We start from the raw sequence: 72089 nt of genomic DNA on the forward strand, positions 1-72089 counted from the left end.
ATGTTTTGCAACTTGAGTTTATCTGTCTAGTGACCTCACAGCTGCACAGCTAGGGAAACAGGCTCTTCACAATGCTTGAGAAAGGAGGAAAGAAAAGGCTCACTAACCACAGAAAAACAAGCAGTTAATTTTTAAAGGACTTCAGCTCTTTCTCTTTCTTGGGAGGAATTGGGTTTTCTTCCATACAACTGAGTTTCTGCTTACACACTCTTTAATTTCTTTTAATTCCTGTTCCAAAAAGAGGGGAGTGACCAGGTTGTTCACACTCTTCCATCACTGCATGCTGGGTTCCTGGTATATGCATTGTGTAAACATTCATCAAGCTGTTCTTTTATAATATATGTATATATTATTTGTGTGAAATTAAAAACATACATTTTGATTTTTTATTTATCCTTTTTATTTCTTCTTCAGTCACTTTTTGACATATACTTTTCTGGAAAAATAATTTTATCTAAATTTTTAAATTTAATAACATAAAATTGTTTAAAATAACATCATGTTTAAAAGTTTTTATTGTTCTTATTTTTTTGAGATAGAGTCTTGCTCTGTAACCCAGGATGGAGTGCAGTGACACGATCTTGGCTCACTTCTACCTCTGCCTCCCGCATTCAAGCAATTCTCCTGCCTCAGCCTCCCAAGTAGCTGGGATTATAGTTGCATGCCCCCACACCCTGCTAATTTTTGTATTCTTAGTAGAGACCAGATTTTGCCATGTTGGCTAGGAAGGTCTCAATCTCTTGACCTTGTGATCTGCCTGCCTCGGCCTCCCAAAGTGCTGGGATTGCAGGCATGAGCCACTGTGCCTTAATATAGAAGGTATCTAAAATAAACTACATCATATGTACATGATAAACTATTGAAAGATTGTCTTTTGATGTCATAAACATTATAAGGATGCTACTGTCAAGATTTTTATTAAACATTGAATTTATGGTCCCAGCCAACGGATTAAAATGAGATCAGTTTTACAGCTATACTTTAAAGTATAACAAGTCAATAAGCTAGTACCTAAACAGTTGGTTCTACCTGGGTAGACTGGATTCCTACATAGCAACTGACACAACAATTTTTCACATAGATTGAGAATTTAAAACTTTTAGGAGAAAATACAAGATAATATTGTTGTTATAACTGTGGGTGTAAAACAATTTCTTAAACATGGCACAATATAAAAACTTGCATAAAAATATTTATAAATTAGATGAAATTTTAAGAACTTTTGATTATCAAGAACTTAGAAAAACATGTTTGAATAAAAATGGTGGAAAGGCAAATCATAACTAAGAAAAAAACTATGTAAAAACATATAAAAATTAGTATTTAGAAAATATACTTTATAGAATATGTATTCATATACAAAGAAATGAAATACATTAAAAATGGACAGATGGCACATCTTAAAACACAATGACCAATTAACCTCTGAAAAATGCTAACTTCTTTAGTAACTATGGAAATGCTAATTAAAACTATAAATGATACACTTTTCTGATTCTCCATTTTGTCAAAAAATATGTCTAGTAATTCCAAAGTTGGTAAAAATAGAGTAACTGGAATTCACAAATAACCGCTGGCTATAGAATTCGTTTACAAATTGATGTATATTCACACTATGCAGCAGTGAAAATGGACAACTATAGCTACGCAAAGCAACATGGAAAAATAGAAACAATTATAATTTAAAAAGCAAGTCACAGATGGAAGCTTGTAGAATTGATCTAAAGTCAAAAAACAAGCAACACTGAAACGTATATTGTTTACAGATAAAATTGCATAAAGTAGGCTGGGCACCATGGCTCATGCCTGTAATCCCAGCACTTTGGGAGACCAAGGTGGGTGAATCACAAGTTCAAGAGATCGAGATCATCTGGCCAACATGGTGAAACCCCGTCTCTTACTAAAAGTTCAAAAATTAGCTGGGCATGGTGTCGCATGCCTGTAGTCCCAGCTACTCGGGAGGCTGAGGCAGGAGAATCACTTGAACCCGGGAGATGGAGGTTGCAATGAGCCGAGATCATACTACTGCACTCCAGCCTGGCAACAGAGCAAGACTCTGTTAAAAAAAAAAAATTGCATAAAGTAAATGATAACACGAAATTCAGATACTGATTACTTTGGGTTAGGACGTTGTTTTTTGTTTGTTTGAGATGGAGTTTTGCTCTTGTTGACCACGCTCAAGTGCAATGGCACAATCTCAGCTCACTGCAACCTCTGCCTCCTGGGTTCAAGCAATTCTCCTGCCTCAGCCTCCCAAGTAGCTGATATTACAGGCATATGCCACCACGCCTGGCTAATTTTGTATTTTTAGTAGAGATGGGGTTTCTCCATGATGATCAGGCTGGTCTTGAACTCCTGACCTCAGGTGATCTGCCTGCCTAAGCCTCCCAAAGTGCTGGGATTACAGGCATGAGCCACTGTGCCCAGCCAGATTAGGAGGTTCATAGGAAAATTCAGAGGTATCTACTTCTCAGGAATGCATGATGATTTTATGAAGTTACACTGAAAGTTTCCTGAGTGTAGAGACCAATACTTTCTTTTCTATTTTATTTTCTAAGGCTACCAAAAGGATAGCTTATCATGTGTGGTCAACACACATTTATCAGTTAAAAGAATGAATACATATTCTTTGTAAAATGTGAAACTATGCAAATCAAGCTTTTATGATTTTTATTTCCTATAGTTAACAGAATCAAATAGAAAATAGTAAAGTATAAAATTCAGAAAGCACTACTGAAAGTTTAATGTTAACCCAGCACTTGCAGGTAAAAATACAACAAAATTTTTAGTTTCCACATTTGTGACCATTATAATTACATTAAAATTGTCCCATAATTACATTAAAATTTTCCCATGAGGATAGAGCATGAAATCTGACTTCAATAGAGCACAATTTAAGAGGAAAAGGCTGAAATTAAAAAAAAAAATGAAAAGAAAAGAATAAAAATTTGATTGGGTCAAACCTCTAAGTTCTTCTCCATACTTTTTTTTTTTTTTTAATAGAAAATAATTTTTACCTCTGCTAGTGCAGAGTTAGACTGGCTGGTGGAGCCCAAGCCCCTCTGTCCCCCTCGGGTGGCAGTGGCTGATCTCTGGTCAGGCATGAGGGGTGCCTCCATGTACGAGCTCAGTCAGGGTGTGGAAAAAATTATACAGAAAGATGCAAACCTTCTTGGAAGGCCAGGAGGTTTTCGCAAAGCTTCAGGAAGGAATGAGCCAAAGGCGGCTGTTCTTTCCCAGAGGCAATTAGGCAGAAGTAGGTACAAAGGAATGTAGGGGAGCTGATCTAAAGACTTTGTTTAATCATGCTGTCCTAAGACGGACCTTCGATCATTTGTGGGCAGAACTTCTCTCTGCTGGGGGATTGACAATGTTAATTACCCACTAATTGTGTTTACTCGAGACTTCTGTCATTTAATCTGTAATAAATACATGCAAACTTTGCCAGCTTATGGAGGTGGGTGCTGCTCACTCTGTCAGCAGAGCCCCTTTAGCTGCAGTGACAGGCAAAATATCTGTGTCAGTGTACGTCTTTCATCCGTCACTGTGCCAGAGTCTGTGGGTCAGACCTGGCACCACCATGCACTGGGCCTGAGGCTGCCCAGCCCAGCCCCTCCTCACTACCCTGGACTCTTCTCTGGTGTCACCAAGCCCCTGCATCATCCTGTCTGTCTCTCTGATGAAAGGGGAGGTGGCAGCATAAAGATGGTGGGGGAACTGCCCAGCATGCCATGGAAAGCTTGCCCAGCTGCATGAAATGCTCTGGTTGACAGGTTTCTGCACACCAAGCTGGGCCATGACGAAGGGTTAGAGTGGAGGTGTACCAAGGTGTGGGCGCTTTGGCTGCTGCAGGAGCTGCCCCACTGGCAGGAGGTGGCAATAGCCATAGTCACTGAAAACAAGGTTCTGCTGATAAATCTCAGACAAGGAACAGAAGAACCCAGAGAAACTGCTGAAGAGATTGAGCCAAATGGACAGACTGTTGGGGCGGCTGAGGGTGAAACTGCACGAACATCCCCAAGGATAGAAACGGAAATGATGAAGGAGTCTGGGAAATGAATGACAGAAGAGAAAATACAGCAGTGAACATGGTAAGGTGTTGACATTTCTGGTCCACTGGATCCCACCATCTCTAAGACAGTAAATCTCATCACAGTCACCACCCAGCAAGTTGCCACCACAGCATTTCCTGTTTGTTCCTAAATAAAGGTGATTCTCATCATAAGGGCAAACACAAATAGTAGTCTATTATGTTTTTAACTAGACTGTAGGGCTTTCATTTACTTTTTCTAAGTTCTCATAATTTTGAAAATGCAGTTGACACATATATGACTTAAGAAGTTTTTGATAGTCTAACGTTACCTGAATTGTTCAAAAACCACTATATTTTAAATTAAGAAGAATAAACAATGTATTTGTTTTATATATTGAAAGCTTAGAGTCACAAATAATGCTCTTGTTTATGATTTGAAAACTTTAAAGTTTGGTTTTCCATCTGCACATACAGAAAACATTGTATCACACCAAAACATTTGTTTTTTAAAGTGGCAGTCATAGTTCCTGTCTGTCTGGATATATTTTGGACTTTTCTATGTTAAGCATAACATAAGAAAGAAATTTCATTAGCCAGGCATGTAGGCTCACGCCTGTAATCTCGGCACTTTGGGAGGCTGAGGCAGGAGCTTTGCCTGAGGTCAGGAGTTCGAGACCAGCCTGGCCATCATAATGAAACTCGTTTCTACTAAAAATACAAAAAATTTGCTGGGCATGGTGGTGGCACCTGTAATCCCAGCTACTTGGGAGGCTGAGGCAGGAGAATCACTTGAACCTGGGAGACGTAAGTTCCAGTGAGCCAAGATTGTGCCACTGCACTCGAGCCTGGGCAACAAGAGCAAAACTCCTTCTTAAAAAAAAATAAAAATAAAAAAGGGAAAGAAAAGAAAAGAAAAGGAAAAAAGAATTTCATTTTGTTTTAGGTAATCTAAGATTGTTGTACACAAAAAACTTCACAGATTACAGTAGGGTTCAGGAAACTATGTATACAACCTAACATTAATATCACTATTTTCTGATGTCTAAATTTTTTTTAATTTAATTTAATTTAATTTATTTATCCATTTTTTTGAGACAGAGTCTCGCTCTATCTCCCAGACTGGAGTGCAGTGGTGTGATCTCGGCTCATTGCAAGCCCCGCCTCCTGGGTTCACGCCATTCTCCTGCCTCAGCCTCCCGAGTAGCTGGGACTACAGGCGCCTGCCACCACGCCTGGCTAATTTTTTGTATTTTTAGTAGAGACGGGGTTTCACCGTGTTAGCCAGGATGTTCTCGATCTCCTGACCTCATGATCCACCCGCCTCCGCCTCCCAAAGTGCTGGGATTACAGGTGTGAGCCACCATGCCCAGTCATATTTTTTTTTTTTAAACAAATGTCTCCACAAATTCTGGCATATTTTATAAACTAGCAGAATACTAAAGAAATGGGTGGTTTGCCATACTATATGAATACTGGCATTCAATTAAAATAACTATTTTCATCAAAATTTAGTCAGCAGATTTAAATAATTTCTTAATTTTTCAGTCAGTGATAGACATTCACAAATATTTCAGAAATCAAAGTTGCATTAGGTTTTACTTAGTAGTAATATGTATATAAGATCAAGGATCTGTTCAAAATAGATATTTCTCATCAATAATTTGATGCTTTCAAATACCCAGAAGTCTCGTTTTAATCAGATGAAGTCTGAGGATAGTTTACTAATTTCACTTTTTGTATGATGTGTATACAATTTTCTAATTTAACCTAATATTGATGATGGGTAAACAAATCAACATTTTTTTTTCAAATCTCATAAGTCTATTATGTTGTTGAAGATATTTTTAGTTAACATTCTGTCTTTCAGTATTGTTTATAGGAATTTACATCAAGTCAAATTTGCTCAAACTGTTAATCAGTGTCAGCTGCCAGATTCCAATTCAGTTTTAGTGTGCCTGTACTTTTCTTTCTATAACCTATGAACTAAATTTATATTACTTAATTAAATGTTATATAATACAGCTCACATATTTAAAACAAAACCACCAGGTAAAATGAATTCTGGCTTAGTATAAAGAAGCTGTTACCAAATTAGTGTCACATATACAGATGGATGTGGCTCAACAAAATTTTATACAAAGAAATTTGGATTGAACTACATGTGTTGCCATGACTTAGCCTCTAATGACCTTATAAATAAAGACAAATTTCTACACGTTTATTCATTTTTTTCCATTATGTCTAAAGGTAGCATGTCAAGAAATCTCATGCTACTGTCTGAAAAAACACATTCTACTGTTACCTAAGAAATAAACTGGATGGCATTTTTATAACCTTGCACCACATAAGGAAAAACTGCAATGTAGTCTGATAAATGCAGATTCCATCACTTGGAAAAGGATAATCCAGAATGCCACTTTCAATATTTAAGTATTTAACCTTTTGGTTGAAAAATGTAGTAAAATAGAGCTCTTGGTAAGTTTTGTGTAGCTTAACATCAGCATAAAATAGGAAAAAAATCTTTTAAAATATAAAGAAACAAAAACTTACACCAAAAAACAAAAACATCACCAATGCATACATATTGACTGAAGCTCCAGGGATGTAAAATAATTTTTCCTGGGTACACAGCTAGTGACCCAAATCAAGCTCAAATGTTTAATTTTAAAAATTTCATTTTCCCACTTTTGACAATATTGACGTAACAGCTAAATCTTAGTCTTAGAGTTGATAGTTGAAAATAAACTAAGACAAGTACTACTGAGGCTAGCTAGGTAGCCAAGAAAGCCACCATGTCCTCAGGACATGCAGTAGCCATGGCGATTGCATGGTGACAGCATATTGTAACACAATAAACCCCAATGTTTGCACTGTATTTCAGCTCACTGAAGAACAGCTCTCTTCAGCAGGGAAACTCCCCTGTAAAGAGCATGCACATTTTTATTTTACTTGTCCTCTGACCTTTTACTCATTATAATAGTAAAAAATACACACGTGAGTGGAGGTTTAAGATGCTAATGAGATATGTGACACATAAAAGCATGTACAGCCACTGTGTATGTGCACCAATAGGACCACCCAGAACATGCTTACTAATAACACCACTTTCCACCTCTTTGTAAATAATTATCTAAGACTCCCATAAATGGAGTCTCTCTAGTTTCAGTCTTTGCTGTCTCATTATTTTTATTTTTATTTTTTTTAAGACGGAGTCTCGCTCTGTCGCCTAGGCTGGAGTGCAGTGGCCGGATCTCAGCTCACTGCAAGCTCCGCCTCCCGGGTTCACTCCATTCTCCTGCCTCAGCTTCCCGAGTAGCTGGGACTACAGGCGCCCGCCACCACGCCCAGCTAGTTTTTTTTGTATTTTTTAGTAGAGACGGGGTTTCACCGTGTTAGCCAGGATGGTCTCGATCTCCTGACCTCGTGATCCGCCCGTCTCGGCCGCCCAAAGTGCTGGGATTACAGGCGTGAGCCACTGCGCCCGGCTGCTGTCTCATTCTTATAAGCAGCCGACCCTGAATCCCTTCTCTCTTGGGGCTATTTTGCACCTAATTTTTAAAATAGTATTTCTACTTTGCAATAAATCCCTCTATGTTGCATCTTCATTATTTGTGTCTTTTGTTTAAATTTTTGAAACAAAGAACTGAGGTCTCACAACAGCCATCAACACTATAGTGCTTTGTTTTGTATTCTTCATTAACATTATTTTTGGGGATATGTCAATATCTACATTTTAAACACAGCCAAAACTGCTAAATTAAAAATTTAAATGATCATAAAAGGACATATATTTTTCAAGTTTCAGCTTTATTACACTTTACATATTCAAATTTTAAAAAAATTCTGACACAATTATATCTGTCAAATTTAACATCTTACATAATAATTTGAATTCACTTCCAAAATGATTTATATTCATTTATTGTTATATTTACTTTTGATCAAATTTGACTTTTCAAACTAAATAAAAACTAAAGCATGTTTTCAAAGTTTCAAGGAACTAAAGCTTACTGGCATCAAATGCTCTGTAGTAAAATTAACAAATAAAACCATCTTTTTGTCAATAATATTTTATGTCTGAACACTTAAGCATCAAGGACAGGACTCTGGATGATGTTGAGTGAATATTTAAATTAATGAAGTAGAAAATAATTATCAGAATAGAATAAGTGATGGATACAGAAACATAGTACTTGACAAAACCATTCAGAATATGTTTGACAAACAAGAAGATTGCATAGGACCTGCACTGCACTGCACTACTAATGTAAAGCGTTCTCTGTAATTTTAGTCTTTATTCTCAACCTTACAACCACCACATACTCACATACACAGAATAAATAAGATTAACTCCTTTTCCTAGAAGGCAGTGATTCCTCTTTTATCCTATTACATCTGTTCTACATTGCTATGATAATGCTGTTGAAGTGCACCCTCTTACACCAGAAGATCACCTGTGTGAATGTGAATAGACCCACACTGGAGAGGTCCAGCTCAGCACGCTCATTTGAACTGCCTCTTTGCATTTCCAGCAGTTAAAAATGCCTCTGAAGAGTGAAAATAAAGTTACTGCTGATTAAGCAGAGAGTTTAACATGGAAAAAGGTTTTTTTCAATTGTTTAAAAATTACATTGCACGGACTACAACTTTTAAAATGTAAAATGCATGACATAATACTGCACAAAAAAATAGAACAGAAATGATAGGGTTGGCCACAAAGGACAGCCAAAGCTCTATTATGGCAATATAGAAAAATACATATCTACTGTCAGAGGAGGGTACTTGAAGTGTTTGAGAAATGTACTCTAAAAATCTAAAATTGTTTTTAGTATTAGTTTCTATAAAAAATGTTCCTTAAGCATTTTTAATTTTTGAAAAAGTTAAATCCATGCTGTTTGTTTTTGAGATGGTCTCCCTCTCACCCAGGCTGGAGCGCAGTGGCACAATCTTGGCTCACTGCAACCTCCACCTTCCAGGTTCAACCAGATAAATATTCTTACCAGCTCCATTTAATGCTTTGCCAAAAAAATAATTAATTAAAATATGGTAGAAAAAAGTACACTAAAAAACAAATACGTGATAATATGAACTAGGGAGGAAAAGCTCGCATTTGGGAATGCTAGAAGAAACTGGAAATTTACTATCTTACTGCAAGCTAGATTGAGGCCGGAGAAATGAGGGATGGGTCCCAAGACCCTGCTTGGGACACAGGTGAAAAATGCAGCAGAAAATCAGTTCCCTGTGGAGTGTGAAAATAATTAAGTGGCAGGCAATTAGACTGAGGTGTTTCTAGTCCCTGGGTTCCTACTTCAAAAAAACAAACAAACAAAAAATCGAACTCAGGTGCATTATTTTTAATTACCACATTCAGAAAAACAAAATTCAGGCTTCAGCAACTATAAACTACCAATTAAGCTCTGATTACATACCAGGAATTTTTCACCTTTAATGTACAAATTAAGACACCACGTAAAAAAAAAAAAAAAAAGACATCACATGGCTGGGTGCAGAGGCTCACACCTGTAATCCCAGCACTTTGGGAGGCTGAGGTGGGCAGGTCACGAGGTCAAGAGATCATGATGATCCTGGCCAACATGGTGAAACCCTGTCTCTACTAAAAGATACAAAAGTTAGCTGGGCGTGGTGGTGCGCGCCCCTAGTCCCAGCTACTCGGGAGGCTGAGGCAGGAGCATCTCTTGACCCCGGGAGGCAGAGGTTGCAGTGAGCTGAAATCACACCACTGCAGGCCAGCCTGGGCGACAAAGCAAGACTCCATCTCAAAAAAAAAAATTAAAAAAAAAAAGGAGGAAAAAATGCTAGGCACCGTGTAACTGTACCTAACCAATTACTAAACTTGGTTTTCTTCATCATGCATTTTATAAAAGACTTTCCTTCAAGCCTCTCCCATAGACCACAAACTACAAACCATAGCTGGGTGCTCTACAATTCTAGAACCACTCTTTGATTAAATTCTTTAGTATTTTTGCAGTAACTCCCATAAATTTTTAATAGGAGAAAATAGGGGCCGGGCGCGGTGGCTCAAGCCTGTAATCCCAGCACTTTGGGAGGCCGAGACGGGCGGATCACGAGGTCAGGAGATCGAGACCATCCTGGCTAACACGGTGAAACCCCGTCTCTACTAAAAAATACAAAAAACTAGCCGGGCGAGGTGGCGGGCGCCTGTAGTCCCAGCTACTCGGGAGGCTGAGGCAGGAGAATGGTCTAAACCCGGGAGGCGGAGCTTGCAGTGAGCTGAGATCCGGCCACTGCACCCCAGCCTGGGCGACAGAGCAAGACTCTGTCTCAAAAAAAAAAAAGAAAAAGAAAATAGGAACTGGGAACCCCATGGACCAATGCTCTTCCCATTCATGAACCTGCACCCCAAGTCAGGATTCTCCTCTGACGACCCTCCCGTGGTCCTTGCACAATCAGAGAGAGATGCAGTGCTGTGGATGCAGAGCTGCCCAGAGAGGGCACCAGGCCAGGGCACAGTCACTGCCCAGGGAAGAGACAGGACGCCCAGGGGGCCGGCTGTCGGCACAGCCACCATATTGTGGCTGAAGGGGACTGAGGCTGAGCTGGGCAAGGAGAACTTGGGGTATATAACATGGCCTACCTTTCTCTAAGATTGACCATATGATAGGCCACTAAACAAGTCTTAATACATTTAAGAAAATCAAGATTATATCAAGTAGTCTCTCAAGCCACATGGGGATAAAATTGAAAATCAACTCCAGGCTGGGCGCGGTGGCTCAAGCCTGTAATCCCAGCACTTTGGGAGGCCGAGACGGGCGGATCATGAGGTCAGGAGTTCGAGACCATCCTGGCTAACACGGTGAAACCCCGTCTCTACTAAAAAAATACGAAAAACTAGCCAGGCGAGGTGGCGGGCCCCTGTAGTCCCGGCTACTCGGGAGGCTGAGGCAGGAGAATGGCATAAAAACCCGGGAGGCGGAGCTTGCAGTGAGCTGAGATCCGGCCACTGCACTCCAGCCTGGGCGACACAGCGAGACTCCGTCTCAAAAAAAAAAAAAAAAAAAAAAAAAAAGAAAATCAACTCCAAAAGAAACCTTCAAAACCATGCAAACACATGAAAATTGAATAACCTGCTCCTGAATGATCACTGGGTCAATAATAAAATCAAGATGGAAATTTAAAAATTATTTGAACTGAATGATGATAGTGACACAACCTATCAAAACATCTGGGATACGGCAAAAGTGATGCTAAGAGGAAAGTACATAGGCTTAAATGCCTACATCAAAAAATCTGAAAGAGCACAAATAGACAATCTAAGGTCACACTTCAAGGAACTTGAGAAATAAAAACAAACCAAACCCAAACCCAGCAGAAGTAAAGAAATAACCAAGATCAGAAAGGCAAAAAAAAAAAACAAAAAAAAAAAACTTCTTTTATCAAAACCTGTATTTAATTACTCATCACAGAAAAGATAGAAAATAATCTAAGTTAATAAATTAAGTGTGTATGTGGGTGTTTGCATCTGTGTGTTTGGTTACTATTATAGATTACTAAAATGGGTTAGTTTCTATAGATTACTAAATATAGATTACTAAAATGGAAAGTTTCATGTGCTGATTTGGAAGCTTCAGTGTTAGGTGCATATGTATTTAGAATTGTAATATTTTTCTGTTTGGCAGGGTTTTTATCATTATATAATATCCCACTTTGTTTTGTCTTAACTGCTGTTGCTTTAAAGTGTGTTTGTCTGATATATGAATAGCTACTCCTGCTCACTTTTGGTATCCATTTGCATGGATTTTTTTTCACATTTTTACCTTAACCCTTGTGTGTTAGGTGAGTTTCTTGAAGGCAGCAGATACTTGGTTGGTGAATTCTTATCTATTCTGCAATTCTGTATCTTTCAAGTGGAACATTTAGGCCATGTACATTCAATGTTAGTATTGAGATGTGAGGTACTATTTCATTTATCATGCCATTTATTGCCTGAATACCTTGTTTTTTTTTTTAATTTGTTGTATTCATATTTTATAGGCCCTGTGAGATTTATGCTTTAAAGATGTTCTGTTTTGATATTTCTCCAGGACTTCTTAGAGTTCCTTTTAGCAGTTTTTGTAGTGCTGGCTTGGTAGTGGTGAATTCTCCCAGCATTTGTTTGTATGAAAAGACTTTTTTCTCTTCAATTATGAAGCTTAGTTTTCCTGGATACAAAGTTCTTCACTGATAGTAGGTTTGTTTAAGGAGGCTGAAAATAGGGCCCCCATTCCTTCTTGCTTGTATTTTGCTGTTTATGTGATAGATTTTTATTTTATATATTTTTAGGTTACCTGGTGCTTTTGCCTCACAGCTCTTAACATTCTTTCCTTTGCCTTGACTTTAGATAACCTGATAACAATTCGTCTAGGCAATGGTCATTTTGCAATGAATGTCCCAGGTGTTCTTTGAGCTTCTTGTATTTGAATGTCTAGGTCTCTAGCCAAGAAAGAAAAGTTTACCTCAATTACTTTTCCAAATATGCTTTCTGACCTTTTAGATTTCTCTTCTTCCTTAGGAATGCAAATCACTTTTAGGTTTGGTAATTTAATATAATTCCAAACTTCTTGGAGGCTTTGCTGATCTTTTTTATTATTTTTTGTTTGCCTTTGCTCAATTGGGTTAATTCAAAAACCTTGTTTTTGAGCTGAGAATTTCTTTCTTCTACTTGTTCAACTCTATTACTGAGACTTTTCAGAACATTTTGCATTTCTGTGTGTTTTTTATTTCCTGAAGTTGTGATTTTTTTATTCTATTTTTTTCACTGAAGATTTCTCCCCTCATATCTTGTATTATTCATTGATTTCCATAAATTGGACTTTACCTTTCTATGGTACCTACTTGATTAGTTTAATAATTGACTTTCTAAATTTTTTTTAGGCGCTACATGGATTTCTTCTTGGTTTGGATTCATTGCTGGTAAACTTGTATGATTTTTGGATGATGTTAAAGAACATTATTTTTTTCATATTACCACAATTGTTTTTCTGGTTCCTTCTCATTTGGGTAGACTATGTGAGAGGGGAGTTCTGGGGGCTCAAGGCTTCTGTATACATTCCTTTGTCCCACAGGGTGCTCCCTTGATGTAATACCCTAACCTTTTTTCTAGGGATGTGGTTTCCTAAGAGCTGAACTACAGTGATCGTTATTTCTCTTCTGGATCTAGCCACACAGCAGGGCTATTAGTCTCTGGGCTGGCACTTGGGGGTGTCTGCACACAGTCCTGTGATATGAATCGTCTTCAGGTCTCTCAGCCATGAGAGAGACCTGCTGTGGTGGAGGTTGCAGAGGAGTGAAATGGACTGTATGCGCATCCTTAAATGTAATTGTTTAATGCACTAGTTTTCTGCTGGTTGGCCTCCTACCAGGAGGTGAAGCTTTCAAGACAGCATCAGCTGTAGTCGTATAGGGAGGATCAGGTACTGAACAGGGCCTTAGAACTTTCAAGAGAATATGAATTTTGTCTTCGGCTAAATTCATCAGGTGGGGGCCAGCTAGGACCATCAGGTGGGGGCAGGGTTAGGCAAGTCTGAGCTGACTCTCCTTTGGAGGGGCTTGCCCTGGCTGCTGTGGTGAGATGGAGGTGTGGTTCCCAGGCCAATGGAGTTATGTTCCCAGGAGGATTATGGCTGCCTCTGGTGGTGATGCATGTTGTCAAGAAAGTGGGAAAAAGCAGACAGTCACAGGCCTCACTCAGCTCTCACATGACCCAAAAGACCAGTCTAGCTCCCACGATGTCTCTCCCCTCAACAGCACCAGGTTAGTTTTCAGGGAATGGGTGAGCAGGGCTGAGAACTTGCCCCAGGCTACCAGTCTCCCAGCAAAGAGAGCAAGCAGAGCTTTTACACCTTTCCACCTGTCAAGTCTGCACATTGGATTCATGCCCTCCTCCGAGTTCTGGCAAGAAAACTTCACGTTTGGTTGGAATTGTTACCAAGTTAAGCTGGAGGTAAAACCATTTTATATTTTTAATAAAAGTTTTTTTTTCAAACTTTCTGCCAACTTACAGATCTAAATATATTTAGCTTTTCTATATCCTATAAAAATAAGATTCTCATCAGGCATGGTGGCTCATGCTTGTAATCCCAGCATTTTGGGAGGCCAAGAAACAGACTGTTTAAACTCAGAAATTTGATACCAACATGGCAAAAACCCATGTCTACACAATATACAAATATTAGCAGTCAGGCACGGTGGCTCACATGTGTAATCCCAGCACTTTGGGAGGCCAAGGCTGGTGGATCATGAAGTCAGAAGATTGAGACTATCTTAGCTAACACGGTGAAATGCTGTCTCTACTAAAAATACAAAAAGTTAGCTGCGTGTGGTGGTGGGCACCTGTAGTCGCAGCTACTTGGGAGGCTGAGGCAGGAGAATCACTTGAACCTGGGAGGTGGAGCTTGCAGTGAGCCAAGATTGCGCCACTGCACTCCAGCCTAGGCGACAGAGACTCCGTCTCAAAAAAAAGAAAAGAAACAGAAAAATTAGCTGGGCATGATAACCAGCACCTGCATTACCTGCTATTCAGGAAGCTGATTTAGGAGGATTACCTGAGCCCAGGAGCTTGAGGCTGCAGTGAGCCACGATCAATCTACCGCACTCCATCCTGGGTGAGAGTGAAATCCTTTCTAAAAAAAAGCCAAAGCATATCAACCTAAAATTCTGTGGGTTTTTTTTTTTTTAATTGTTGTTATTACTCTAAGAGTTTTGAGGTAAAGGTGTTGTTTGGCTACATAGATAAGTTCTTTAGCAGTAATGTCTGAGATTTGGGTGCACCCAGCAACTGAGCAGTGTATACTGTACCCAGTGTGTAATCTTTTAGTTCTCACCCACCTCCTGCTCTTCCCCTCAAGTTCTCAGAGTTCATTATATAATTCTCATGCTTTGGAATCCCCATAGCTTAGCTCCCATTTACTTAGAATAATGATATTCTAATCCATTCAAGTTGCTGTGAATGCCATTACTCCATTTTTTAATGGCTGAGTATTACATGATATATACAAATCATATTTTCTTCATCCACTTGATGGTTGACGGGCATTTAGGGTGCTTCCATTTTTCTGCAATTGGAAATTGTTTTGCCACAAACACGCCTGTGCAAGTGTCTTTTTTATATAATGACTTTTTTCTGCATGTAAATACCCAGTAGTGGGTTTGCTGGATCAAATGGTAGTTCTACTTTTAGTTCTTTAAAAAAATCTCCTGGCTGCATGTGCTGGCTCAAGCCTGTAATCCCAACACTTTGGCATGCCAAGGTGGGTAAATCACCTGAAATCAGGAATTTGAGACCAGCCTGGCCAACATGGTGGAAATCCATCTCTACTAAAAGTACAAACAAATTAGCCTGTCATGGCGGCATGTGCCTGTAGTCCAAGCAACTGAGGAGGGTGAGGCAGGAGAATCACTTGAACTCAGGAGGCAGAGGCTGCAGTGAGCCAACATCACAACACTGCACTCAGCCTGGGTGACAGAATGAGACTCTATCTCAAAAATAAAAATAAATAAATTCCCAGCTGTTTTCCATAGTGATTGTACTAGTTTACATTTCCACCAGCAGTGTTAAAGTGCTCCATTTTCATCACATCCATGGCAATATCTAGTTTTTTGATGTTTTAATTGTGACCATTCTTGCAGGAGTAAGGTGGTATCACAATGTGATTTTAATCTGCATTTTCCTGAAAATCAGTGATGTTGAGCATTTTTTTTTTCAGTATTCACATTTTTTATTTCAAGGTGTAAAATATATGTGTCCAACATTGTTACTTTCATCTGCAGATGGAATAATCGAGAAGTATAAAAACCTGTACTTTTTTTGGTTTGTTTGCTTTGTTTTTGTTTTTTCTTGAGACAGAGTTTCACTCTGCTATCCAGGAAGGAGTGCAGTGGCACGATCTTGGCTCCCTGCAAACTCCACCTCCTGGGTTCAAGCAATTCTTCTGCCTCAGCCTCTCGAGCAGCTGGGACTACAGGTATGTGTCACCATACCCAGCTAATTTTTGTATTTTTAGTAGAGGTGGGGTGTCAACATACTGGCCAGGCTGGTCTTGAACTCCTGACCTCATAATTCGCCTGCCTCGACCTCCCAAAGTGCTGGGATTACAGGCGTGAGCCAGTATGCCCAGCCCTGTACTTAACATTTTATCAAGATTATCTGCCAACAAGTTACCCATATCCAGGTTTCAATGGGTCTGGAATCTTCTTTCCACGTGATAAGGGTAAGTATTAGGAAATCCAGTTGACGACATTTTTATTTAAAAATCAAAAAGAATCAGCACAGTCAAGTTGTCTTAGTCTTAAGGATTTCTGGATTTCTTTCTTGGAGGAGGTCAGGTCTTTCCAAGCCTTGGGTCCTTGAATATTCTTCCAGTCATCAAAAGTAGAGTCTTTTATTTTCTCATATTCTGACCTAATGATACTATTTGCTTTCAGTATTTTTTTTCCAACTCAGGATCCATTTTAATCTTCACAGCATCATGTCAGATTTGTGAAAACTCACAAAGACCAAAAGAAACTCCAACAATTAGCAACAACATGGGGACTTCGTAGCGGAGAGTCTTGTTCTTGCACAAAGCACGCATCACTGTGGGTGCAAACATGACTGAACTCTTCCATCCGTTTAGAACTCCAAGCAGGCCCAACACAGATTCTCAAATCTCAGCGGCCCAAGCTTTCATCAACATGAGTACGTCCTTGACTCACCAACTTTCCCTGGTTGTTTGGTGCTTGGTCCTTACTGATAGGTTTCCAAGCATTTTTTTTTTTATATGTTTGTTGGCCATTTGTATATCTTCTTTCAAGAATTGTCTGTTCATGTCCTTCGCACACATTTTCATGGGATTATTCGTTTGTTTGTTTTTTCTTGCTGATTTGTTCGAGTTCCTTGTAGATTCTGGATAACAGGCCTTTGTTGAATGCATCGGTTGTAAATATTTTCTACTCTGGGTTTTCTCTTTACTCTGCTGATTACTTATTTTACTGTGCAGAAGCTTTTCAGTTTAATTAAGTCCCATTTATTTATTGATTTTTTTTTTTTTTTTTTTTGCATTTGCTTTAGGGTTCTTGGTTATAAACTCTTTGCCTAAGCAAATGTCTAGAAGTGTTCTTCTGATGTTATCTTCTAGAATTTTTATAGTTTCAGGTCTTAGATTTAAGTCTTTGATCCACGTTGAGTTGACTTTTGTACAGGATGAGAGATGAAGATCCAATTTTCTTATTCTACATGTGGCTTACCAATTATCTCAGCACCATTTGTTTAACAGGATTTTTTTTTTTTTTTTTTTTTTTTGAGACGGAGTTTTGCTCTTGTTGCCCAGGCTGGAGTACAATGGCACAATCTTGGCTCACTCTAACCTCTGCCTCCTGGGTTCAAGCAATGCTCCTGCTTCAGCCTCCTGAGTAGCTGGAATTACAGGCACGTGCCACCATGCCTGGCTAATTTTTTTGGTATTATTGAGATTGGGTTTTGCCATGTTGGTCACGCTGGTCTTGAACTCCTGACCTCGTGATCCACATGCCTCAGTCTCCCAAAGTGCTGGGATTACAGGCATGAGCCACTGTGACTGGCTAATTTTTGTATTTTATTAGAGACGAGGTTTCACCATGTTGGCCAGGCTGGTCTCAAACTCCTGACCTCAGGTGATCCAACTGCCTTGGCCTCCCAAAGTGCTGGGATTACAGGCATGAGCCACCACGCCCAGCTTTAGGGTATCCTTTTTATACTTTATGTTTTTGTTAACATTGTTAAAAATTAGTCGGCTGTATGTATTTCGGTTCATTTCTGGGTTTGCTATTCTATTCTGTTGGTCTACATGCCTATTTTTATACCAGTATCATACTGTTTTGATAACTATCACCCTTTCATATAGTTTGAAGTTGGTAATGTAATCCCTTCAGATTTGTTCTTATTACTTAGTCTTGTTTTGGCTGTGTGGGCTTTTTTTGGTTCCATATGAATTTTATAATTGTCTTTTTTATTTTTTTTAGTTCTGTGAAGAATGATGATGTTATCTTTATGGAAACTGCATGGAATTTGTAGATTGTTTTTATTATTATGGTCATCTTCACAATAGTCACTCTACTTATCCATGAGCATGAAATGTGTTTCCATTTGTTTGTGTCATCTATAATTTATTTCAACAGTGTTTTGTTACTTACCTTGTAGAGATCATTTGCCTCCTTGGCTAAGTATATTCCTAATTATTATTATTATTATTATTATTATTTTGCAGCTGTTGTAAGAGGGGCTGAATTCTTGATTTGATTCCTAGTTTGGGTTGTTGTTTGTGTATGGCAGTGCTACCGAATTGTGTACATTGATTTTTGTATCCTGAAACTTTACTGAATTCATTTATCAGATCTAGGAGCTTTCTGGATGTCTTTAGTGTTTTTTAGGTATACAATCATATCATCAATGAACAGTCACAGTTTGACTTCCTCTTTTCCAATTTGGATACCCTTTATTTCTTTCTCTTATTTGAATGCTCTGGCTAAGACTTCCAGCAATATGTTGAATAGAAGTGGTGAAAGTGGACATCCTTGTCTTGTTCTAGCTCTCAGGAGTAATGCTTTCAACTTTTTCCCATTCAGTATAATGTGGGCTGTGGGTTTGCCATAAATGACTTTTATTACCTGAAGCTATGTCCCCTCTATGCCGATTTTGTTAAGGTTTTAATGCTGAAGCAATGCTGGATTTTGTCAGGTTTTTTTCTGAGCCTATTGAGATAATCATGTAATTTTTGTTTTTAAATCTGTTTATGTGGCATATCACATTTACTTACCTGCATATATTAAACCATCCTTTCATTTCTGGTATAAAATGCACTTGATCATGGTGTATTATCTTTTTGATATGCTGTTGTATTTGCTTAGCTAGGAATTTGGTGATAATTTTATCATCATCTAAGTTCACCAGAAATATTTACTTTTTTTGTTTTTTTGTCATGTCTTTTTCTGGTTTGGGGATTAGGGTGATACTGGCTTGATGGAATGATTTAGAGAAGATTCCCTTTTTATCTTTTGAATAGTTTCAGTAAGATTGGTACCAATTCTTCTTTGAATGTCTGATGATAAAATATATCTGTGAATTCATATGCTCCCGGACTTTTTGGATGGCAATTTTTTATTACTATTTCAATTTCACTACCTCTTATTGGTCTGTTCAGATTTTCCATTTCTTCCGGGTGTAATCTAAAAGGATTGTGCATTTCCAGGAATTTATGCAGCTTCTCTACATTTTCTAATTTGTATACGTAAATGTATTTATGGTAGCCTTCAGTAATCTTTTGTATTTCTGTGGTATTGTCTGTAATATCTTCCATTTTGTTTGTAATTGAACTTATTTAGATCTTCTCTCTGCCTTTTTTTGGTCAATCTTGCTAATAATGGTCTACCAATTTTGTTCATCTTTGTAAACAACCAGCTTTTTGTTGCATTTATCTCCTTGTATTTTTTTGTTTCAACCGTGTTAGTTTTTCTCTGATCTTTGTTATTTTTTCTTTGCTGCTGCATTTGGATTTGATTTGGTTTTGCTTCTCTAGTCTTTTGAGGTGTAACCATACGTAGTCTACTTGTGCTATTTTAGACTTTTTGATGTAGGCATTTTTTGCTATCAACTTTGTCTTAGCACCACTTTTGCTGTATGCCAGAGGTATTCATAAGTTGTGTCATTATTGTCATTCAAATCAAAGTGTTTTTAAATTTCCATCTTAATTTTGTTGTTGACTCAAAGCTCACTCAGGAGGCTGGGCATGGTGGATCACTCCTATAATTTCAGCACTTTGGGAGGCTGAGGTGGGCAGATCACTTGAGGTCAGGAGTTTGAGATTAGCCTTGCCAAAATAGTGAAACTCCATCTCTACTAAAAATACAAAAATTAGCGAGGCATGGTGGCTTGTTCCTCTAATCCTATCTACTCAGAGGCTGAATTGCTTGAATCTAAGAGGTGGATGCTGCAGTGAGCCAAGATCATGCCACTGCACTCCAGCCTGGGCAACAAAGTGAGTCTCTGTTTCACAAAAAAAAAAAAAAAATCATTCAGGATTAGGCTATTTGGGTTTATTTCTGGGTTCTGTATTCTGGTCTATTGATCTATGTGCCTGTTTTTATACCAGTGTCATGCTATTTTGGGAACTATGGGCTTATAACATATAGTATGACTTGAAATCAGGTAACGTGATGCCTCCAGATTTGTTCTTTTTGCTTAGTCTTGCTTTGGCTATGTGAGCTCTTTTTTGGTTCCATATGGATTTTATCAGTGTTTTTTCTACTTCTGTGAAGAATATTGGTGGTATTTTGATGGAAATTGCATTGAATTTGTAGATTGCTACTGATTTGTGTACATTAATTTTGTATCCTGAAACTTTGCTGAATTCATTTATCAGTTATAGAAGCTTTTCAGAGTCTTTAATGTTTTCTAGGTATACCACTATATTATTTATCATCAAACAGCAACAGCTTGACTTCCACCTTACCAATTTAAAACTTTTTTTTTTTTTTTTTTTGAGACAGAGTCTCCCTCTGTCACCAGGATGGAGTGCAGTTGTGCGATCTTGGCTCACTGCAACCTCTGCCTCCGGGTTCAAGTGATTCTCCTGCCTCAGCCTCCTGAGTAGCTGGGACTACAGGTGTGTGCCACCACACCCAGATAATTTTTGTATTTTTAATAGAGACAGTGTTTCAGTATCTTGGCCAGGCTCGTCTCAAACTCCTGAGCTCATAATCCACCCACCTCAGCCTCCCAAAGTGCTGGGATTATAGGCATGAGCCACAGTGCCTGGCCTAACAATTATACCTGTCTCATCACTTAAAAGAGCCACTAGTTTTTTTTGTTTTGTTTTGTTTTTTTGAGATGGAGTCTTGCTCTGTCGCCCAGGCTGGAGAGCAATGGCATGATCTCGGCTCACTGCAACCTCCGCCTCCTGGGTTCAAGCCATTCTCCCGTCTCAGCCTCCTGAGTGGCTGGGATCGCAGGTACACACCACCATGCCCGGCTAATTTTTGTATTTTTAGTAGAGATGGAGTTTCACCATGTTGGTCAGGCTGGTTGTGAACCCCTGACCTCGTGATCCACCCACCTCGGCCTCCCAAAGTGTTGGGACTACAGGTGTGAGCCACTGCGCCCAGAAAGAGCCACTAATTCTACTTTTGAAATATACTGAATATTTATATTAAAAGCTAAGACAAGTTTACTATTATGTAGAAAATTTGTGGTTTGCATGTGCATTATTACCCATTAAGTGATCTACAGTTTCTGAAAGTTTCAGAAACACCAATATAAAAATACTATTTCTGATTGAATAAAAGATATTGTCATTTTAGTCACTACTAAATGAAACAGATTGGAATTGCTAGTCACAATGTGGTTTTAAATGTTATTTAATGAACACATGTGAAGTTTCTGTTCAACTCATGTTAACTATTTTTTCACTTCTATTAGAAAAATATTAAAATTTAAATTACTACAAATGTATGAATGTATTCAAATCTAAACACAGTGCCAATCTTAAAAGATCCGTATGCATAGGATTATAGAATGCCTATTCTCTATTTACCTTAGAAGATAAATAACTGCTTTTCAATAAACCCAATGGGGCAATTGTGACTCACAATCATAAGCTACTAAAATACTATCATCTAGAAAGTATTTATTAATTCATTTTTCTTACTTTTGAAATACAGTCATAATTTCTAGTTGTCATAACACTAGATTTGAGGTGCTGTGGCTGCAGTAACTAGAAATGTCATGGTTGACTCTGCTTTACTTTCTGCCTATTTCTTACAAACACGGCAAAACAAGGAAGGCCAGAAATCCTACACCTTGATTGCAAATACACCAGTACCCTTCTAGGGAGAATATATGTTCGAACATATTAACTTGAAATTCCTGGCATCTTTTCTTGAAGAATAGACTTTTTTTTTTTTTTTTTGAGGTGGAGTTTTTCTCTTGTTGCCCAGACTGGAGTGTAATGGTGCAGTGTCGATTCACTGCAACCTCTGCCTCCCAGGTACAAGCGATTCTCCTGCCTCAGCCTTCTGAGTAGCTGGGATTACAGGCACCTGCCACCACGCCCGGCTAATTTTTTGTGTGTTTTTAGTAGAGACGGGGTTTCATCATGTTGGCCAGGCTAGTCTCGATTTCCTGACCTCATGATCTGCCCGCCTCGACCTTCCAAAGTGCCGGGATTACAAGCGTGAGCCACCGCGCCCAGCCTAGAACAATTTTCTTACACTTTAGAACAATTTTCTTCCATCTTTAGAACAATGTATGTGTATATTTAACTTTATGTAAATCAAAACTAAAAGTCATATGTGTTTGCAGGCAGAGAGGCCAAAAGTTCAAAAATGTATATATAACAAAATTTTAAGAATATTGTAGTCAATAACAACTTAGTTGTACATTTAAAAATAACTTAAGGCCAGGTATGGTGGCTCACACCTGTAATCCCAGCATTTTGAAAGGCTAAGGTGTGTGGATCACGAGGTCAGGAGTTCAAGACCAGCCTGACCAACACAGAATCCCCGTCTCTACTAAAAATACAAAAATTAACTGGGCATGGTAGTACGCACCTGTAATTCTGGCTACTCAGGAAGCTGAGGCAGGAGAATCGCTTGAACTCGGAAGTGGAGGTTGAAGTGAGCCAAGATCTGCCACTGCACTCCAGCCTGGGCGATAGAGAAAACCTCCGTCTCAAAAAATAAACAATAAAAAATAAAAATAACTAAAGTGTAGATCTGGATTGTTTGTAATACAAAACATAAATGCTAGAGGTGATGCATACCTCATTTACCCTGATGTGATTATTACATATTATATGCCTATATCAAAATATATGTTATATGGCATAAATATATACACATACTTTGTACCCACAAAATTTAAAAAACAGATTTAAACGAGAAAAAAAGAATAAAAATTTAACCTACAGAAACAATATTTTTTAACTTATTTGCAGTTGAAAGCCACTGGCAAAAGAGATTACCAGAGATGTTAGTTGATTATGTTATCAAATAGTATATTCTTACTATCTTTTACCTACACCTTTGAGTAAATGGGATAGGTTTCAGTTAGTGGCATAATAATGCTTTATTGAATGCACAATAGTATTAACATGTTAAAAACTGTATAATTAAGCAATTAAGTTCACACATAATCTGAAATGTTAAAAATGTACTGCATTTTATTACATAAAAGTACAAGTAGTAAAATCATATACTAATTTTTTAATTTTAACAAAACAAGTATGTTCTCACTATAATGCAAAAGAATATTACTGTGAACACCTACCTCATGCACCACTCAATATCATAAGTTAACTACAAATAGCGTCTCCACTTAGATTTTCATCATGCATGTAACATTTTAATGTCCTTACTCTTCCAAAGAAAAGGTCATAAATGCCCACCTAAAAAAAAAGAAACTCTCCTATCTTTGATGCAGTGACAACTGATCACATGTGAATACAACAGAAATGAAGAAATAGCATCAAGTAATTTCAGAGTTGAATTACAGCATTATTAGCTTTTTAAAAAATCTGTACTTCTTTTCAAGGAAAAAAGTATACTTTGGGCTGGGCGCGGTGGAGTAAGCCTGTATTCACAGCACTTTGGGAAGCCAAGCTGGGCAGATCATGAGGTCAGAAGTTCAAGACTAGCCTGACCAACATGGTGAAACCCCGTCTCTACCAAAAACATAAAAATCAGCTGGACGTGGTGGTGTGCGCCTGTAATCCCAGCTACTCAGTAGGCTGAGGCAGGAGAATTGCTTGAACCCAGGAGGCAGAGGCTGCAGTGAGCTGAGATTGTGCCACTGCACTCCAGCCTGGACGACAGAGAGATTCTCTGTCTCAAGCAGGGGGAGGGGGAAGTATAGTTTGAATGTAATTACAAACTTCCAAAAAGTTTTCTACTCTTTTTAAAATTATGTACAAATAAATTTATCTACCGTTTGGGATCATTTTTTACACTCAGCACTTTGATATAGTGTAATGTCTGAAGTGTCAGTACCTTAGTATTTTTTGTTTTTGTTTTTGAGATGGAGTCTCACTCTGTCGCCAGGCTAGAGTGCAGCAGTATAATTTCCGCTCACTGCAACCTCTGCCTCCCGGGTTCAAGTGATTCTCCTGCCTCAGCCTCCCGAGAAACTGAGACTACAGGCACGTGCCACCACGCCCAGCTAATTTTTATATTTTTAGTAGAGACAGGGTTTTATCATGTTGACCAGGATGGTCTCAATCTGTTGACCTCATGATCCACCCACCTCAGCCTCCCAAAGTGCTGGGATTACAGGCGTGAGCCACCATGCCCGGCCCTACCTTAGATATTTCTACTGTAAATTCTCTGATATTTACATAGACTTAATTTTGGATTGAATGTTTTAAATATATACTGCATCTGCAAAAATATATTTCAGTATGAACCCTCTGGTGGTCTAAGTTGTAGTTTTGGAAAAAAAATTCAAATTTATTATGTTTGCAGGGTTGTTCTCCAATCTGAATTCCCTGATGTTGAACAAAGTTTAATCAACTGCTTCACGGTTTTCTCTAGTACAAAACGTGTACAGTAAGATCTGTGATACAAGTAAAGGTACTACAACCCTTTTTTATTTGTAATGTTTGTCTTCACAATAAATACTCTACTTTAAAAGCTTATATTTTCTGAAAGATTTTTTGACAGTAATTAAATTTATAATACTTTTATTAAGTACTCTCTGATGTTGAGTAAGATGTGAGCAGACATTAATGGCTTTTTCACAGTCTTTATATTGGTACAATTTTTCTCAAGTGTAAATGCTTTCCTGGCAATAAGGTGTGAGTATTCATTAAAAAGTTTGCCACATTCTTCACACTTGTAAGAGTTTTTGTAGTAATAATTATCTTACCTACAATCAAGTGTGACAATCATTTAAAGGTTTTGTCACATTTTCCACATTTTGAAAGTTCCTCAGCAGTATGATTTATTTTATGCTTAGAAAAGTTTGAGGTGTTGTCAAAATTACTGCGATGTCTTCCAGCTTTGTAGTTTCTCTGAAGTTTTTTTGTTTGTTTGTTTGTTTGTTTTTAACGTGTAGTAAGATTTGGGGACCAGTTAAGTACTTTGCCACATTCTTTACATTTGTAGGGTTTCTCTCTAGTATGAACTATCTTTTTTTTTTTATAAGGATTAAGAGCCAGTTAAAGGTTTTGCCACATTTATCACATTTGTAGGATTTCTCTCCAGTATTATCTTGTGTTTTAATAAAAGTTGAAAATACACTAAAGGATTTGACACATTATTTACATTTGTAGAGTTTCTCTTTGGTATGAATTCTCTTATGTTTAGTAAGGTTTGGGGACTGGTTAAAGGCTTTGCCACATTCTTCACATTTGTAGGGTTTCTCTCCAGTATGAATTATCTTATGTTTCATAAGGGTTGAGGACTGGTTAAAAGCTTTGCCACATTCTTTACATTTGTAGGGTTTCTCTCCAGTATGAATTATCTTATGTGTAGTAAGGTGAGAGGACAGAATAAAGCTTTTGCCACATTCTTCACATTTATAGGGTTTCTCTCCAGTATGAATTTTTTTATGATTAGTAAAATTTGAGGAGTAGTTAAAAGTTTTGCCACATTCTTCACATTTGTAGGGTTTCTCTTCAGTATGAATTACTTTATGTTTAGTAAGGATTGAGAATATACTAAAGGCTTTACCACATTCTTCACATTTGTAGGGTTTCTTTCCAGTATGAATTACCTTATGATAAGTAAGAGTTGAGGACTTGGTAAAGGCTTTACCACATTCTTCACATTTGTAGGGTTTCTCTCCAGTATGAATTACCTTATGATTAGTAAGGTGTGAGGACCGGTTAAAAGCTTTACCACATTCTTCACATTTATAGGGTTTCTCTTCAGTATGAATTATCTTATGTTTAGTAAGGGTTGAGAATACACTAAAAGCTTTGCCACATGCTTCACATTTATAGGGTTTCTCTCCAGTATGAATTCTCTTATGTGTAGTAAGGTGTGAAGATAAAGTAAAGGCTTTGCCACATTCTCCACATTTGTAAGGTTTCTCTCCAGTATGAATTTTCTTGTGATTAGTAAGGTTTGAGGACTGCTTAAAAGCTTTTCCACATTCTTCACATTTGTAGGGTTTCTCTCCAGTATGAACTATTTTATGTTTAGTAAGGTTTGAGGACCGGTTAAAAGCTTTGCCACATTCTTCACATTTGTAGAGTTTCTCTCCAGTATGAATTATCTTATGTCTAGTAAGAGTTGAGGACTGGTTAAAAGCTTTTCCACATTCTTCACATTTGTAGGGTTTCTCTCCAGTATGAATTATCTTATGATTAGTAAGGTTTGAGGACTTTTTAAAAGCTTTGCCACATTCTCCACATTTGTAGGGTTTCTCTCCAGTATGAATTATCTCATGTTGAGTTAGTTGTGAAAGCATGCAAAATGATTTGCCACATTCTTTACATTTGAAAGGATTTTTTCCAGTATGTCTTATCTTATGTCTCTTTGAATATTTATGAAAGACTTTCACATATTTATCATACTGAACTACTTTGCTCTGGGTAGTTGTCACACATTGGTTAAGTTCCTTATGACCTCCTTTGTGCAACTTATGCTCATCCACACTTTTACAGCCTTTTCTTAATTGTAAATTCTGATATCCACATTTTCCATATCTTCTCAGTATCACTTGTTGGAATGAATTTTTTATGTACTGCTCTGGCCTAAGGTCTTTGGCAAAATGAGAACACATAGCTGAAAGAAATAAAAATAACAAATTATTCCACTTACTCGGCTCCGATTAATGTCATTTACAAATCTAACTTACACCAGCTATATAAGCAAAATGGCACAGCAAAACACCACAGATCCTAAATCCTTTATAGACACATAAATGTAACAAAAACATTCTGACCAAAATACATTTGTGAAAAATTTATAAATGAGTAAAGTGTGTGCAGTGTCCCAGGCGAGGATAATGCAAAGAGCCACATAGGAGAAAAAAGAAAAGTCTGTTACATTTACCCAACACACCTCTTTCTGCTGCCCAGTCTAACATGGTGACTTTAGAAGTAAATTGTCAACTCCTGGTTTCTTTTTTAAAAGACTAAAAAAAATAGTGTCACATACATCTTTATTTCTGGCTCTCAGGGGCCTTTTCAGACACTGGTTTCTGTCTCCCATGACATAAAGTACTAAAATAAATGGTAGTATACTTTGGAATGACAGTTTGAGTCTGCTGAGACCAAAGTTAAGCGTTACAGCAGCAGAGACTGCAGTACCACATACAGGAAACAGGTTTAGCAAGTGATTACTGAGTATTTAGAAGAAACGCTAACATACTTCTTTAACTTAAAAAGCCCACAAAATTTTAGACAAGACACAATCTAAGAAAATGTTAGAGAGACTCCCAAAATCTCTAGCCAAGACAACTGGTTTCAGACTGTCCCAGGCCTAAGCTACATTATAAAGATTGTGACAGGGCCGGGCACGGTGGCTCACAGCTGTAATCCCAGCACTTTGGGAGGCCAAGGAGGGTGAATCACCTGAGGTCGGGAGTTCAAGACCAGCCTGACCAACAAGGAGAAACCCCATCTCTACTAAAAATACAAAATTAGCTGGGCATGGTGGCACATGCCTGTAATCCCAGCAACTAGGGAGGCTGAGGCAGGAGAATCACTTGAACTCGGGAGGCAGAGGCTGTGGCGAGCTGATATCACGCCACTGCACTCCAGCCTGGGCAACAAGAGCAAAACTCCGTCTCAAAAAAAAAAAAAAAAAAAAAGATTGTGACAGGTAGCTTGTTTTTAATGTCTAAATCTCAATCAAAGATTAATGTATACAAAATATTAGGGCAGGATGACCCCATCAAAAACATTACTAAACTTTCAGAAAGCAACCATAGGAATGTAAAGATGTACAAATTTTTAAAATTTAAAATAAATCAAATACTACACAGTGAATGAAACAGGAACACAGACAACTACTGAAGTTTAGAAAACTCAGGATAACAATAAAAATATTAAAAATATCAAAAAACATAAATTAGGAAGATAAAAATGTCACAGTCAAGAAGAGAATCTTGGCCGAGCGCGGTGGCTCAAGCCTGTAATCCCAGCACTTTGGGAGGCCGAGACGGGCGGATCACGAGGTCGGGAGATCCAGACCATCCTGGTTAACACGGTGAAACCCCGTCTCTACTAAAAAATACAAAAAACTAGCCGGGCGAGGTGGCGGGCGCCTGTAGTCCCAGCTACTCGGGAGGCTAAGGCAGGAGAATGGCGTGAACCCGGGAGGCGGAGCTTGCAGTGAGCTGAGATCCGGCCACTGCACTCCAGCCTGGGTGACAGAGCGAGACTCCGTCTCAAAAAAAAAAAAAAAAAAGAGAATCTTGGGAGCTGCAAGACAAAGTAATGTATCATTTACAAAAATGTCTTATGAGATAACCAGTAAATTTTCAAAAAATATTGGAATACCTGACGAGAACTGGGTGATATAGTCAAAGCCCTGGGAAAAAAAAAAAAAAAAACAGCTGTCAAGTGAAAATAATACAACTAAAAAGAACTGGTTGGGCAAAGTGGCTCATGCCTATAATCTCAGCACTTTGGAAGGCCGAGGCAGGCGGATCACCTGAGGTCAGGAGTTCGAGACCAGCCTAGCTAACATGGTGAAACTCCATTTCTACTAAAAATATAAAAAATTAGCCAGGCGAGGTCACACGCGCCTGTAATCCCAGCTACTCAGGAGGCTGAGGCAGGAGAATCGGTTGGACCTGGGAGGCAGAGATTGCAGTGAGCCAAGATCATGCCACTGCACTCAAGCTTGGGCAACAAGAGTGAAACTCCTTTTCAAAAAAAATAAAAAATAAATAAATAAAAAAGAACTGTCCAACCGAATAAAAAGAAAGACCTTCTAAAAATAACCTAATCCTGAAAAAGTATATTGGCACTGCATATGCCCTACATACCAAAGATGCTGAAAGGAGTTCTTCCCACTGAAAATAACATGATGCAGGAGAACACATAATCATACAAAAAAATATAACTTTCTGGGAAAGATATTTACATACATAAAAATAGAATTCCTTAGGATTTTAATAATCATGCAGAAAACATTATTAATTATTCTATAAAATTTTAAAGATAAAAGCATAGAAATGATTATAAACATCTGTTAATGTAACATAAAAATAAATAATTAGCGGCCAGGCACAGTGGCTCATGCCTGTAATCCCAGCACTTTGGGAGCCTGAGGAGGGTGGATCACCTGAGGTCACGAGTTCAAGACCAGCCTGGCCAACATGGTGAAACCCCATCTCAACTGAATATATAAAAATTAGCTGGGCGTGGTGACAGACAATTGTAATCCCAGCTACTTGGGAGGCTGAGGCAGGAGAACTGCTTGAACCTGAAAAGTGAAGGTTGCAGTGAGCCAAGATTGCACCACTGCAATTCAGCCTAGGTGACAGAGCAAGACTGTCTCTCAAAAAAAATGAATAAATAACAATTAAAAAATATGTATGGATATAATTAGCAACATCAATAACAAAGTAGAAAGCAGATGTAATGAGAAATAATTTTTTGTATGCAAACAAGGTCAATTTTTTTTGTTTTGTTTTCAGATGGAGTCTCACTCTGTTGCCCAGGCTGGCATGATCTCGGCTCACTGCAACCTACGTTTCCTGGATTCGAGCAACTGTGGTGCAAATAAGGTTAATTTTTTACTACATTAAAACTGTTTTTTTTTTAAGTTTTTATGTAATTCCCAAGGTACTACAAAGAAAATATCTGTCTAGATACACAAAAGAAAATAAGAAAGTAGTGAAAGCATATAATACAAAAACCAAAGGACACAAAAGAAGACAGAAAGAGGGAAAATGAGGGACAAAGATACAAGAGTTAAAGAGAATTAATAAAATTACATTACTTTTGCTTTCAGAAAATTATTTAAATATATATAAAATTAACTTTTCAATCTAGAGACATAATTTTCAACAAAATGATTTATTAAAATCTTTCAAATGCCAAGATTCATTTGCCTTTTTACAAGAGTCAGTTGAAATCTAATGATTAAAAAAAGACTGAAAGTAGCAAGATGAAAGTAGAAATTTTACGCAAATATTAACCAAATGAGAGAAGAAGACGTCAAAATAATATTACACAAGCTACATCTTAAGTCAAAAAGTGTCATATTTAACAAGATGTACTTTGCCGGTCGCGGTGGCTCAAGCCTGTAATCCCAGCACTTTGGGAGGCCGAGACGGGCGGATCACAAGGTCAGGAGATCAAGACCATCCTGGCTAACCCGGTGAAACCCCGTCTCTACTAAAAAATACAAAAAACTAGCCGGGCGAGGTGGCGGGCACCTGTAGTCCCAGCTACTCCGGAGGCTGAGGCAGGAGAATGGCGTAAACCCGGGAGGCGGAGCTTGCAGTGAGCTGAGATCCGGCCACTGCACTCCAGCCTGGGTGACAGAGCGAGACTCCGTCTCAAAAAAAAAAAAAAAAAAAAAAAAAAAAAGATGTACTTTAAGTCAAAACTCTGAAAAGAGAAAAAAGGACACTGAACAATAGTAGATTCATTTACTGGGAACCAATGACTAGTTTGTGTGTGTGTGTGTGTGTGTGTGTGTGTGTACACGCATGCACATCTCACATTAGGGTTTCAAATATATAAAACAAATATTGACAGAATTGAAGAAACACACAGAGAGCAATATAATTATAGAATATATCAAGACCCCATTTTCTTAAAAATAAAACAAGATGGAATATTAGCAAGGGAATAGAAAACTTGAAATCAGTATGGAACGATTATTTCTAACAGAGGTATAGAGAGTTGAACATCAGGATATACACCCTTCCCAATAGCTCATAGAACATTCTCCTTGAAAGGACCATCTGTTAGGCCAAAAAAAATTCTTAACACATTTTTTAAAACAGAAATCTTATGAGTTACTTTCTGTGACCAAAATGGAATGAGATTATAATTTAAAGAACGGAAAAATTCACAAATACATAGAAATTAAACAACACATTTTGAGTGTGCTCTTGTTCAAAGGTTGAAATAATATTGTGTAGATTTCCATACTGCTCAAAGTAATCTAGAGATTTAATGTAATGTTTTTCATATTTCTTACTGCATTTCTGAAGAAACAGAAACAGCAACCCCAAAAGTATATGGAATCTCAAGAGACTATACTCAACAATCTTCAAAAAAAAAGGAACAATGTTGGAGGCATTACAGTTTTTTACTTCAAAACACATGACAAAGCTACATAATAAAAACAATTTTGTATGAATATAAAGATAAGAAAGTAGATAAATAAAATAGAATCCAGCACATGAACTTTCACATATATGGTCATACAAAGAGTCATTTACATACCCATAATTATTGCAGCACTGTTACTCAAAGCCAACAGGTAAAAGCAATGCAAATTTCTGTTACAAAATCATTTAGTAAATATAATTTGAAATATAAAAACACTGGAATATCACTCAGTTTGCAAAAAGCAGAAAATATTATAACAACTATAAAGATAAATCTTAACGACATTATGCAAAATGAAACGAGCCAGTCACAAAAAGACAGAGATCGTATGATATGTATAACAGTTACACTCTCTGAAACAGAACAAGAGTGGTGTTTGAAAAGTGAGATGAAATGGGAATAATTGGTAGTTGTTTAATGTATATTAAGATTCAGCTTTATGGTCAGACGTGATGGCTCACGCCTGTACTCCCAGCACTTTGGGGGGCCGAGGCAGGTGGATCACGAGGTCAGGAGTTCAATGCCAGCCTGGCCAAGATGGTGAAACCCCATCTCTACTAAAAATACAAAAATTAGCCAGGCATGGTGGTGGGTGCCTGTAATCCCAGCTACCTGGGAGGTTAAGGCAGAGAATTGCTTGAACCTGGGAGGCGGAGGTTGCAGTGAGGCGAGATTGCACCACTGCACTCCACCCTGGGTGACAGAGTGAGACTCTGTCTCATACACGCACACAAAAAAAACATAGATTTAGCTTTGCAAGATAAAAACATTTTAGCATATGTTGCATACCAATATAAATATAATTAATATGAAAAAATTAAATATTTAAAAAAATTTTAGGTGAAGTACAATGGCTCATGCCTGTAATCCCAGCACTTGCAGAGGCTGAGGCAGATGGGTCACTTGAAATCAGGAGTTCGAGACCAGCCTGCCCAACATGGCAAAACCCCATCTCTACTAAAAATACAAAAAATTAGCTGGGTGTGGTGGCAGGTACCTGTAAGCCCAGGTACTTGGGAGGCTGAGGCAGGAGAATTGCTTGAACCTGGGAGGCGGAGGTTGCAGTGAGCCGAGATCGTGCCATTGCACTCCAGCCTGGGTGACAGAGTGAGACTCTATCTCAAAAAAATAAAATAAAATAAAATATATTATTTTCATACTAAAATGTTTTATGTAATCTCCATTTTCAAGACAATTACAAAGAAAATATTTATGGAAAGTATAAATAAGGAAATGGAAAAATAACCAAAGCATGGGTCACTACATAGAATAAACAAAAATAAATGCAATAAAACAAGAAATGAGAAAAAAGCATATCTACAAGGAACATATAACAATAACAGTAAAACTGATAGTAGTAACTCTATTTTAAAGCAATCATTTTAAATACAAATTAATTAAACTACTTGATAGAAAGAAACATAATCCCAGGACGTTGTGAGGTCAAAGTGGGCTGATCACTTGATCCCAGGAGTTTGAGATCAGCCTGAGCAACATCTCAAAACCCTGTGTCTACAAAAAAAATACAACAAAACTTGCTGGGTGTGATGGCACATATTTGTAATGCAGCTATTTGAGAGGCTGAAATGAGAGGATCATCAGAGTTTGATCATGCCACTGAAAACCAGCCTGATTGACACAGTGAATCCTATTTTGAAACTGAATGAATAAATAGGCCAGGCATGGTGGCTCATGCCTGTAATCCCAGCATTTTGGGAGGCCAAGGTGGGTGGATCACTTGAGACCAGGAGTTTGACACTACCCTGGCCAACACGGTGAAATCCCATCTCTACTGAAAATAGAAAAAATTAGATGGGTATGGTGGCACATGCCTGTAATCCCAGCTACTTGGGAGACTGAGGCATGAGAATCACTTGAATCCGGGAGGTGGAGGTTGCAGTGAGCCAAGATTACGCTACAGCACTCCAGCCTGGAGTGAGATTCTTTCTCAAAAACAACAAAAAAAATAAAATAAATGAATAAATAAATAAAATTATAAAGAAGAAAAAGAAATAAAATGCCTGAATAACTTTAGAAAAAAGCATACAATATGCTGCCTACAAAAGACTGGTTTTAGCATTGCATTGAATAGGCTGAAAGTAACATAATAGAAAAAATTTATTTTTCATGCAAATAGTAACCACAATTGGTTACTATTATTATTATAATAGTATAATAGGCAGTTATAATTATATTAGACATAATATGCTTTTAGTCAAGTACTAGCATGAGAACAAAACTGATATTATATAATGAGAAAATAGGTCAATTTACCAGGAATCTATAACTATTATATCCCTCTATACATATGTATGTATGTATAAAACATCAGAGCTGCAAAATGTATGAAGCAAATAGTGACAAAAGTGAAGAAATACATAGCAACATAATAACTGTAAATACCAACACCCCATTTGCAATAATAAATAAGAAAACAAAAAACTCAGACAACATTGTAGACTGTATTAATTAGCTTACATATAGAGGAATACCTGAGAGTAGGTAATTTATAAAGAAAAAAGGTTTATTTGGCTCACAGTTCAGCAGACTGTACAGGAAGTATGTGCCAGCATCTGCTTTTGGTGAGTAAGCATCCTAGTAAGCTTATCATCATGGTGGAAGGCAAAGTATAACTGGACACATCACACAGTAAGAGACAGAGTAAGTGTGAGGTGAAGAAGCCAGATTTTTTTTTTTAACAAACCAGTTCTCATTTGAATCAATAGAGTGTAGCCTTTTTGATTATCAAAAGGATGGTGCCAAGCCATTTATGAGGAATTTGCTCCCCTATAACCCAAACACATCCGATCAGGTCCCACATCAAACAGGAGGATTATATTGAAGGATGAGGTTTAGAGAAAGTGGACATCCTCTAACCTTAGGCCAATCATATCATATCACCAACTAGGCTTAACAGACATGTACAAAACTTTCCAGGCAAAAGCAAGAGAATACATGCAATATTCTTACTTGCTCCTGCTGTGTTCTGTTACGACACATACCAAGTCTTATTATATTTATGAATACCGGCTGAGTGCAGAGGCTCAAACCTATAATCTCAACACTTTGGGAGAATCACATGAGGCAAAAAGTTTGGGACCAGCTTATGCAACAGAGTGAGACCGTGTCACTACTAATAAATCAAAAAATTAACCAGGGGTAGTAGTGTATGTCTGTAGTCCCAGCTCAAAAATTTGAGGTAAAAGGATCACTTGAGCCCAGCAGGCTGAGGTTGCAGTAAGCCAAAATCATGTCACTGCACTACAGCCTGGGCAACAGAGTAAGATGCTGCCTCAAAATAACAACAAATACATTTAAGAAGACCAAAATTATATACTATGTTTTCTGACCAAAACTGAAAGAAAGTAGGAATTAAAAATCAAAGTAAAACTGGCAAATCCAAAAATATATGAAATTAAAACACATTCTTCAACATATTCTTTTTTTTTTTTTTTTTTTTTTTTTGAGATGGAGTCTCACTCTCACCAGGCTGGAGTGCAATAACGTGATCTCAGCTCTCTGCAACCTCTGCCTCCAGGGTTCAAGCGATTCTCCTGCCTCAGCCTCCTGAGTAGCGGGGAATACAGGTGTGTGCCACCATGCCCAGCTAATTTTTGTATTTTTAGTAGAAACGGGGTTCCACCAGGGTGGCCGAGATGGTCTTGATCTCTTGACCTTGTGATTCGCTCGCCTCAGCCTCCCAAAGTGCTGGAATTGCAGGCGTGAGGCACTGCACCCAGTCACTCTTCAACTTATTCTTGCTCCAGGGTCAAAAAATTTAATTTTTTAAAGACATTACTATGACCTACAGTGGTGAATGAATTTAATATAATCTCTATAAAAACCCTAATCACACAGTTTTTTACAGAAATATAGTTTTTTTTTGTTTTTTTTTTTTTTTTTTTAGATGGAGTCTCACTCTATTACCAGGCTAGAGTGCAGTGGCTGCAGTGGCATGATCTCAGTTCACTGCAACCTCTGCTTCCCGGATTCAAGTGATTCTCCTGCCTCAACCTCCTGAGTAGCTGGGATTACAGGTGCCTGCCACCAGGCCCAGGTAATTTTTGTATTTTGTTTTAGTAGAGACAGGGTTTCACCACGTTCATCAGGATGGTCTCGAACTCCTGACCTCGTGATCTGCCTGCCTTGGCCTCCCAAAGTGCTGGGATTACAAGCGTAAGCCACCGCGCCTGGCCTAAAATTTTTTAATTTGATTATAAACTATAGATAAATACCCTTGAAAAAGAACAAAGAGGCATTATACTTTCTGATTTCAAAACATATTAAAAGCTACAAAAACAAAACAACGTGGTACTGACACAAAAATAAACAGATGAAGAACAGAATAGAGAGCCCAGAAATGAATTCTCCTGTATAAGATTAAATAATCTTCCACAAAGTTGCCATGAGCATACCACAGAGCAAAGATATTCTCTTCAAAAAATGTCGAAAACTGGATATCGACACTGAAGACGTAAAGTTGGATCATTTCCTTGAACCAAATACAAAAAAAATGGTTTAACTCAACACTTAGACATGAAAAGATAACTAACATCTCTTAGAAAAAATATAGGAAAAAGGCATGTTATTGGCCTCGGCACTATTTTTTTAGATACGACACTAAATGCATGAGCAACTACAACAACTATAACCATTAAGATTTAACTGCACTATACTTCAAAATTTCGGCACATCAAAACAAAAATTCAATAGACAATGCCTCCTAGAAAATGGGTGAAAATATTTGCAAATCACAAGAGACGAGTGATGAGTTAATATTCAAAATATATAAACAACTCTTAAAACTGAACAATAAAGCTGAATAACTTGATTTATTAATGAAAAAATAACTGAACTGAATTTTCATTAAAAAAATTACCCAAATGGGAAAAAGTATTTGAAAAGAAAAACAAAATTAATAATTTGTAGAGAAACACATAAAAATGAAAAATAAAATCACCTCACACCCACTACAATGGCCACCGTAAATTTATGAAAAACACCAAATCTGTTGATAATGCAATGAAAATAAAACCCCTGTTGATTGTTGGTATAAAACAAAGATGCAGCCATTGTTTTAAAATGTTATAAATGTTGGCCAGGCATGGAGGCTCAGACCTGTAATCCCAGCACTTTGGGAGGCCGAGGCAGGCAGATCTCAAGGTTGAGAGTTCGAGACCAGCCTGACCAACAGGTGAAACCCCATCTCTACTAAAAATACAAAAATTAGCCGGGTGTGATGGTGTACACCTGTAATCCCAGCTACTTGGGAGGCTGAGGCAGGAGAATCACTTGAACCCGGGAGGCAGAGCTTGCAGTGAGCCGAGATCGCACCACTGCACTCCAGCTTGGGTGACAGAGCAAGACTCTGTCTCAAAAAAAAAAAAAACAGTTATAAATGTTTCTCAAGTAATTAAAAATGGAATTATCGGCAAATATAGCAATTTTATTTATGAATCTATATTCAAAATATGCAACACAGGACCTGTAAGACATTTGAACATTTATGTTTATTGTATCAGTATTCACAAAAGCCAAAAGGCTGAAGAAACCCAGATGTTCCTTAATTTATAAATACTTCAAAAAATGTAACATATACATACAATGGAATATTATTCAGTCTTTTTTTAATGTTTGCCTCACACTAATATTTATTTCACTCAAACTGGAGCAATAATCTTCCATACATAAGTATCTTCCCTGCCCAGTAATTCAAAGAAAAAAAAATCCAAAATGATTAGTAAAGAAAAATATAAGAATTAACAGAGCCTTTAAATTTATTTTAAATATTTTTAAGATTTAAAGTGTTTAAAGTTTGTAATTCCTAGTAGGAAAACATTATCTGAATGAATACCCTAATGGCAAACCACTATAAAATGCTTCAGCTGCATTTGGGGGAGAGGGGTAGGGATTATCTTGAAAGCACCCCAGCTCTCTTAATGAGACGGTCAGAGGTACATTGGTTTGTATTACTGCGACATCCATAAGGTGATCTATGTTGCTTTTCCTTCAGCAAGGGCTTTATTTATCAGAAGGGCATCGTCATGCGCGTCCGTGTGAGGAGACCACCAAACAGGCTTTGTGTGAGCAATAAAGCTTTTTAATCACCTGGGTGCAGGTGGGCTGAGTCCGAAAAGAGTCAGCGAAGGGAGATAACGGTGGGCCATTTTATAGGATTTGGGCAGGTAAAGGAAAATTACAGTCAAAGGGGGGTTGTTCTCTGGTGGGCAGGAGTGGCAGTCACAAGGTGCTCAGTCGGGGAGCTTTTTGAGCCAGGAAGAGCCAGGAAAAGGACTTTCACAAGGTAATGTCATCATTTAAGGCAAGGACCGGCCATTTTCACTTCTTTTGTGATTCTTCAGTTACTTCAGGCCATCTGGGCACATACGTGCAAGTCACAGGGGATGCGATGGCTTGGCTTGGGCTCAGAGGCCTGACAGGCATTACGCTTGACCTCCAAATAGGGCTGACAATTTACTGATAAGATTCATAACCTTTGTGGTGCTTTGGTGTTTTGACATATTTGCTGGGTTCTGAGCCACATCCTGGAAGGCCACCATAACTTCTGGATCCTGCATGGCTGCAAGAACCTCTGGATCACTAAGAATTTCATTCCGGCCATTCCAAGCATGCCTCCTCCCATTCCAGGCATTCCTCCGGGAAAACTACCAGGCATTCCCCGGGGAAAGCCACCTGGAAAAGAGCCATACTGAGCTCTTGAGTGTCACTGGCTTCTTCCTCCCTCTGGGATCTCTCATGCTCTTCTCGAGCCTTCTTAACTTGTTCTATTCTTTCTTTGATCTCTCGCTCTTCACGTTTTCGCTCATATTTTCTCGGATGTTCTGCAATTTTCTGTGCCCTAGGTTGAACTTCTTTCAGCATTGCACTAGCATCTTCATCATAATTCAATTCACAGGCAAGGGCAAGATCATGAGCTGTTTCTTCCCAGTGGCCTAGAAGATGAGTGTGCTTTCCCTCGCCACTTGTAAGGCTGAGTTGAATCAGGATTTATTTCAATGGCTCTGTCAGTTTCGGATGACGGCATTTGGCTTCCGTAATTTGATGAAGACGCTGGCCCTCTTGGCATGCAAAATGGCCAAGCGAGGATATTCAGCTTGATGGCACCTCTGAATAAGTCAATGGCTTTCTGGAGCTCACCATCATTTAGGGCTTCAATAGCAGCCACTTTCTTATCATTTGCCTGATCCATCATCTCCTCTGTTATCTCTGCATTTTCATCTCCCATTTCTTGAGGGGCATCAGTGTCTGGTTCAATCACACCTTCTTTATCAATTTCTAGATCACTTTCCTCACTTGATGGTTTGTCTGCCTTTAAGTCTTCCTCCACCTTCTTACTATCAGATTCTTCTTCCTTGGTATTTTCTTCTGATTTAGCTTTCTGAGTAGCAGGTGGTACTTTACCCCCCATGCTCTCTATCCACTCCCTCAGGAAGTGCATTTCCTTGGTGTGCAGAACGCTCGGATCCTGTTTACACGTTTTCACAAAGGCCTGAAGCTCATTCGCTTTGCGGGGGTCCGTGGTAGGGAGGTGGTGGGCGAAGCTGGGGGACTGCGGTCCAGTTCCAGGTCCAGGCGCTGGCTCAGTGTGATCGTGCAGAAGGGGCTATTCAGTCTTAAAAGACTTCTTACAAAATCTTGTCACTTTTTTGTTTTGTTTTTTGACGCAGAGCCCCGCTCTGTTGCCCAGCCTGGAGTGCAGTGGTGCAATCTTGGCTCACTATAACCTCTACATCCCAGGTTCTAAGGGATTCTCCTGCCTCATCCTCCTGAGTAGCTGGGATTACAGCATGTGCCACAACAACCAGCTAATTTTTGTATTTTTAGTAGAGGCAGGGTTTCACCATGTTGGCCAGGCTGGTCTCGAACTCCTAACCTCAGGTGATCCGCCTGCCTCGGCCTCCCAAAGTGCTGGGATTATAGGCGGGAGCCACGGTGCCCAGCCAATCTGTTCATATTTTAAGACAAACTTTGAGAGTATTACGTTACCTGAAATAAGCCAGATGCAAAATGATGGATACCGTATAATTCCACTTACATGAGATGCCTTACGTAGTTACACTCATAAAAACAGAAAGTGGAAGGGTATTTGTCAAGGGGTGGAGAGAGGGTAAAATAAGTTATTGTTACTTAATGTGTATTTGAGTTTTAGTTTAACAAGATGTAAAATTTCTAGAAGTCTTTTGCATAGCAATGTGAATATACTTAACATGCCTGAAATGTATAGCTTCTTTTTAAGACAGGATCTCACTCTATCACCCAAGCTGGAGAACAGTGGCACAATTATGGCTCACTTAGCCTCAAACTCTCAGGCTTAAATAATCCTACCCCTTTAATTTCCCAAGTAGCTGAGACCACAGGTGTCAGCCATTCCTGACATAAATGCCTTTATGAGCGAGCCACGCATTATGGCTCACACCTGTAATGAGAATTACATGGCACATCACGGTTGAAAAATTGTTTCAGGCTAGGATTTCAAGACCAGCCTGGGTTATGTAGAAAGCCCCATCTCCAAAATAAGTGCCTTTAAGAGAGCTTTGAGATCCAGGGAGGGGGAAGTGAAACTCTGCTAAAGCCCCAAATTAAGGAGTGTTCTTTTCAGAAGCCAGGCCCTCATTCAGGTGGCAAACTACAGGACGCCTGTTCTTGGCTACAGGTAAGAAAACAGCCCACTCAACTTGGTTCCACTGAGAATTCATATATATATGAATTTTTATATATATATATATATATAGATATGTGTTTTTTTTTTTTTGAGACAAAATCTCACTGTGGTGTGGGTCGCCCAGGCTGGAGTACAGTGGCATGACCTCAGCTCACTGAAACTTCCACCTCCTGGGTTCAACATTCTCCTGTCTCAGCCTCCCGAGTAGCTGGGACTACAGGCATGCACCACCATGCCCAGCTAATTTTTGTATTTTTGTAGAGACAGGTTTTGCCATGTTGGCCAGGTTGGTCTTGAACTCCTGATCTCAGGTGATCTGCCCACTTGGCCTCCCAAAGTTCTGGGATTATAGGCGTGTGCCACCACACCCAGCCCCCACTGAGAATTCTGAACTTCCTCTGTAATCATCCCAAACTCCTCCCAGGCACAGTACGGGAGAGGTCCTGCCCTTTCAGAGGCCTGGAGTAAGACATCGATTTATAGCCATACAGGCAGGCCTGCAGCAGACCTTGGCCTTCACTGTGGTCCCTGAAACAGTTCAATGACTCAGTTCCAGCTCCATGGGCCACAGTTCATGGCCAGTACTGCCTACAGAGAAACCTAAACAATGACCTGTAGAAATCCTCTTTGGTACTCAGTGAAAGCCATACTCACCCACATTTTGATATAAGGCCCAACCATATGCAGACCTGAATGCAGACACGTGCCCTAGTGTCTGCCATACAGAGCAAAATTCTGAAAGATATTCAGTCTGTTTAAAAACAAAATGGGAAGCTGGGTGCAATGGCTCATGCCTGTAATCCCACTTTGGGAGGACAAGGTGGACAGATCACCTGAGGTCAGGAGTTCAAGCCTGATCAACATGGTGAAACCCTGTCTCTACTAAAAATACAAAATTAGCCAGGCCTGATGACACATGCATGTAATCCCAGCTACTCGGAAGGCTGAGGCAGGAGAATCGCTTGAACCCGGGAAGCGGTGGTTTCAGTTAGCTGAGATCACGCCACTGCACTCCAGTCAGGGCAACAAGAGCAAAACTCCATCTCAAAAGAAAAATAAAATAAAACAAGATAAAATAAAATAGGAATTACAACTATCCAAGCCCCTTGTAACCAGCCAACTAAAGGTGGACCCTAGTACAGAAACTGCAGGCTTGAGACCAAGCTACTACCCCTCTCCACAAACCCAGGGGGCATCCCAGAACCCTGGCGCCCAAAAAAGAAGATCTTGCCTGGGCAAAGTGGCTCATGCCTATAATCCTAGCACTTTGGGAAGCTGAGGAGGGTGGATCACAGGGTCAGGAGTTCGAGACCAGCCTGACCAACATGGTGAAACCCCATCTCTACTAAAAATTATCTGGGCATGGTGGCATGCGCCTGTAATCCCAGCTACTCGGGAGGCGGAGGCAACAGAATCGTTTGAACCCAGGAGGCGGAGGTTGCAGTGAGCCGAGATCACGTGACTGCACTACAGCCTGGGTGACAGAGCGAGACTTAGTCTCGGAAAAGAAAAAAAAACAACTTTACCTTCTGAAATCAGTTTATAAAAACTTGAAGAGGTATTTGCATTTTCAAATTTACAGACACCAATGCCAAACTATATTGTGCCCACTTGTTAATGCTTCTCTTTTAACATAACACTGAAAGTATGTGGCAGAAGAATTAGTCAAAAAATAAAAAACCCATTGAAATTGAAGACAACTAAGTAAAATGTTTCTGTTTGTAAATCATAAAATCTTATATATAAAAATACATAAACAGTACATTAAAACCTATCTAAATTAATAAATACACTCAGTAAATTACCAAATATAAAATCAACATACAAGTTATGGTTTCATAAATCGAAATTGTCTAAAACAAAGAAAACAATATTATTTACAATAGCATTAAAATAATGTATTTCTGAGAACAAATTGACCCAAGAAAGTGAAAAAAAATCTTTACAATTAAAGATACAAGATTTCAATGAAGAAATTAGAAAAGATTCAAGTAAGCTTTAAAATATTTAATATCTATGGATTTAAAGAATAAATATTGTTAAAGTACCATATTATCCAAAGTGATCTATAGATTCAAGAAACTCCCTACCAAAATTCCAGTGGCACTTTTTTCACAGTAATTGAAAATACAATCCCTAAATTTACATGAAACTAAAATAAACCCCCTTTTTTTTTTTTGAGATGAAGTTTCACTCTTATTGCTAAGGCTGGAGTACAGTGGCACAATCTCAGCTTGCAGCAACCTCTGCCTCCCCGGTTCAAGCGATTCTCCTCCCTCAGTCTCTGGAGTGGCTGGGATTACAGGCATGCACCACCATGCCTGGCTAATTTTTTGTATTCTTAGTAGAGACGAGGCTTCACCATGTTGGTCAGGCTGGTCTTGAACTCCTGACCTCAGGTGATCCACCCACCTCGGCCTCCCAAAGTGCTGGGTTACAGGCGTGAGCCACCATGCCCAGGCCAATAAATCTTTTTAAGAGACAGGGTCTCCTTATGTTGCCCAGGTTGGTATCCAACTCCTGGGCTCAAGGGATCCTTCTGCCTCAGCCTCCCAAAGTGATAGGATTATAGCTGTGAGCCACTGCACCCAGCCAAAACTACGAGAAACTTTGAATAGTCAAAGCAATCATGAGGAATAAAAACAAAGCAGAACATCACACTTCTTAATTTCAAACTGTATTTCAAGCCTGTAGTAATACAAACAGGATGAAATGTGCAGAAAAATAAACAACAACAACAAAAAAAATGGAACAGAAACCACAACTCTTACACATTTCAGACACGATGCAAAAAGAGAACTTACAAAATAGTGTAACACAGAGTTTCTCAAAATTATGCATATATTTCTGAGTCTCCAAAAACAATGGAAAAAAAAAGTCAGATTGTACAATCTCTTATATGCCATGAAGAGGACTTTAGCTCACCATAAACTTGAAGGAAGATCACTGAAGGGAAAGTAGAATTTTTAAAGAATCAGCATAAGACAGAAGATGCCCCTATGTTGAAGTAAAAAAAAAAAAAAAAAGCTGCCTAGAAACTATTTCCTTTGGAACGCAGATTTCCAAGTCACATTTTATGGACTGGCTTTCTTTTTCACCTTTGGACCTCTCATCTGTGTCGTCTGTTATAATCGCTCTCACCTACCTGGGGGTTTGGCTACCATCTCGTGTCTCTTCATATTCCAGGGCTCTTTTCCTTGCTCCAGACAGGTGATCAGGTCTAAATTAGACACAGCAATACCTGTTTTATTAAAAATAAATAACATGAATCTTGCTCATATTCTCCAATTACCAACCTAGTAATTTTCTCAGTAAAGAGAATGCAGGCCACGCACAGTGGCTCATGCCGGTAATGCCAGCACTCCGAGAGGCCGAGGTAGGTAGATCACCTGAGGTCAGGAGTTCGAGACCAGACTGGTCAACAATGTCAAAACCCTGTCTCTACTGAAAATACAGAAATTAGCTGGATGTGGTGGTGCACGCCTGTAGTCCTAGCTGCTCAGGAGGCTGAGACAGGAGAATCACTAGAACCCAGGAGGCAAAGGTTGCAGTGAGCTGAGATTGCACCACTGCATCCAGCCTGAGTGACAGAGCAAGACTCCATCTCAGAAAAAAATATTTTAAAGAGAATGTGATAGAATATTCTAGGAAATTAATCACAAAATACTAACTTATAACAAAATTTCTAAATGTTAAGAAAATATTTTCAATTTGTATGTTCTTAATTTTACTACTCAGTGCTACTGAATCAAAAATTGGTGGCGGCAATTAGATTTTAAGGTGTGGGCAACAGTATTTTATGCCACTAAATTTCTGGAATTACCACTAATCTAGAGTGAAGGATACAGATCAGCTCAGAAAGGTGGAAAGTTCAGGTCAGGGTGAAACATCTACACAGATAAATCCTACATTTTCTTAAAAACAGGTATCTGAAACTCATTTATGTAAAGCATAAATTGCCAAAAAAATGCAGCGAAAAACAGAAATGAAACCTTTAGAGTATATCAGGAATTGTGTATTAAAGTTATCCTCACCCGCAGGGCGCAGTGGCTCACACCTGTAATCCCAGCACTTTAGGAGGCTGAGGCAGGCGGACCCTGAGGTAAGGAGTTCGAGACCAGCCTGACCAACATAGTAAAACCCCATCTCTACTAAAAATACAAAAATTAACCGGACATGGTGGCCCACGCCTATAATCCCAGCTACTCAGGAGGCTGAGGCAGGAGAATCACTTGAACCCTAGAGGCAAAGGTTGTGGTGAGCCGAGATCGTGCCACTGCTCTCCAGCCTGGGCAACAGAATGAAATTCTGTCTCAAAAAAAAATAATAATAATAATAATAATAATTTAAAAAAAACTTATCCTCACCCAGGAATACCAGGTTTCTGTAGTTCTCTAACATGACATTCCTATATAAATTCTGCTGTGCTGTGTCTAGGCACTGCCACTCCTCCAGAGAGAATTCTACAGCCACATCCATAAATGTCAATAGTCCCTGAAAAACACATACACACACACATATTTACCAAGTGGTTATGGACAGAATTTTTAATTTGACTCAAGGTGAAAAGAGAGAGTAAATAGAACTGGTTCTGACTTACAGGAATGACTGAAATTATCCAATAAAATAATTTTCAACCCAGAAATATTCTCTAATGTATTCTCTAACTCTGAGAAGAGACTAGAATAAGATCCACAACATCGGGGTATATATGTTACTTTTCTGAATCATAAAGTATAAACTTAAGGGCATGGACACAAACATGTACATTTTTCATAGCTATATATACAGGCAAGACTCCAGGGCTGGGTGAGATCTAAACAAGGTCCTCAAAAAGGGTGAATCTGAACAGAACTGGGGAAAGGAGAGACCCTCTGTAGAATTCTGTTCTCTATGCCACTGGAGTATTTCAAGTTCTGTTTTTCCTAAGCTTACCTAAGAGAAACTTAAATCCCAGTGTTTGTGTAATTTTAATCTTTTCTAGCCACTGCCCTGTCAATTTTATAACATATACTAATAAGCAATTTAAACAAGTATCTTAAAGTTTTCCAGGGTAATATTATTAGAAGATAAATGTGTATTCTTATCAAGGTAAAAGAAATCAAAAAATAATAATGCTTCTGTCCATAAATATCCCTTCAGGTGATGACATCAGAAGACACAACAATATAAAGAAAGTGGCCCAAATGAAGCTCACGATTTTTTCACACATCTATTTGCTGTACCAACCAAATGATACTTAATACAACCATTTTTTCAGTTGCTAGTCTGGACTAAGAGTTCCTGGATTGTAGAAACCATGACTGCTTCATTTATTTTTCTAATGGCCATATAAAATTACAGCAATCAGTTTATCTGCTTGAGTCTCCAGATCTCCTCCTTGTTTTTACCCAAGTACCAGAAAACTGGAGAAACTCTCATCTGGGCACCAACCAAAAATATCCCTTGTATAAGGGAAGGAACAAACACAGAATGACTCATTTCTCTTACAATGAGACAAAAGCAGAATTAACCACTCTTGTCAGCCTGATATAATTCTGCTCTGGACATCCTCAAATGTCTCAAAAAAATGCCTACAACATTGTGAGAGGGTTCCCAGTGACCCTGGGCTGAGGGTCCAATAATAAGCCAGGCTAGAGAGAGTCATACTAATTCTAAATAGAAAATGGAACTGCCCTGATTGAGCTCCAGAATTACTTGTTCTGATTAACAAGCTTTTGGGTAGGAGGAAGGACAAGAATATTGTACATAACATTTTACAGGCAGGTATAGTTGTGGTTGTGGCTCTGGATACTTTGTGGTCTTGATCTCTCACTCCTAAGATATTTATTTTTATTTACAGAATTTGCTATCAGATTCTATTTACATCTGGATCCTCTCACATAACTGTGGCAGACCTGCTACAAGATCTTATTGGACAAAATCTGAAAAGCTCAAAGAGCCACAGTCTCAAAGGGAGCTGTAGGATGTCTATGTTGACATCTCACAATGCAGAAAATGCCTTCTATTGGTTTTCGGTACATTCCCAATTCAAAGTCTGGCCCTGTCTTGTAATCCCAGGCAGAAGCCAGATCTTATGTGCAGATTCTAAGTGGGATCAACCTAACTCTGCATCCTTAGGTGTTACAGAAAGCAAAGTACAATCAAAGGAGAGATCCCCTCAGAGGCTGCTCTGGCACATTCCAAATGATGTTTACCTAAAAGGAAATAGCTGAGAAAACATGAATATAAGTATACAATTTATTTGGGCCAAACTTGAGGATTGTAACCTGGGAGCAAAGATTCAAGTTGTCTGGAACATATACTTTGATTAGCAGCAGTTACAAGTGGATTTGTAAAGGCAAAAAGAGAGGCACATAGAGTGGATTGATACAAAGTTGTCTGTCAAAATTTTTTTTTATTTACAAAAATAAATTGATTATTGATTGGATATACATTGTTAGGCTATAGGGTGTGGGTTATAGTGTCCAGTGTGGCATTAGTAGTTCAATTTATAGCTACTTGTGGCAATACCAAGCAGTTTCCAGAGGTAAATACATAGCTCAAAGAAAAAAGACATAATTGTAGCCTCATTTTAATGTCTCTCTGAGACTTATAAAGAAAAGGATTATTAGCCGGGCATGGTGGTGCATGCCTGTAATCCCAGCTACCGAGAGGCTGAGGCAGGAGAATCACCTGAACCTGGGAGGTGGAGGTTGTGGTGAGCCGAGTTGGTGCCACTGCACTCCAGCCTGGACAACAAGAGCAAAACTCTGTCTCAAAAAAAAAAAAACAAAAACAAAAAAACAAACAACAACAACAACAAAAAACACTTTTTATATAAGAAATGCAAATCCTTTTCTTCTTTTCTTCTCTTTTCTTTTTCTTTTTGAGATGGAGTTTTGCTCTTGTTGCCCAGGATGGAGTGCAGTGGCGCAATCTCAGCTCACTGCAATCTCCTCCTCCCGGGTTCAGGTGATTCTCCTGCCTCAGCCTCCCAAGTAGCTGGGATTACAGGCATGCACCACCATGCCTGACTAATTTTTTGTATTTTTAGTAGAGACAGGATTTCTCCATGTTGGTAAGGCTGGTCTCAAACTCCTGACCTCAAATGATCTGGCCACCTTGGCCTCCCGAAGTGCTGGGATTACAGGAGTAAGCCACCGTGCCCAGCCTTTGGTGAAACCCCAACTCTACTACAAATACAAAAAAAAAAAAAATTAGCCAGGCTTGGTGGTGCACATCTGTAATCCCAGCTACTTGGGAGGCTGAGGCAGGAAAATCTCTTGAACCCAGGAGATGGAGGTTACAGTGAGCTAAGATCATGCCACTGCTCTCCAGCCTGGGCAATGGAGCGAGACTCCAACTCAACAACAACAAAAAAAAAGTCACTGAAAGAGGTAAAACGGTTGATTGCTGCCCTGTAAGGTTTGTAGAAATCTGATCTAGCCTCTCTGGAAGTGACTGTAGAGGACGATAGATACCAAATAGGCAGAGACGCAATTCTTCCTGCATATTCAGGGAAGAGCATGCACTTTGCAGCACAATTGTGAGCTGATTGGAAGCCTGAGAGGGAAAGACCCTTCTAGAATAAAGCCTGGTTAGCACCTTATATGTTTATATCATGTCTGGTAATTCTAGACTGTGTTTGGAAAGTATAACAAGAGAAATTCTCTCCAGCCCCAGAAAAACTTCACAATGATAGGACAGAAAGAAAACTGTTTTATTACACAACTAAACCAGAATGTGACATGCATCACAATCAATCTGCTTAAGAGACTGCAAAGACAGAAAGACGGTCATCATAATTAGTCCACAAGTAGAAGAATTTACAGCACCATGTCATACATAGCTCATCCTAAATTCACCTGGTCACTGGGGATGCCATCTGTGTATGCTAATTGGTTATAATCAATGACAAAATAAACTTTTCACATCTTCATGACAGGAGGTAGTTGTGCGACTTGAAGCCAGGTGCCTGCTGAAGGTAGACTCTCAATCTCCTACTACAATGGTTGAATAGGGTGCTATCTTTTTGGTTATTTACACTTTAAAGCAATGGCTCTCTACGTTCTGAGCACTCAGCTTCAGCACTCCTGCTTGCCCTCTACTTGTGGCTAGTGTCCTCTCTTGACCCCTACCATCTGCCAGTGAGGCACACTCCAAAGCACAGAGCTCACAGCTGGCAGCTTACATCTTAAATGAACCCCAATTGCCACAGCAGCACTCCAGTACCTCATCAGAGACTGAAGACTATGGTACAGGAGAGCCTACAGGATTTGGGGGTAGAATTGCACCTTCATAATAACGGGAATGGGAGCGGTGTGTCAGCCTCAGTTTCAATTTATTATGGTGACTTGAAAAAAATACTGCTGGATTTCCAGCATGAGTCCAGATAGATAGGATGGTTCTCCCTGTGAAAACCCACCTCTATGTCAACACCAAGGGATTGTATTAGGGCTTCTAAAACAGACATCCAAAGCATTGAAGAGAACAGCTCCAGTCTGATTCTATTGCAAAGTTATATTGAGAGAAAAAAGAAGTTAAATGTAGCTTGAGAAAAAACTCAGATTAGATATGATTGATCAAGTCAGCCAGAAAATATTCCCCTAAAAGGAGTTTCTCTCAAACTACCCCTAATGCACAGCTACTCTTAGCATGAGAAACATGAGCATTATGAAGAAAAAAAGCATATTCTCAGCAGAACTGTATAAGGTTTCTCTTTCATCTCTGCTGCTCTCATCTCCTAGCCATTGAATGGGGGTTCCATATTGAAATACAACTGACAATTCACCAGCACTTTTTTAAATTAGGAACTGAATCTGACTTTGTTCATATAGTAGAATATATGTGAGCTTGCCACATAACTAACTGAAGGGCTATTATGGTTTTTGGGTGACCATATCACCTGTCTATTTGTCCTGGAAGGGCAGCATTCCAATTTAGTAAAATGAAAGACACTAAAATTATGCTTACCTATAACTATCCCCATTGGATAAAGCAATATGTATGTTGGATGCATGTTACAATTTGGTAGTATTTTTTTTGGATATTATATAAATAAGTATAAATAATTTTAATGTACTAGTCATAATGTATGCAGGATTTAAAAAAATTGTCTATAACCATAATTCACTTTAAACACTTTATATTTCAGAAATATAAATAACAGGCCGGGCGCGGTGGCTCAAGCCTGTAATCCCAGCACTTTGGGAGGCCGAGACGGGCGGATCACGAGGTCAGGAGATCGAGACCATCCTGGCTAACACCGTGAAACCCCGTCTCTACTAAAAATACAAAAAACTAGCCGGGCAAGGTGGCGGGCGCCTGTAGTCCCAGCTACTCCGGAGGCTGAGGCAGGAGAATGGCCTAAACCCGGGAGGCGGAGCTTGCAGTGAGCTGAGATCCGGCCACTGCACTCCAGCCCGGGCTACAGAGCAAGACTCCGTCTCAAAAAAAAAAAAAAAAAAAAAAGAAAGAAATATAAATAACAATATTAAAATGACTGCTTAGGAGATGCATTCAAAGTACATATTTTGATCTTATATTCATACTATTGTAGAAAATACTTTTTAATTTATATGAATGTATGTCATCTAAAAACACTTCACATAACTATGCTAATTGTTCTTAAGTAATAAATAGAAACCAAAGTACAACTACAGACTCCACTTTTCAGTTTATACACTGAACTGTTCTTGCTTTTGCAGTGTAAGTATTTCAATCTGCAAATATTAAATAATTACCTTGCATAATTAGTTTTCTGTCAAAGGAAATTAGTATGTTTTAGTCCTTATTATTCTTCTGTATTACTAAATTTACTCCTATCTTTGTGGTCAATTTTTGTGTACTCCTAATATGAGCATTTTTTTTTTTTTTTTTTTTTTTTTGAGACGGAGTCTCGCTCTGTCGCCCAGGCTGGAGTGCAGTGGCCGGATCTCAGCTCACTGCAAGCTCCGCCTCCCGGGTTTACGCCATTCTCCTGCCTCAGCCTCCGGAGTAGCTGGGACTACAGGCGCCCGCCACCTCGCCCGGCTAGTTTTTTGTATTTTTAGTAGAGACGGGGTTTCACCGTGTTAGCCAGGATGGTCTCGATCTCCTGACCTCGTGATCCGCCCGTCTCGGCCTCCCAAAGTGCTGGGATTACAGGCTTGAGCCACCGCGCCCGGCCCCGGCTAGCTTTTTGTATTTTTTTTTTTTTTTAGTAGAGACGGGGTTTCACCGTGTTAGCCAGGATGGTCTCGATCTCCTGACCTCGTGATCCGCCCGTCTCGGCCTCCCAAAGTGCTGGGATTACAGGCTTGAGCCACAGCGCCCGGACTTTTTTTTTTTTTTTTTTTTTTTTGAGATGGAGTTTCGCTCTTGTTGCCCAGGCTGGAGTGCAATGGCGTGATCTCGGCTCACCACAACCTCCGCCTTCTGGGTTCAAGGGATTCTTCTGCCTCAGCCTCCAGAGTAGCTGGGATTACAGGCATGCGCCACCATGCCCAGCTACTTTTGTATTTTTAGTAGAGACAGCCATGCATGGCTGAACAGATGCTTTTCAAAACAAGACATACATGTGGCTAATAAGCATATTTTACAAATGCTCATCAATTATTAGAGAAATTTTAAAAAACACCCAATGAGATACCATCTCACACCAGTCAGAATGGCTACTGTTAAAAAGTCAGCAATAGATGCTGGCAAAGTTGCAGAGGAAAGGAAATGCTTATACACTGCTGGTGGGAGTGAAAATTAGTTCAACCATTGTAAAAAGAAGTGTGGCGGCCAGGTTCAGTGGCTCAAGCCTGTAATCCCAGCACTCTGGGAGGCCGAGGCGGGCGGATCACCTGAGTTCAGGAGTTTGAGACCAGCCTGACCAACGTGCAGAAACCTCGTCTCTACTAAAAATACAAAATTAACCAGGTGTGGAGCGCATGCCTATAATCTCAGCAACTCAGGAGGCTGAGGCAGGAGAATAGTTTGAACTATTATAGCTGAGATCGTGGCATTTCACTCCAGCCTGGGCAACAAGAGTGAAATTCCATCTCAAAAAATATAAAAATAAAAAAATAAATCCAGCAGTTTCTCAAACACAGCAATGACATAAGAGAAGAAAACTTTAGAGTGCTTATATTTCATATCCCAATAAGAAAAGCAAAAGTATCTATTCCTTTCAAACAATAAATGTATTATTTTATTATTTCCATTAAAAGTCATATAGTAAACAATTAGCCATATGGAAACATGTCTAGGAGGTACCAAGTTTCAAATAAAATTTAGCATAAAACTCAGAAATCAAGATAACAGGATTTGAACAGAGATATTCACTGTCACAAATTTACCCTGCAAAAAGAGGAACTGATGCTTTCATGAATCTATGTAACTCAGCAATTATCTACTCCATTTTCTACAGCCAAAATGGGAAACACATTTCCCCTATTCTTTTTCTTGGTAGCATTCTTAAACAGCCTTGAAATTTTATTGGAAATTACCAAACCAAAAAAAATACACCTGACACTGCTGAAAGAAATCATAGATGGCACAAACAAATGGAAGAAAATCCCATGCTCATGGATGACTAGAATCAGTATTGTGAAAATGACCATACTGCCGAAAGCAATCTACAAATTCAGTGCAGTCCTTATCAAAATACCACCGTAATTCTTCACAGAATTAAAAAAATTCTAAAATTCATATGGAACAAAAAAGAGCCTGCATAGCCAAAACAAGGCTAAGCAAAAACAACAAATCTGGAGGCATAACTTTACCTGATGTCAAACTATACTGTAAGGGCATAGTCACCAAAACAGCATGTTACTGGTTTAAAAATAGGGACACAGACCAATGGAACAGAATAGAGAACCCAGAAATAAACCCAACTACTTACAGCCAACTGATCTTCAGCAAAGCAAACAAGAACATAAAGTGAGGAAAGGACACCCTTTTCAACAAATCGTACTGGGATCACTGGCTAGCTATATGTAGGAGAATGAAACTGGATCCTCATCTCTCATCTTATACAAAAATCAACTCAAGATGGATTAAGGACTTAAACCTAAGATCGGAAACTATAAAAATTATAAAAGATAACATTGGAAAAACCCTTCTAGACACTAGCTTAGGCAAGGATTTCACGACCAAGAACTCAAAAGCAAATGCAATAAAAACAAAGATAAATATCTGGGACCGAATTAAACTAAATAGTTTTTACACGGCAAAAGGAACAGTCAGCAGAGTAAACAGACAACCCACAGAGTGAGAAAAAGTCTTCACAATCTATACGTCTGACAAAGGACTAATATCTAGAGTCTACAACAAACCCAAACAAATCAGTACAAAACAATCTACAACAAACCCAAACAAATCAGTACAAACCAAACAATCCCATCAAAAAGTGGACTAAGGACATGAATAAATGATTCTCAAAAGAAGATATACAAGTGACCAACAAACATATGAAAAAATCCTCAACATCACTAATGATCAGGGAAATGCAAATCAAAACCACAATGCAATACCATCTTACTCCTGCAAGAATGGCCATGATCAAAAGATCAAAAAACAGTAGATGTTGGCATGGATGTGGTGAACAGGGAACACTTCTACATTGCTGGTAGGAATGTAAACTAGAAAAGCCACTATGGAAAACAATGTGGAGATTCCTTAAAGAACTAAAAGTTGTACTACCATTTGATCCAGCAATCCCACTTCTGGGTATCGACCCAGACGAAAAGAAGTCATTATTCGAAAAAGATACTTGCACGTGCATGTTTATAGTGGCACATTTCACAACAGCAAAATCATGGAACCAACCCAAATGCCCATCAATCAACAAGTGGATAGAGAAACTGTGGTATATATATACAATGGAATACTACACAGCCATAAAAAGCGAATTAACAGCATTTGCAGTAACCTGGATGAGACTGGAGACTATTATTCTAAGTGAAGTATCTCAGGAGTTGAAAACCAAACATTGTATGTTTTGATATGTGGGAGCTAAGCTATGAGGATGCAAAGGCGTAAGAATACAGTGGACTTTGGGGATTTGAGGGGAAGAGTAGAAGGGGGACGAGGGATAAAAGACTACAAATATGTTGCAGTGTATAATGCTCCAGTGATGGGTGCACCAAAATCTCACAAATCACCCGTAAAGAACTTACTCATGTAGGCTGGGCGCAGTGGCTCATGCCTGTAATTCCAGCACTTTAGGAAGCTGAGGTGGGTGGATCACAAGATCAGGAGTTCGAGATCAGCCTGGCCAACATCGTGAAACCCTGTCTCTACTAAATATACAAAAATCAGCCGGGCATGGTGGTGCTTGCCTATAATCCCAGCTACTTGGGAGGCTGAGGCAGGAGAATTGCTTCAGCCCAGGAGGTGAAGGTTGCAGTGAGCTGAGACTGTGCCACTGCACTCCAGCCTGGTCAACAGAACGAGACTCCCTCTCAAAAACAAACAAAAAAAGAATTTACTCATGTAACCAAATACCACCTGTACTTGAATAACTTATAGGAAAAAATTTTAAAAATAAAGATCTATCCTTAAATATATATGTGTATATATTATATATGTGTATATATTATTTTATATATATTATATATGTATATATTATATTTTACATATATATCTCTCTCTCTCTGTGTGTCCAGATCAGGAGTTCGAGACCAGCCTGGCCAACATGGAGAAATCCCGTTCTCTACTAAAAATACAAAAATTAGCTGGGCATGGTGGCGCCCCTAATTCCAGCTACTCGGGAGGCTGAGGCAGGAGAATCGCTTGAACCCAGGAGGCGGAGGTTGCAGTGAGCTGAAATTGTGCCATTGCACTCTAGCCTGGGCAACAAGAGCAAGAGTCCATATTAAATATAAACATAAATGTATATATATATACTTGATTATATATATATTCACGAAAAAATACACCTGAGAACATTTCTAAACTTATGCTAAGGAAAAGTTAAATGAGAATTTCTTACAAGTAAAATACATGATTAATATTAATTTTTATCTGAAATCCACCTCTTTTATGAACCTTGTTAATATTTTCTTACCTTTCAAGTCCTACTAATAAAATGCAATTTACAGTTAAATAATGGAAGTCAACATAAGTGAACAAATCTTTTCAAGGTGACAAACCCAGGGAGTGGTAGTGCTAATTAGAAAACAGATGTGTCTAGGCCACGCGCGGTGGCTCTTGCCTGTAATCCTAGCACGTTGGGAGGCCAAGGCGGGCGGATCACCTGAGGTTGGGAGTTCGAGACCACCCTGACCAACATGGAGAAACCCCGTCTCCACTAAAAATACAAAACAATTAGCCAGGTATGGTAGTGCATGCCTGTAATCCCAGCTACTCGAGAGGCTTAGGCAGGAGAATTGCTTGAACCCAGGAGGCGGAGGTTGCGGTGACCTGAGATCGCACCATTGCACTCCAGCCTGGGCAACAAGAGTGAAATTCCATCTCAAAAAAAAAAAAAAAAGAAAGAAAAGAAAGAAACAGATGTGTCTGACTGATATTCACCTGCCCCAGTCTGCTCACTTTAAGTGCTCAATAACCACCCTCTCAGGAGACGTTACACTATGCCCCAGGTGCATTTTACTTTGTAAGTTCTTGCACCATCTCACTTGGGTCAGGTTTTTCTTTGTCTTTTGGGATACCTTTTTTTTTTCCCCACAAAATTCAGAGAATTCAGAGGGCAGAAATTATTTCCGTGTTTTCCCCTCAATACCAGCATCTGATTGGCTGACCAGCATTGTGTCTCCAAGAAATGAAAGCTGGGTTGGGTGAACACAAAATGTCTCAAGGGGTTAGCTTTTCAAAGGAAGAGTATGCCAGGAGATGCCTCTTAGCCCCAGGGCATCCACCTACTCCCTTGAGAAGCTACACTCCATACCTCCAAAAACCTTCACCTGAAAACATTCTGATAAGATTTCTGTGCCTAAGGAAGATTTAAAAAAAAAAAAAAAGGCATAGAAATTTCATAAAATACAGTGTCAGGGAATTATTTTTTGCTTTCTTCTCATGAGAAATATTTTCAAACAGAAAACAATTTTAAGTGCCATCCAATGCTTTGTCAAAAAATGATTAACTAAAATACAGTATCAAAAACGTACACTAAAGGAAAAACAGTTGAGAACGTGAATTAGGAAAGAGAAGCTGGCATTTGGAAATGTCAGAAGGAACTGGAAATTTCGTATTTTAGTTTATTTGCAGTTTAAATCTAACTGCAGGCCAGAGTTAGGCTGGAGGAACGGGGCTGGGAAGTACACTTGAGACCCTGCTGGGAATGCATGTGAAAAATGCAGTGGAAAAATCAGTCCCCTGTGGAGTGTGAGAATAATTAAGGGGCAGGCAATTACACTGAGGAGGCTCTAGTCCCAGGGTTTCTACTTAACAAAAACTGCTTAACTGTACCTAACCAATTATTAAATATAGTTTTCTTCATCATGTACCTTATAAAAGTCTTTCCTTCAAGCTCCTCCCATGAACCACAAACTACAAAACATACTTTTGTGCTCTACAATTATTGAATCACTCTTTGATTAAATTCTTTAATTTTTTTGCGATGACTGCCACAGATTTTTAATAGGAGAAAACAGGAACGGGGAACCCCACGGACCAAAGCTCTTCCCATTCATGAACCCGCACCCCAAGTCAGGATTCTCCCCTCACGCTCCTCCCATGGTCCGTGCACAATCTGCTAAAGGCGCCGCGCTGCCAGTGCAGAGCTGGCGAGAGAGGGCTCCAGACCTGGGCACTGTCACTATGCAGGGAAGAGACAGGACGCCCGGGGGCGCGGCTGTCGGCGCAGCCGCCATCTTATGGCTGAAGGGGATTGAGATCCAGCTGGGCAAGCAGAATTCGGGGCGCAGATTGTGGAGATGACTGCGGGGAGGCCTGAGTCCCGCCACAGCCACTTCCCACCGGTTTCAACCAGCCCTTCCCTTCTCTCGGGATGTCGGACCGCACTCTCACCATTTCTAGGCTTCCAGGGGGTCCTGGCGTCTTGGCTGTGGATCTCCCAATACCTGTCGGTCACAGAGCCACGGAGTCTGGGCCTCTAAGAGCAGAGGACAAAGAGCAGCGAAGACGAGACCTGGAGCTCCGGCTGAAGCGAGAGACAAAGGCCGCGCCAAACCCGGAAGCCGCCCCGTCGGGTCCAGCTGCGTGTCTGATTGAACAGTCCCCTAGCTCAGAGTCCCTGATTGGATAATGTTTAAGACCCGCCCCTTCAGACCCTGAGTGACGGAAGATGTGATCAGATGCTGGGCTGAATGAAGTGTGACCGCCTAGGCTGCAGCCTTCTCAGGCAAGGCTTCCTCCGTGAGCTGAGCTAGGCCCACCCTAGAGGTTGTTTGCCTTTAATCTTGTGTGTAAGGTCATATGCTCTTATAAATAATATCCTATATGGCTATCACAAATGAAAAGAATACAACAATTGTTCTAAAAAAAAATTTTTTTTTTTTTTGAGACCGAGTTTCGCTCTTGTTGCCCTGGCTGGAGTACAATGGCGCGATCTTGGCTCACCACAACCTCCGCCTCCCGGGTTCAAGCGATTCTCCTGCCTCAGCCTCCCGAGTAGCTGAGATGACAGGCATGCGCCACCATGCCTGGCTAATTTTTTTGTATTTTTAGTAAAGACGGGGTTTCCCCATGTTGGTCAGGCTGGTCTCGATCTCCCGACCTCAGGTGATCCTCCCACCTTGGCCTCCTTGCAGCCGAGCCTCTGGGCTCGGCGTGAGCCACCGCACCCGGCCCAATAGTTCTAAAATTTTATATTTTATGACCTTCCTGGCTACTGGTCCTTTGAGCAGGCAGCCTGGGATTTTAAAAAGGAGGCAATTCTCTGAAATAAAATGCGAGCCACAAGTTGGGCGCTGTGCCTCACGCCTGTAATCTCAGTACTTTGGGAGGCCTAGGAAGGTGGACCACCTGAGGTCTGGAGTTCGAGACCAGTCTGGCCAACATGGTGAAACCTCGTCTGTAAAACAATACAAAAAAATTAGCTATTCATGGTGGCAGGCGCCTGTAATCCCAGCTACTTGGGAGGCTGGGGCAGGAGAATCCCTTGATCCTGGGAGGTGGAGGTTGCAGTGAGCGGAGATCATGCCTCTGCACTCCAGTCTGGGCAACAAGAGTGAAACTCCATCTCAAAAAAATAAAAAATAAATAAAATAAAATAATAAAATGTGAGTCACATGTAAATTTTAAATTTTCTAGTAGCCAAACTTTATTTTTTTATTTTTCTTTTTTTTAGATTTTAGACAGAGTCTCGCACTGTTGCCCAGGCTGGAGTGCAATGGCGTGATCTCAGCTCACTGCAACCTCCACCTCCCAGGTTCAAGCGATTCTCCTGCCTCAGCCTCCCGAGTAGCTGGGATTACAGGTGCGCGCCACCATGCCCAGCTTATTTGTAGCCAAATTTAAAAAGAGTTTGGCTCTGTTTTTTAAAAAGAAACAAAGAACAGGTGAAATTGATTGTAACAATTTAACCCAATATGTCCAAAATATCGTCATTTTAATGTGTGAGAAATATGTAATTATTAATGAAGTGTGTGTGTGTGTGTATATATATATGGAACTAAACCTTTGAAACTTAACTCGTATTTTACCTTTCTAGCACATCGCAGTTCAGACCAGGCACATTCCAGGCACCCAGTAGCAACGCATGGCCAACAGCTGCTACATTGAAGTGCAGCTCTGACATCAGGAGGGTGAATGGTCTGAATATCCCTTTTCTGCCAGAGGTGAGGGGACAGCCTCTCCCTACCAACATCTCTCTTCAGTTCTGGGGGTAGAACAGATAGTGGCCATAGAAAGAGCAGAGGGCAGGCCGGGCACAGTGGCTCATGCCTGTAATCCCAGTACTTTGGGAGACCAAGGCAGGTGGATCACGAGGTCAGGAGTTCAAGACCAGACTGACCAACATGGTGAAACCCAGTCTCTACTAAAAATACAGAAATTAGCAGGGTATGGTGGCGCCTGCCTGTAATCCCAGCTACTCGGGAGGCAGAAGAATCGCTCAAACCTGGGAGGCAGAGGTTACAGTGAGCTGAGATCACGCCATTGCACTCCAGCCTGGGTGGCAGAGCGAGACTGCCTCAAAAAAAAAAAAAAAAAAAGAGCAGAGAGCAACAGGAATAAAATAACCACAGGTAGACCACTGCTGGCCACGTCTTGCCCTCCTTCCTTCTAGAGATCAGAAAGTGAACAAAGGATGATGTGGCCACAGGAGAAGAGAACCCTATGTCTTCAGGTCTGTCCACACTCTTGACCTCCAATTTTTAGATGAAAAAAATAGATTAAAGGCAAGCTTATTTTGCTCTTTGGCCTTGGCCCTTATGATTAGGCTGTGGTTGTCTATTTTCTCCTGTAGTGTGAGGAACTGTGTGGATATAAGCACCAATCACATGCATACAATATCTACATTATTTCTGCATTACTCAATATTACCTTACAAGACATCCAACTCTAAATCAGAGGGAAAAAAATAGTACCTTTAGGGTGTCCACTGTGAGAAGGTAAGTAGTACTGAATCTGTCATTAAATCCTGGCATCCTATCTGCACTGGGTGCATGTATTAGTTAGCTATTGCAGCATAACAAATCATCCAAAACTTATTAGTCATAATTGAAAGGGTCAGCCATTTGGGCTGGGCTCAGTGGGGCCATTTCTCTAGTCTCAGCTGAGCATTTTTAGACATGTATCATCAACTGCTTGTTGACTAAGCAGCTGTGTTTCTGGGAGTGAGCTTCTGCTTCTGGAGCTGTCAACAGGGGCAACTTTTTTCTTCATTCCATGGTATCTTATTCTCCGGCTGGCTGACATGGATTTTTCCCATGGAGATGGCAGCATTCTGAAATAAAAGCAGAAACATTCAAGACCATTTGAGCTTGGGCCCCAAACTAGCCCACTGTCACGTTCACAGGTTTCTACTGCCCTGAGCAAATATGACCTGCCAGATCTAGCGTTCAGAAAGCAGATAGTGGATCTCAATAGAATAACTGTAAAAGCACCTGGCAATGGGCAGGAATATAGGAGGATGAAAAATTGCGACCATTTTGGCAATCATTATTATTCTGCCCTTTTTAATGTACATGGTTTATAGAACTCTTCCACAGAAAGAAACTTGTCCAAAGACTAACAGCTACTAAGTGGCTGAGCTGAGATTCAGAATAAATTCTGTCTGACTTCAAAGTCCATGCACCACCGTAGATAACACTGTTACAGAATCTGCCCTAGTCCTTTGAAATCCTGGAGAGTGAAACTTCTACCATAGAGGACAGATGTTCTTTAGATTCATGCCAATATGGTACTGTTTATTATTGAGAATAATTCTCTCAAGAAATTTCAGAAGCAGATGGTGGCTTAAACCTGTAATCATAGTACTTTAGGAGGCTGAAACGGGAGAATCACATGAGCTCAGGAGTTCAAGTGCAGCTTTGGCAACACAGTAAAATCTTGTCTCCGTGAAAAAAAAATGTTAAATTAGCCAGGCATAATGGTGCATGTCTGTAGTCCCAGCTACTCAGTTGGCTGGGGCAGGAAGATTGCTGGAGCCTGGAAGGTCGAGGCTGCAGTGAGTCATGATTGGTTACACCATTGCATTTCAGCCTGGGTAGTAGAGTGAGACCCTGTCTCAAAATAAATAAATAAATCAAAAAGGACATAAAATAATTTGGAAAAATAGCTAAGGACTGAGTTTATGAAATCAAAGCTGGCCGGGTGTTGTGGCTTACACCTGTAATCCCAGAGAGGCCAAGGTGGGTGGATCACCTGAGATGAGGAGTTCAAGACCATTCTGGCCAATCAGGGTGAAACCCCATCTCTACTAGAAATACAAATTATCTGGACATGGTGGTGCTCACCTGTATACCCAGCTACTTGGGAGGCTGAGGAAGGAGAATCATTTGAACCCAGGAGGCGGAGGTTTCAGCGAGTGGAGATCCTGCCATTGCAGTCTAACATGAATGACAAGAGCAAAACTCCATCTCAAAAAAAAAAAAAAAAAAAAAAAGAAAGAAAGAAAAAGAAAAATTTCAAAGCCCAACAACACATTATACATTTTTCATCATAGAAAAAATTTGGCCGGGAATGGCGGCTCACACCTGTCATCCCAGCCCTTTGGGTTGCTGAGGTGGGTGGATCACCTGAGGTCAGGAGTTTGAGACCAGCCTGGCTAACATGGTGAAACCCTGTTTCTACTAAAAATACAAAAAATCAGCCGAGCTTGGTGGCAAGTACCTATAACCCAGATACTCTGGAGGCTGAGGCAGGAGAATCACTTGAACCCGGGAGGCCGAGTTTGCAGTAAACCAAGATCCTACCATTGCACTCCAGCTTGGGCAACAAGAGTGAAACTCCGTCTCAAGAAAGAGAGGCCGGGCGCGGTGGCTCAAGCCTGTAATCCCAGCACTTTGGGAGGCCGAGACGGGCGGATCACGAGGTCAGGAGATCGAGACCATCCTGGCTAACACGGTGAAACCCCGTCTCTACTAAAAAATACAAAAAACTAGCCGGGCGCGGTGGCGGGCGCCTGTAGTCCCAACTACTCGGGAGGCTGAGGCAGGAGAATGGCGTGAACCCGGGAGGCGGAGCTTGCAGTGAGCTGAGATCCGGCCACTGCACTCCAGCCTGGGCGGCAGAGCGAGACTCCGTCTCAAAAAAAAAAAAGAAAGAGAAAAGGCCCAACAACACATTATACATTTTTCATCATAGAAAAAATTTGAAAACTTTTAAAAGAAAAAAAAACTTTAGAGACATAAAATTAAATTTAACAGAGTTTAATTGAGCAATTAATAATTTGCAAATCAGGCAGACTGTGGATCCACAGTAGGCTCAATGAGACTCCAGCACAGCCACATGATGGGAAAAGGATTTATGGACAGAAAAAGCAAAGTGACATTCAGATAATGAAAGTGAGGTACACAAACAGCAAGATTGATTCCAACCAGGAATTTGCCTTATTTGAACATGGTTTGAACAGTTGATGTCCTCTTATTCACAATAACACAGCAGTTGGTACAAAAATGGGTTACAGTCTATTTACATATCCAGTTAGGTTTCCGTTTACTATATATTAAAAAAACCTACTCACCAAAATTAAACACAATAAGAAACAGCTTTAGGCTATAATTTAACAATTTCTCACTTTTGGACATCTTCTCAATGTTGAGACATAGACTAGAACTTTAGATATTGATATCACTCTGTCACCATTAAAAAGTACTTATTTAGGCTGAATGTGGTGACTCACACCTGTAATCCCAGCACTTTGGGAGGCTGAGGCAGGCAGATCACCTGAGGTCAGGAGTTTGAGACCAGCCTGGCCAACATGGTGAAACCCCATCTCTACTGAAAATACAAAAATTAGCTGGGCATGGTGGTGGTGGGTGCCTGTAATCCAAGCTACTCAGGAGGCTGAGGCAGGAGAATCCCTTGAACCCAGAAGGCAGAGGTTGCAGTGAGCTGAGATCGCATCACTGCACTCCAGCCTGGGTCCGTGACAAGAGCAAAACTCCGTGTCAAAAAAAAAAAAAAAAAAAAAAGTACTTAATGAGTCTCAATTTTCACTTTAAAATAGCAGAACTACGGGTTTTGAAAAGTGAAAACAAAGACTTCAGGTTATCAGTTTTTTAAAGGATTACAGTAGAGGAGACCTCCTTGTGTTCAAATCTGCTATTTACAAAAGAAAAACAAAACTTGGCCTGTAGATCCTAAGGATCTTCCTATTTCCTTAAATTTTCAGTTTGATTATGTCATATTTACCATGAGTGACTCCATTTGGTTTGGTTTGGTCTGTTTGGGCCTAGTGCACAAACTCAGTCCAGAATGATGGCCTTCAATAATTTTGTTTAAAACATTTTCTCCTTTAGGTTAAGTTCTCACATAGGTCAAAGTGAGACCAAAACTCAGGGGTCTTATTGCCACTCTCAGTTTTCATTATTTTGGGTTTTTGTCCTTATAATGTCATTCATAGGTTATGGTGTCCCCATGGTCACATATGTCTTTGAGTTTTTTTAATGCCAGTTAAAGAAAGACCATTTGGGCCGGGTGTGGTGGCTCATGCCTGTAATCCCAGCACTTTGGGAGGCTGAGGTGGGTGGATCACAAGGTCAGGAGTTCAAGACCAGCCTGGCCAACATGGTGAAAACCCATCTCTACTAAAAATATGATTTAGCTGGGCATGGTGGCAGGTGCCTATAATCCCAACTACTTGCGAGGCTGAGGTGGGAGAATCACTTGAACCTGGGAGGCGGAGGTTGCAGTGAGCCGAGATCAAACCACTGCACTCCAGTCTGGGTGACAGAGCAAGACTCCATCTTAAAAAAAAAAAAAAAAAGAGAGAGAGAGAGAGATACCATTTGACCATTCTAGAGATGACTACATGCAAACATTTATAACTTTTGAGAGAATACACTGCAATAGGGAGACACTATTTTGACTATCACAGCACCACACCCAGCTAATTTTGTGTTTTTAGTAGAGACAGGGTTTCTCCATGTTGGTTTGACTGGTGAGAGCACACCTGAACAAAAGAGGGAAGCAATTTTTATCAGAAGAATAATACCACAACTTTTAAGTATTTTTTTTGGCCAGGGTTCCCATGAACAACCAACTGAAATTAAATAGATCAAATAGTTAACTAGACAAATGGCCTACTCATTTCAACCAGGCAGAGTATTCATTAATCCCCTACAACTGAATCTTTGTAATACCCAATGTATTTCTCCGAGTGCAACCACAAGTGTTAGCAACTGCACAGATACTTCTTTGTTTATCCAGTAAGTAATCTAGAAAAATTATATTATTTAGAACAACTTTAGGAGGAAAATTTAAAGTCTATAGTTGTTATAAGTAAAATGTTTATTTAGAAACAGAATGCTTGTTCCTTGATACCACAAGGAAAAATTAACATTCAGACAAAAAGTTGTCTCAGCAAGGCAATTTTACTTTCTGCAGAAAGGGTGCTCCCCAGATGGAACAATGGCGAGAGCACACCTGAACAAAGGAGGGAAACAATTTTTAGCCCTTACACAGCTTGTCCTTGCTACTGTGTCCTGTCTCCATTGGCTGGAGTCAGACCACATAATCTAAGTTAACCCAACTGGCTAATAATTTAAAACTTTCCTAAATAGGTAAATGCAAGGGAGAACAAAGGAAAGGAAGAAGTTGCTTATGCCAAATAGGGAAGGGACATAGGCTGTGAGCTGGAATGTGCCTGTGAGCATGTCTAGCACAAATATCTTGGTTAAGGTACAAGGACATAGAATGTACTATGTGCCTGTGAGCATGTCTAGCAACTACATAGGATAGAGCTTAACAAAGTGTTATTAGCACAAAGCAAGGAGGCTTGAAGGAAGTTAGTCTTTAAAAGAAACTATTATTTTTAACACTTATGATTTATTATTTAACAAGAAGGGAAACTTTGAAGAGGAAACTTTTTACTTTCTACAATAGTGTAACCATAATTCTTAGACTAGAATCTGCTATAGAGCCCTATTATGGGGGATAGATTTCTAACCATTGTCTCATTTACTCTAATCCATGGAAAAAAATAACCTACCAAATGATGCTCATTCAGAAGAGTAATGACTTTCTGGCAATGCTCTTTATCCTATTCTGAATAAGTTCTCTTTAACTTATGAAGTAAGTTGAGAGCAGTGGACCAATATTCTGTTTCTGATGTTATGTGGCAAATGTCCCATTAAAATGTCTCACCCACATTGGCCTTTCATCTTTAATCTGTCAAGGCATAAGTTTGTTCATAGGTAAGGTTGACTGCAAAATCCTCTACATATAAAAGTAAAACCCATGAGTGCACACAAAAGATCCTTTTTTCTTTTTCTTTTCTTTTCTTTTTTTTTTTTTTTTTTAAATACATGATTTTACTCTTGTTGCCTAGGCTGGAGTGCAATGGCATGATCTCAGCTCACTGCAACCTCTGCCTCCTGAGTTCAAGTGATTCTCCTGCCTCAGCCTCCCGAGTAGCTGGAATTACAGGCACATGTCACCACACCCAGCTAATTGTGTATTTTTAGTAGAGACGGGGTTTCTCCATGGTGGTCAGGCTGGTCTTGAACTTCTGACCTCAGGTGATCCACCAACCTCAGCGTCCCAAAGTGCTGGGATTACAGGCATGAGCCACCGTACCCAGCCTCTTATTTCTTTTGTTTGCAGAGGCAAAAAAAAAAAAAAAATCCAACCACCTCAGCCTCCCAAAGTGCTGGGATTATAGGTGTGAGCCATGGTGCCCAGCCTCTTATTCCTTTTGTTTGCAGAGGCAAAAACAAAACAAATAAACAACAACAAAAAAAAAAACAGTGATCTAAGAGTGTCACGATAGTAGAAATGTCTTGATTTTTGATTTTGTGAAAATAGTGATCTACAACAGGGTTGCCATCTCCTTTTGAGGAAAAACTTTCCTAGTTAACTTTACCTTAAGATCTCCAATGGGTATAAAATTGTAAGAGTTTGGAGTCCGCTTCTGAGTTGTGAGATTATGAATCCAAGGTTCAAGGTCCTGAAGTCTTACTGCAGTGTAGATGGCAAGCAGACTTAATCTCTGGGTTGTAGATTATAAAGAGTTACTGTCCTCAGTCAGTAGACTCTTAAAAGGCTTTCTTTACCTGGTGAAAATATGCTTTGCCATAATGCATTAAAGCCTTGCCGCATTTAGTCATACTATACTTCAGTAACAGAAGATACATGAGGATCTGTTTTTAGGTGCATAGGCCTTCCAATGACTATTTTATGAGGGTCAACACATTTTTTTCACTCTAAGTGTATATGATTGTCATCAATCTGCAGTTACAAAAGCAATCCAGTCAATTTAGTTAGCTTTTCTTATACTATTGTATCCATTATACCTTATTTAACATTTTTAAAACTTGTGTAGTGAAATAAGTATCTTTATCGTTGGAGACTTTTTCAGAAATGTCCCATGAGAAAAACATTTCCTTATATCCTTTTGACTACTGCTATAACAGCAGACTTCTTGCATGAGAAATCTTTCCTACTGTGAGAAAACATGCATTATAAAGGACAATTGAATAAAATTTCTGTGTAAATGTTTAAATGGCCCATGGGATAGCAGAAAACATGAAGTTTTTATTGTTTTCTCATGTTTATATGTTTGACAAAAGAAAGATGTCAAAACCTATTTTAGTAATTTAGAATAGTCACACCCCAAGACATACACACACACACACACACACTTAATTTATTTTTATTTATGCTTGTTTATTTATTTATTTTGAGACGGAGTGTCTCTCATTGCCCAGGTTGAAGTGCACTGGCATGATCTCAGCTCACTGCAACCTCCATCACCCAGGTTCAAGCAATTCTTCTGCCTCAGTCTCCTGAGTAGCTGGGTTACAGGTGCCTGCCACCACATCCGGCTAATTTTTTGTAATTTTAGTAGAGATGGGGTTTCATCATGTTGACCAGACTGGTCTTGAACTCCTGACCTCAGGTGATCCACCTGCCTTGGCCTCCCAAAATGCTGGGATTACAGGCATGAGCCACCACACCCGGCCCTATATTTATTTATTTACATTTTCTTTTTGAGATGGTTTCACTCCTGTCACGCAGGCTGGAGTGCAATGGTGCGATCTCCGCTCACTGCAACTTCCACCTCCCAGGTTCAAGTGATTCTCCTGCATCAGCATCCTGAGTAGCTGGGATTATAGGTGCCCACCATCATGCCTGGCTAACTTTTGTATTTTTAGTAGAGATGGGGTTTTACCATGTTGGCCAGGCTGGTCTCAAACTCCTAACCTCAGGTGATCTGCCTGTCTCAGCCTCCCAAAGTGCTGGGATTACAGGCGTGAGTCACTGCACCCAACCTAATTTATGTTTAATTTAGATTATTTTATCTCATCTGTGATGTGTAATGGAATACAGCACTTTCAATAATGGAAGCTATAAGAACTCAGCAATAAACAAGGGGCAGTTGGCTTTCTAGGTTTTCCATGAGTCCACACTTAACATAAAATTTATTTCCTCTTAAATACTAGGCTTTAGGCCGGGCGCGGTGGCTCAAGCCTGTAATCCCAGCACTTTGGGAGGCCGAGACGGGCGGATCACAAGGTCAGGAGATCGAGACCATCCTGGCTAACCTGGTGAAACCCCGTCTCTACTAAAAAAATACAAAAAACTAGCTGGGCACGGTGGCGGGCGTCTGTAGTCCCAGCTACTCTGGAGGCTGAGGCAGCAGAATGCTGTAAACCCGGGAGGCGGAGCTTGCAGTGAGCTGAGATCCAGCCACTGCACTCCAGCCTGGGCGACAGAGCGAGACTCTGTCTCAAAAAAAAAAAAAACAAAAAAAAAAAACTAGGCTTTGTTTCTCCAATTTGGGTGCATTGCACTGATAACTGTCATAGGTAATTGACTTAAACCACAGAGTTTATTCAAATGACATATCTGAAAAATTCAGTACTGGCTGATTTATGATAAATATGTGACAGAGTATTTTCCCAATATTTAATTAATATTTATTTTGCCTGGGTTATAAATTTTATGAGTCAGTCTCTTCATTAGAACACATATAATCCTTACCCAGTCCAAATAATATGATCCTCAAATTATCAGAAACCTGTACTCAATTTGTTTGGTCCATTTTTATCTTTTCATAAACCTCCTTAAAGACAGGATACTCTAGAATTTTGCATGCTTTTGAAGTTTTTAGAAACCACATCGGAATTAACCTGTTAACTGTAGAAATGACTTGAAATTGTTATAAAGAAACAAATGAAAAGAAGTTCATTATATCTGTGGCCTACAATAATTTATCATAATAGCCATAATTATGACTAATAGCATATACTCAGGTATATTAGATTTTTAGAAATTGTAGGCCAGGAGTGGTGGCTCATGCTTGTAATCCCAGCACTTTGGAAGGCCGAGGTGGGCAGATCACGATGTCAGGAGATCGAGACCATCCTGGCCAACATGGTGAAAGCCCGTCTCTACTAAAAATACAAAAAAATTAGCTGAGCATGGTGGCACACACCTGTAGTCCCAACTACTCAGGAGGCTGAGGCAGGGGAATCACCTGAACCCGGGAGGCAGAGGTTACAGTGAGCCAAGATGATGCCATTGCACTCCAGCCTGGGTGACACAGCAAGACAAAAAAAGAAAGAAAGAAAAAGAGAAAGAGATAAACAGAGAAAGAGAGAGGGGAAAGGGGGGAGGAGTAGGGAGGGAAGAAGGATGTGTACAATTTTGGAATACTTTGTATCCAATACAATGCCTGTTAACTTTTTTTTCTTTTTTTGTATTTTTAGTAGAGACGAGGTTTCACCGTGTTAGCCAGGATGGTCTCGATCTCCTGACCTCATGATCCACCCGCCTCAGCCTTCCAAAGTGCTGGGATTACAGGCGTAAGCCACCACGCCTGGCCTTTTTATTTTTATTTTTTTTTGAGACTGAGTCTTGCTCTATTGCTCAGGCTGGAGTGCAGTACAATCTTGGCTCACTGCAATCTCTGCCTCCCATGTTCAAGCGATTCTCATGCCTCAGCCTCCCGAAGAGCTGGGATCACAGGCACCCACCACCATGCCTGGCTAATTTTCATATTTTTTTAGAGACGGAGTTTCACCATGTTGGCCAGGCTGGTCTTGAACTCCTGACCTCAAATGATCCACCTACCTCAGCCTCCCAAAGTGCTGGGATTACAAGCATGAGCCATTGTGCCCCACCAAGAATGGCCATAATTAAAACAACAACAACAAAAAATAGACATTGGCATGGATGTGGTTAAAAAAACAAAACAAAACACTTTTACACTTTTGGTGTGAATGTAAACTAGTGCAACCACTATAAAAAAACAGTATGGAGATTCTTAAAAGAACTAAACGTAGAACTAAGATTTTATCCAGCAATCCCACTACTGGGTATCTACACACAGAAAAAGAAGTCATATAAAAATGAAACTTGTGGGCCTGATGTGGTGGCTCCCACCTGTAACCACAGCACTTTGAGAGGCCAAGGTAGGCTGATCACCTGAGGTCGGGAGTTAGATACCAGCCTGACCAACATGGAGAAACCCTGTCTCTATTAAAAATACAAAATTAGCTAGGCATGGTGGCACATGCCTGCAATCCTAGCTACTTAGGAGACTGAGGCAGGAGAATCGCTTGAGCTCAGGAGGCGGAGGTTGCAGTGAGCCAACATCACGCCATTGCACTCCAGCCTGAGCAACAAGAGCAAAACTGTATCTAAAAAAAAAAAGAAAGAAAAAGAAACTTGCAACATGCATATTTATAGCAGCACAATTGGCAATTGCAAAGATATGAAACTAGCCTAAATGCCCATCAACCAATGAGTAAATAATGAAAATATGGTATATATAATACTACTCAGCCATAGAAAATAACAACATAATGGCATTTGCAGCAACATGGATGGTGTTGGGGACCATTATTCTAAGTGAAGTAACTCAGGAATGGAAAACTAAACATTGTATGTTCTCACATAAAAGTGAAAGCTAAGCTATGAGGCTGTAAAGACATATGAATTATATAATGGATGCTAGAGACTTCAGGAGAAGGATGGAAGACGGTGAGGAATAAAAGACTACACATTGAATACAATGTACACTGCTCAGGTGATGGGTGCACCAAAATTTCAGAAATCACCAGCAAACACCACCTGTACCCCAATAACTATTAAAATAACAAGAGCAAAGAAACCCACAAGTTTAAGTTTATATATATTAGCATTTTTTTTTTTGTTTAAGAAAGTGTCTCACTCTCTGACTTGGGATGGAGTGCAGTGGCTCCATCATGGTTCACTACAGCCTCTACCTCCTAGGCTCAGGCAATCCTCCTGCCTTAGCCTCCTGAATAGCTTGTACTCCAGGTGGAGGGCACTATGCCCAACTAAGTTTTGTATCTTTTGTAGAAATGGGTTTCACTATGTTGCCCAGGCTGGTCTTGAGTTTCTGGGCTTAAACAGTCTTCATGTCTTGACCTCCCACAGTGCTGGGATTACAAGTGTGAGCCACCGTGACTTACTGGAATCTTATTTTTATATGATGTTTAAAAAACTAAATAGATTTAGATCAGTTAGTTAACAGAAAATTTGAGAAAAACATCTTTTATTAAAAATATAAAATTGTTTTTGTCACAAATACTGGTATGAAACTGTTCAAAATTACTTCCTTGAGATTTCACTAAAAATTTGGTTGTTCAGAGTTAATGTAATTAACATATGTAATTAAAACTACTAGATGTGAGAAAAACAGCTCTGCATAGAGTGTATAAACAAGTAAAAAATACTTTTTGATTTAAAAAAATTGGGAACATTTCCACTAGTTTGTGTTGCGGGAAGTCGGGGACCCTGAACAGAGGGACTGGCTGGAGCCATGGCAGAAGAACATAAATTGTGAAGACTTCATGGACTTTTATCAGTTCCCCAAATTAATACTCTTATAATTTCTTATGCCTGTCTTTACTTTAATCTCTTAATCCTGTTACCTTTGTAAGCTGAGAATGTATGTCACCTCAGGACCACTATTGTCCAAATTGATTGTAAAATATGTGTGTTTGAACAATATGAAATCAGTGCACCCTGAAAAAGAACAGAATTTCAGGGAACAAGGGAAGATAACCATAAGGTCTGACTGCCTGTGGGGTTGGGCAGAATAGAGCCATATTTTTCTTCTTGCAGAGAGCCTCTAGACAGACGTGTGAGTAGGAGAAATATTGCTGAATTCTTTTCCCAGCAAGGAATATTAATAATTGATAACCCTGGGGAAGGAATGCATTCCTGGGGGTAGGTCTATAGATGGCCGCTCTGGGAGTGTCTGTCTTATGCAATTGAGATAAGGACTGAAATACGCCCTGAGGCAGGAGAATGGCGTGAACCCGGGAGGCAGAGTTTGCAGTGAGCCGAGATCGCACCACTGTACTTCAGCCTGGGCAACAGAGCGAGACTCCGTCTCAAAAAAAAAAAAAAAAAAAATTATGGCCTTTCCTTTTTTTTTTTTTTTTTTTTGAGACAGTTTCACTCTTGTTGCCCTGTAGTGCAATGGCGCAATCTGGCCACTCTTACAGGAATAAGGTGGTATCACATCGTGCTTTTGATTTGCATTACAAATCAAAGTCCCATTTATTCACCTTCATTTAATTGCAGTTGCTTTTGGGTTCTTGGTCATGAAGTCTTTGCCTAAGCCAATGTCTACAAAAGTTTTTCTGATATTATCTTCTAGAATTGTTAGTTTCAGGTCTTAGATTCACGTCTTTAATTCATCTTGAGTTGATTTTTCTATGAGAGATGAAGATCCAGTTTTATTCTTCTACAGGTACCTTGCCAATTATCCCAGCATTATTTGTTGAATAGGGCATTCATTCCCCACTTTGTGCTTTTGTTTGCTTTTTCAAAGATCAGTTGGCTGTTAGTATTTGGCTTTATTTCTGGGTTTGTTATTCTGTTCTATTGCTCTATGTGCCTATTTTTATACCAGTACCATGGTGTTTTGGTAGCTATAGCTTTGTAGTACGGTTTTATGTTGGGTATTGTGATGTGTCTAGATTTGTTTTTTTGCTGAGTTTTACTTTGGCTATGCGTGCTTTTCTTTGGTTCCATAAGAATTTTATAATTGTTTTTTCAAGTTCTGTGCAAAATGATGTTATTCTGATGGGAATTGACTTGAATGTGTAGATTGCTTTTGGTAGGTTGGTCATTTTCACAGTATTTATTCTACCCATCCATGAATGTCAGATGTTTTTCCATTTGTTTGTGTCACCTGTGATTTCTTTCAACAGTGTTTTGTAGATTTTCTTTTTCCTTTTTTTTTTTTGAGACAGAGTCTTGCTGTGTTGCCCAGGCTGGAGTGCAGTGGCGCGATCTTGGCTCACTGCAAGCTCTGCCTCCTGGGTTCACGCCATTCTCCTGCCTCAGCCTCCTGAGTAGCTGGGACTACAGGCGCCCGCCACCACACCCGACTAATTTTTGTTATTTTTAGTAATTTTTTGTATTTTTTTAGTAGAGACGAGGTTTCACTTTGGTCTCGATCTCCCGATATCATGATCCACCTGCCTCGGCCTCCCAAAGTGCTGGGATTACAGGCGTGAGCCACTGCGCCCAGCCTGTAGATTTTCTTTTAGAGATTTTTCACTTCCTCAGTTAGGTATATTTATTTATTTATTTATTTATTTATTTTTTATTATTATTACTATTATTTTTGAGATGGAGTTTCAGTCTCGTTGCCCAGGCTGGAGTGCAATGGCACGATCTCGGGTCACCCTGACCTCCGTCTCCCAGGTTCAAGCAACTCTCCTGCCTCAGCCTCCCGAGTAGCTGAGATTACAGGCATGCGCCACCATGCCCAGCTAATTTTGTATTTTTAATAGAGACAGGGTTTCTCCATTTTGGTCAGGCTGGTCTTGAACTCCTGACCTCAGATGATCCACCCGCCTAGGCCTCCCAAAGTGCTGGTATTACAGGTGTGAGCCACTGTGCCCAGCCTCAGTTAGGTATATTTCTGATTATTTTATTTTATTTTTTGCAGCTGTTGTTAAAGAGTTTGAGTTCTTGATTTGATTCTCAGCATGGTGGCTGTTGGTGTATAGCAGTGCTACTGATTTGTGTACATTGATTTTGTATCCTGAAAATTTACTGAATTTATTTATCACATCTAAAAGCTTTTTGGGTAAGTCTTTAGGGTTTTCTAGGTATATGGTCTTATCATCAGTGAACAGTAACAGCTTCACTTCCTCTTTACCAATTTGGATGTCCTTTATTTCTTTCTCTTGTCTGAATGTTCTGGCTAGGACTTCCTGTACTATGTTGGATAGAAGTGGTGAAAGTGGCCATCCTTTTCTTGTTTCAGTTCTCAGTGTGAATGCTTTTAACTTTTCCTTGTTCAGTACATTGCTGGCTGTGGGTTTGTCATAGATGACTTTTATTACCTTAAGGTATGTCTCCTCTATGCTGATTTTGCTGAGGGTTTTAATCATAAAGGGATGCTGAATTTTGTGAAAAGTTTTTTCTGTAACTATTCAGATGGTCACATAATTTTTGTTTTTAATTCAGTTTATGTGGTGTATCACATTTATTGATTTATGTACATTAAACCACTCATGCATCTCTGGTAGGAGATGCACTTTATCATTGCGTATTATCTTTTTAACAT

At 39.6% G+C, this 72089-nt stretch overlaps 1 protein-coding gene and 2 pseudogenes across 5 annotated transcripts; all 3 read right to left on the reverse strand.

Moving 5' to 3' along the window:
- Positions 1 to 7222: 7222 nt before the first annotated feature.
- Positions 7223 to 17681, reverse strand: LOC141409228 (cytochrome c oxidase assembly protein COX16 homolog, mitochondrial pseudogene; annotated as a pseudogene).
- An 819-nt stretch (positions 17682 to 18500) lies between these two features.
- Positions 18501 to 56071, reverse strand: LOC102132491 (uncharacterized). Of its 5 annotated transcripts, XM_074026588.1 has the most exons (6): positions 55914 to 56071; positions 54756 to 54842; positions 44353 to 44474; positions 43131 to 43226; positions 25403 to 26785; positions 18501 to 21156 (listed from the first exon to the last, which is right to left on the reverse strand). In XM_074026588.1, exons 3-6 carry the CDS (start codon positions 44462 to 44464, stop codon positions 20843 to 20845), a joined length of 1905 nt encoding a protein of 634 aa, XP_073882689.1. In that variant the 5' UTR covers positions 44465 to 44474; positions 54756 to 54842; positions 55914 to 56071; the 3' UTR covers positions 18501 to 20842. The 5 variants fall into 5 exon arrangements, with proteins under 5 accessions (XP_073882689.1, XP_073882688.1, XP_005588640.3 ...); XM_074026587.1 differs by lacking the exons at positions 18501 to 21156; positions 44353 to 44474; positions 54756 to 54842 and adding an exon at positions 28507 to 28537 and having other exon boundaries at positions 25239 to 26785; positions 55925 to 56071; XM_005588583.5 differs by lacking the exons at positions 18501 to 21156; positions 54756 to 54842 and having other exon boundaries at positions 25239 to 26785; positions 44353 to 44479; positions 55925 to 56071.
- Positions 37293 to 38734, reverse strand: LOC102132128 (hsc70-interacting protein pseudogene; annotated as a pseudogene).
- Positions 56072 to 72089: the final 16018 nt, after the last annotated feature.

The sequence above is a fragment of the Macaca fascicularis genome, chromosome 19, assembly GCF_037993035.2.
Source record: "Macaca fascicularis isolate 582-1 chromosome 19, T2T-MFA8v1.1".
NCBI classification, from domain to species: Eukaryota; Metazoa; Chordata; class Mammalia; order Primates; family Cercopithecidae; genus Macaca; species Macaca fascicularis.

What these genes read in the sequence shown, in the direction of transcription:
- LOC102132491 (XM_074026588.1), bottom strand. Translation starts at nt 44,464, where the DNA reads ATGGATGTGGCTGTAGAATTCTCTCTGGAGGAGTGGCAGTGCCTAGAC. An exon ending in CAGAAACCTGGTATTCCTGG is followed by an intron (nt 43,227 to 44,352) that starts GTGAGGATAAGT and finishes TTAATAAAACAG; the next exon opens with GTATTGCTGTGTCTAATTTA. An exon ending in GATGGTAGCCAAACCCCCAG is followed by an intron (nt 26,786 to 43,130) that starts GTAGGTGAGAGC and finishes TATTTCTTTCAG; the next exon opens with CTATGTGTTCTCATTTTGCC.